Below are 72,089 nucleotides of genomic sequence, written 5' to 3'. Positions count from 1 at the left end.
ATAAAGCCTCCTCTCATGTTGGTTCCAAATTAAATAGGAACTCTCCTGTTTATTTTTTATCCTCTTGTATTTTGTGTATTTCTGTGAGTTGCCTAATGTTGTCTCTGAATGAGCAGGTAATTGTTTCTTTAGCTTTAATTACTTGCGTTTTGTGGTGACCGTCATTTGAGTGTCTGCATGTCCTATTATATATTTGACTACCTCAGTCTTACTTGTTTAGAACCATAATTTTCATGATCTTAAATAAGTTTTGGCACAGTAAAATCAGATTTCCTTGGTTAAAGATATTTTGCTGTATTGTTTTGATGCTACACTTGCTGGACACAATCTTCTTGAATGAATTACAAACGCCGCCCCGGGCTGCTGGGCGAGCTGAGAGCTCTAACAACCGACGTTCCTAATCTCTGTCTGGTGTGAACTTCAGTCTCCTCGCCAGACGGCCCACCGGAAGCCAGCCCGGGTCAGGCTACCTCATCTCTGGCCAAGATCTTGCAAGAGCCGCAGCACAGACACACTAGGGAGCGGGCCGGAAGGAAGGCCGCAGAAGCTCCCGCAGGCCCGACGGAGCCCAGGCCTGGAGGGAGGGCGAGGCCCCCGACAGCCCGGACAGGAGAGCCAGCGCCTGGCGATGAGACACGGAGGTACCCGGCCCGGCGACAGACCGACAGACCGAGACGGGGACGTGGACAGCCGCAGCCGGCCTGAAAAGCAAGCGGCAGAGAGAGAAGCCCTCTGCATCCTGGGGTGCCGGGATCCCAGTGACCATACTGGGCCTTCGGGAGGAAGCACCTGTTTCCTTTGAATGGAGGCCACGGGCTCAAAAGCTGCTCTTCCTGAAGCGCTGAGAAGCGAGGCAGGTGGGCCAGGGCCACCTGCTGCCCCGCCCCCCTCTGCTGCCCCCGGTTCCCTGAGACAGGGCCACCTCGGCCGCCACCTCGAGCCCAGTGCCAGCTTCCTCTGTCCCCCGCTGCCTACGCAGGGCCTTCCATCCAGTTGCCCAAAACAGCGAGTGTGGCCCGAGAGCTCGCACCCCTTGTCACACCGGAGGAGGCTGGCCTCGGCTGCCCTCAGGTTGTGGCCTCTGCCAAGAGCCAGTTGATGATGAACAACACGGAGGTTTCTGTCCACGTGAACCGTGCGGTCTGGGCACGGAAGAGAGACACGACAAAATAACTGACAAATGGTGATGCGCTGCGATCCGCGCTCTGGAAGAGAGGTGCGGGGCATCGAGCATTTGTCACAGGGACGCCTGGGAGCACTGAGAACTCCCAAATAAGTAGCGTTCCACTGGGTGTTGTGTGTTGGCGAATTGAATGTAAATAAAATATTTTTTTAAGAAAGAACATATGCAAACCAAAAAAAAAAAAAAAAATTCAACTAAAGTACTAACTATTCCACCCAAAGTTGGCCTGAAATGGAGACAGGGACACAGAGCATTGGAGAGAGGAGCGGGAGGGGGAGCGAAGTACCAAGACGCCGACCCACGTTCTCTTACTGAATTTGCAAAATGAGAACTTGACTGACGCGCCGTCGGAGCAGAGCCTCTGACCCGCCCTTGCCACTTGGCTACCACGTGTGCGTGGCGACTCCCTTCTCCTTTCTTACCCCAGTCTGTCTGCCGGGACCATGGATGACGGGTGCCCTGGAACCCCGCCACCCTGCAAATACCTCCACTTAGCACAGCAAGCAGCCAGAAAATACCTTCCACAATTTTTAGTGTTTTCTGCCAAGTTTCGTATGGGCAGGAGGAAGGCACAGGGCACTAGGAGCCAGGCCTGTAGCTCCTGCTTCCCGAGCCAGGATCCCCAGCTGGGAGCTAGCTCAGCCCCAAACCCTTCTCTCTGTCCTTCTCAGGAGGCAGCTGACGGGCTCAAGATGCAAACAGAACCAGGGGTGCACGCAATGCAGATATTTAGAGGAAGAGACTTTCTTCCCAGGGAAACTCCAAGTGTGACTTTACGTTGCCCCACGACCGATAAGCCTACGGCATTGAAGCTACTCCGGATCTGGAATATTAGAAGCTACTCGCAAAGAGAAGAGGCATATCCTATATACTTCATCATCTTTTCTAGAGTTAAGCTGATGGCGCCAATCGAGGGAGGCCAGGTAGGTGCTAGACATGGCAGGGATGGTGATAAGCCTTACGAAATTGAACTGAGGCTTTGCTACGAGAAGAAAATCTTGGTGGCTCGCTATCCCCCCATCCAAATAGTGATTGAAAAAAATCACAATAATAATGCCAGGACCAAACAGCGTAAGGACCTGCCCAGGGACCAAGCTTCCAAAGAACCACAGAATCTCGCCAGCAACCCAGGGAAACCTCCATTCCAAGAAGCGGCAGCGAACAAGCGAGTCCCTGATAAGGCAGGTGTCTCCCCTTTATGTCACCTCGCTGACCATGTTGAGCCTTCTGCTTTGTGCAAAAGATTCGAAACTGCTTTCTGTGTGACGGGCTCTTCCACAAGGATCCCGGGGAGAGAAAGCCTTTCACCCCCGGCTGCGCAGCCTGAACCAGCGGTGCCTGAAATCGACTTCCAGGTCAGAGCCAAGTGTTGACCTACATGGAGTGAACGGTTACGGATATGATGCCACACAGGCAGGTTTCCACAGCTCAGGGTGACACTTGAGTCAATGATGCAAATGGAGCTGCTAGGGAGGATGCAAAGGGTTAAATTACTCTGGCTGGGTATTTATTTTTAAAATTAGTACCAAAAGGAAATTTGGCAGGCCGTAATTACGAAGTAGATGAACAAAATAGGATTATTGGATGTTTCAGAGATCACATGGCTCACTGTCCGGGCACCAGCTGCGCCTACACTCTCTAAAATGTTTAATGCATGAGGTGCCCTGGGCACACACAAATGTGAGTGCTCTCTCTGTCTCACACACACACACAGACACACACGAATAGCTGGTTACTGTTTTCCTTTTTCTTAAGATCCTCTATCACTTGTGACATTGACTTTTCTGAACTCCAAGGGTGACCTTTCAGCTATTATTAAGAAGAATGAATCAGGAATAAAAGAAAACTAACTTCCCATTGGGTCCTTTCATCATCCTCTCAAAAGGGGGTTCCTGCATCCCCATTGTTCCTCTGCATCAAAGGACCCCGTTGCTTCTCCCATTAGGTGGTGGTGCTAGAAAGACCAGGTGGAAACTCTGCTGATGGGAAGGCATTGAACCAGCAGGGTAGTCAGACTCACTCCTGTTCCACTGAAAGAGCTTTTTGAACTAAAACAATAACTTTGAATGTCATTTAAAGGATCACATGCTGTTTTTTTAATAGGCCTCTAAAGGCTAAATAAAGCTTTAAAGAGGAATAATTTACTTACTCTGAGGACAGAAGCATCTTCAGGCACATATGCCAGTTTCGATCCTTGCCTAAACAGAGATTTAGATCAGATAGATGGCAGACACGGCTGGATGATCGATGACAGAGAGAGAAGGAGGGGGAAGGGAGGGAGGGAGAGGCATCTCCAGTATCCCTGCTGGCCGACGGTCTTCCCTGTTTGAGAAACAGAATTCATCAAATGGGTGGAGGCAGTCCTGGTCACCTTGGGCAACCCCACCGACCAAAACCCAAGGACGATGCTGAGCATGATCTAAGCAACGCCCCAGATGTACGTGCTGTGTAAGCCCAGACCCTATTACAGTACCAGGTCTCCCTAACCATGGCAATCGGCAAGTCAGGTAAGGCGTCTCTAGAATCCCAGTCCGCTCCCCTACCCTTTCCACAAAATCTACTCAGGAGGAAAACTTCCATCGTACGATGACGCTCACAAACATTAAACTCTGTCACCCTCAGCACCCAATGGCTGCAGGTCCCAAGGTGGGGAGTAAAAAGGCAACTGGCTCTGAGCACCTAAGAAACTAAGCAAGAACTCCCCGTGCAGTAGAAGCCAACCTAATTCCCACGTAGACCCTGTGAGGAAAGGCTGCCGCACGCAGGACACCCAGCTTTTTCTGAGAAAACAACCCAAACCCAGAGTGACTCAAAATAACGTTAAGGGAAAGAACAAACAGTAACACCATCTCCCCACCCCACCCCCCCATCTACTGCCATCTCTCTCACACACCCTCAGCTTAGGGCACCAGAGTCTGCACGGCCCGTATCCAGTACAACGGGCACAAATCTTGGAAGAGACATGCTCTGTAATGAAGTTTCCCCCCAAGTCAGAACATCTGATGAGGTCCAGAACACCTATTTTGTCCTGTCAGCCTGTACCCACTAGCCAGTGAAGAAAGGTCACCTGGAAATAAAAGCAATTGCCGAGCCTGTGTCTAAGAAACCCTATAAGCTTCACAACCCTCACTAGAAGATGCCCCTTTGGATGACATCTTGGGCCTGGGTCACTGCATTTATACTAATTTGTCATATAGTCTCTGCTGGAGGCCAGTGAGTTTATCTCCTAGCGTCTTCCCCACCCCTATGTTCTAGGACCTCTGAAACCGCCACATTCCTCAGTGCTTGGGCAGCTCTAAGACCCTGGCCTTGGGGATCCAGCCCTGCCCACTATAATTCAACCTTTCCAATTTCCATTTATTGCACAACTTTCATACTCAAAAAAGTCGAAAGTTCATGCTTTATTTTTACTAGATCAAGCTTAATTTTACTGACTTTCAGGCCTTTCATACATGGCATCGTCTCACCCAGTTTGGTCTATCACAATTTGGAAGGCTCCGGTCAGCTACCTGCATCCCTAAAGTTGTCTAAATGTGTATCCCAGAGCAATGTTGAAAATTTTTCTCCTGGATTAATATACCCCAGTTGGAAAACTTGTAGTGGTTTTTCAGCGGTGAAGGTAACAATTATAATTAAATCGTTTTAAAGTAATTGCATTATGAATTAAGACTAGTTTGACTGTTTAAACGTAAATGTATTTAGATGTAAATAGTTCAGTTATAAGAGGATGTTTCTTTTACAGGATAATAACCACCAAAATGAGCTTGGTATTTAAAATGTGTGCTGGTGGGAATTAACTTCAAAAACACAAGTAATCTTTACCATAGTGGTTGTCAAACTTTAGTCCACATCAGAATCTTTGGAAGACTTAAAACAGAAATTGCTGCCTCACTACCAGCCCCCAGAGTTTCTGAATCAGCAAGTGTGGTGGGCACAGTCCCCAGATGACACCAGGGCTCCTGGCCTAGGGATGATACTTGGAGACCACTGACCTCGTGTTAACTACGTCCCAGGCCACCCTCGACGTTGTTTACCTACGTTATCTCATACTTAGGATAAAAACCTAAGAGGTAGGCATTACTGATATATCCGTTCTACAGGTAAGGAGGTTAAGTAACTAGCCCCGAGGCCCAATGCTGGTAAGAGGTGGCCAAGGTGGTCCCAACAAGGCAGAGAACTCCAGGTCTTACTGCTTTACAAGCATTTCATATGCATTGATTATGAAGTGTCATTTGACTTAAGCTAATAGATTATTTCTTTCTGTGGACACAGTATCTGTCCCTGAGGAATAAGGCAAAGGTTACGCTAAAGCCTGTTAAAGTGGCCACATTATTCAAACTAAAATAGAACAGTTCCCTACGACAGAACACTACTCAACAGTATCTTTTTCTTTTCTTTTATAGATTTTATTTATTTATTCATGAGAGACACAGAGAGAGGCAGAGACCCAGGCAGAGGGAGAAGCAGGGAGCTCGATGTGGGACTTGATCCCAGGACCCCGGGATCACGCCCTGAACCAAAGGCAGATGCCTAGCCGCTGAGCCACCCAGGCGTCCTTCACCAGTATCTTTCTAAAGAAAAAAAAAAAAAATCCCAGCTTCCTTCCAGTCCTAAACCTTTATGGAAGGCAACCCCGCATCAGCCAAAGGCTAGTAATGGGATAGACAGTTATGCTGCAGGGGGAAAGAAAGCCCTTGACCCCTCCCCAAATCTGTATCACACTGACTTTGCCGCGCTTCCCCAGGCTTCGGTAGTTTCTGAAGCTTCCCAGATGATTCCAATATGCAGCCAAATTTGATAACCAGCCCTCCAAGCATCTGCTAGATCTCCCCACCAGAGTAGTAGATGACTGCTCTGGCGATAGGGCTTCAACTAGGTGCATCCTGTCAACCCTCTTTAGACCACTTCTGCTGTGGTACCCATTGAGCCAGCCCCACTTGGTCAGACACCAACCTCCCACATGCCCCCCTCCAACATCTCCAGCCCTGTCTAGGATGTAGTAGGTTCCTGAGTTTAAAGATCCATGTACAATTATATAATTATTTCTGCTTATCATGGGAGATGGTGAGGTTGGCAAAAAGAATCAAAGTATTTATTTTGGAAAAACTCTTCCAGCAGTGGAAAGTTCTACTTAATATGAAAACACTAAGCAGATGGCACCCATTCTTATCTCAAGCCATATTTAATATTTTCATGCAAGATGTTTCCTTATGATAGAGCCTGATTTTCTGGTGTGAAATGCAAACTTAAGACATTCAAAGCTAAAAAAAAAAAAAAACATTCAAAACTACTAGTGAAATGCAAACAGTTTCATCTATTAATAGTACTTTTCCTGCCTGCATTTTTTAATGTATGTATCACATAGATTCTACCCATTTCCAAAAATAATTGGAAGTAATACAAAATATAAAGATGTATATGAAATGAAATAGCTGAAATAGACCTACAGTCATGATCACTAAAAAGATGAGAGAACAGTCAACTAGGAATTATGAATGAGTGACTTTCTATAAGTGAACAGTAAATTTAGTCCTGAACTTTGTGACAGACATGAAAACATGAAGAAAAATTGGATGATACCAATTTTATTATAGAGAGGAAGAGAAGGAGGAAGGGGGAGAAGAAGAAAAGAAAATATATTTGGAAAAACAATATTATCCTGGAATTAAATTCTGAATAAATTCATAAATTAAATTATCACACTAATCCTTCCCAGAAGACACTTGATACCATAACAGTTGACATGTTTGTCAACTTGAGCTCCAACCTCTTTGGAGTGTCACTCACAACCTATGATGAATATGCAAACCGTGCTTATCTAAAGCATAAAGAGAGAATGATTAATTAGCTTCCATACTGCCAAACATTAACAAATATTATACTTTTCAACCATAATATTTACTATATATGACTATAAATTCATGCAGCCAGTTCAGTAAGAATTAGTCTTATCTTAATGCTCCCAACTAGGAACTAGATACTTATTTTCCTGGCCTCGTTCCTTCACACAATAGAAACATTTCTAAAGTACATCAGGGCACTGTGAAATTCCTCAGCTTTGGGAACAAAATCCTTAGTTTTAGAATGATCAGTGAGTAGAAATCTTTGGTATATTGGACTGAAAGTCAATTCCAATGAAATAATGAGTGAAAATTGTTCTCTAACTGTGAAACTTGGCCAACTTCAGTGTAGTTCCTAACTGGCACAAAATAGATATTTAATATGTACCTGCTTGAAAAACAACATGAAGGTCCCATTGAGTTATTCCAGGTTATGATATCTTGAGAAAATATGCAGAAGAGATAAGAATACCTGGACATATGGCCGGATGGCAGAGCAGTCCTGTAATTGGCACTTCCAGACCCTGGCTTATATACTTCAAAAGGTTTAAACACACCTTACTTCAAGCTTACCCATGGCTATGGGTTGGTGGGTAGTTATAAAGTGGGCAAATGGATCTCTAGTAAAATCCACAGCACAGTTATACCATCCCCAAGAGTGTGCTCATATATCATGCCTCAATAGTGATTTTTTTCTTTATTTTTCCCCAGTATTATTTCTAAGTTGCTCCAAAATATAGCAAAGTTGTGCTGCCATTCTCCTTGGTTGCTGTGCATTCACAAGGAGTAACTGGTGTGTCTAACTATATCGTATATAGAAACAATACCCTGAGATTGTTTCTATCCTTCTTAAATCATCATAGCTTTCAACAAATCGTTTTAGAACAACTGGATATGCACATGCAAACAAAAATGAATTTAGACACATACCTTAGATGCTTTACAAAAATTAACTCAAAATCTGTCATAAATCTAAATGCAAAACACAATACCATAAAACTTTTAGAAGATAGTATGAAAAAACCTGGCTGACCTTGGGTATGATAAAAAACTACAACACCAAAGACATGATCCATGAAAGAAATAATTAATAAATTAGACTTCATTAAAATTGAAAGCTTGTGCTCTGCAAGAGACAGTATCGAGAGAATGAAAAGATAAGCCACAGATTGGAAGAAAATATTTGAAAAAGATACATCTGATTAAGGACTGTTTCCAAAATACACAAAGAACTCTTAAAACTTTACAATAAGAAAGCAAACAATCTGGTTTTTAATAGGCCAAAGACCATAACCAAAGAAAATATATATAAGATATCAAAAAAAATAGAGATATCAAATAAGCACATGAAAATGCTCCACATCATATATCATCAGAGAAATGCAAATTAAAATAATAATGAGATATGACTACATACTTATAAGAATGGCCAAAATCCAGACCGCTGACACCACCCAATGTGTTCAGTCAAATGTGGAACAACAGGAACTCTCATCCATTGCTGGAGGGAATGTAATATAGTACAGTCACTTTGGAAGACAACTTGAAGGTTTCTTACAAAACTAAATATACTCTTATACAATTGCTCAACTTGATATTTACCCAAAGGAGTTGAAGGCTATGTTCACCCAAAAACCTGCATGTGGACATTTATAGAAGCTTTATTCATAATTATGGAAACTTAAAAGCAGCCAAGAAGTTCTTCTGTAGGTGAATGGGTAGATGAACTGTAGCGCATCCAGACAACGCAGCACCATTCAGCACTAAAAGAAATGGTATATGGATGTGATTCTGGCTGCAACATCTGTCACCCCATTGATCATTAGGGTTGATTTGGATGATGCAGCTGGATAGGCAGGGGTCTCCCTTCCTCCCTCCCTGCTCAGAGGACATCCCTCCCAAAGTCGCATGCTCATTCAAAGAGGACAAGCTTCCTTTTTTTTTTTTTTAAGATTTATTTATTTATAAGAGAAAGAGAGACAGCAAGAGAGCACAAGCAGGGGGAGGGGCAAATGGAGAGGGAGAGGCAGATCCCTGCTGAGCAGGGAGCTCGATGTGGGGCTTGATCCCACGACCCCGGGATTGTGACCCGAGCCAAAGACTGAGCCACCCAGGCGCGCCCTACCATTCCAAATTTTTTATTCTTCAATGAGAACATATGAGCTGGGGAATATTTACAATTAGCAATCTTGTGGAAAATCTGAGACATGTATATGGGCCCCTAAAAAGCAAAGCAAATTATATTTTGTAAGAAAATTATATTTCTATAAATTGAATCATGTTTCAAGGCCTTAGCAAATCAGTTCTTTAAAGAGAAATCCTTTATAATGCAGATATCCTAATGGTTTGATTCTCTATGACCATCAGCCCGTGATATCTCTGGATCTGTTTCTTACCCATAAAAATAAGATGATTTTACCTGCTGGTGTTTTGAGTTTCCTTCCAGTTTGAAAAGTTTATGATTCTCTACCTCTGGATTTGTGGGGTCTTATAAAGTAGAGCATACCTGCAGGAGAAAATATCTATCTTCTCAGTTGAGTCTAATCTTCCACGCGTGTAGTTTTTATGGCCACAATGGTGGGCCCGGTTCGTATTAGACACATAGGTATGGATCTAAAGGAAGTACTGCTGAGGCTGTTTGGTGACACCTGATGTCTGGGGTCAGGCTCTCTGCTTCTGCTTGGCCGTCCAAGCACTGCAATCAGGATGTAGACTTAGGAATGGCAGCCTAGGCCTGAGACTGCAGGGGCTGCTTTCAGAGGGGTCCAGGAGCATGTGCTGGACTGCAGCAGGTGCATTTGAGGTGGACTCCTCAAATGTAGGGTCTGAAAGTGCTGTTGGATGTCAGAGCATCAAAAATGTAAGACGAAAATGGATAGAACCACAAGGAGAACTTGACAAGTCCACTATCACAGTTGGGTATTTCATCACCCCTCTATCAGAAATTGGCAGATCCAGTTGGCAGAAAATCAGTGAGGAGATAGTCGATCTGAATAGCACCATCAATCAACTGGATCTAACTGATGTTTATAGAATATTTTATCCAGGAACAGCAGAATACACATTCTTCTCTTCACGCATCCAGTCTCTAAGACCACAAGAACATGAAGCAGGACAGTGAGGTTCTTGTCCCAGGTTCGAAGGATGGACAGTCCGAGACGCGCGGGCTTGCGACGCCAGGCCGGGAGGTGAGAGCTAAGAAGTATTCGGAGGCCAAGTCATGGATCCACCAGCGCGTAAAGAAAAATCCAAAGTTAAAGAACCTGTCAGCAGAGTTGAGAAGGCCAAGCAGAAATCAGCCCAGCAGGAGCTGAAGCAGAGGCAAAGAGCAGAGATCCATCCTTCGACAAGCTTCCTCAATAGAGGAGGAGCATCCTTCAGTCAAGGGTATATGAGGAGCTGCGCTCCCTTCCTAGAACCTTCAAACAAGCTCTCAAGAAATGAGCTATCAAGCCATGAAGAGAAACTCAAAAGCATATTCTAAATGAAAGAAGCCAATCTGAAGGGCTATATACTGTATGATTCCAACTCTATGACATTCTGAAAAAAAAAAATGGGAAAAATAAAAAGATCAGGAGCAGACAGGTCACGGGGGGAGATGCAACAGGCAGATACAGAGACTGTTTAGGACGGTGAAAATACTTTGCATGAGTTATTATGGTGGATATACGTCATGCATTCAAGCTCCTGGAACCTATAATAGAAGAACCTGTAATAGAAGAGTAAACTATAATGTGAACAATGGACTTTGGGTGATTATGATTTGTCAATATAGGTTCATTGTTGGTTAAAAAAAAAAATATATATATATATATATATACACACACACACACACACCACTCTGGGACGCCTGGGTGGCACAGCTGATTGAACGTCCAACTCTTGATTTTCATATTTCAGTTCAGGCCATGATCTCAGGGTCATGGGATCAAACCCTGCATCAGGCTCCATGCCCACCTTAAGATTCTCTCTCTCCTTCTCCCTCTGCCTCTCCTCATCCTCTCTCTCCCTCCCTAAAAATAAATTAATTCAAATTAAAATTAAAATAATGATAATAAAATAAAACTACTCTTTTAAAAAAACAACAATAATAGCCAAGAGAGGGTCCAAAGTGCTCAGTGCCAGGTTGAACACAATCATCAGCTCTCTGTCGCATGTATCAGATAATCTAAGAGCATGTCCATTTTGCTTATAGACAGACACAGGACATTTCCGGTACTAGTTGCCAATTAAAATGATCTCCCCCAGCAGTTACTGGGGCAGAGTTAAGAAGCACTTTGTGTTATGCTTACTGCCAAGAAGAGATAAGATGTCTTTGTTGCAAAATATCAACTTCCTATATTCTTTCCCCCATTCTTTTTTTTTAATATTTTATTTATTTATTCATGAGAGATACAGAGAGAGAGGCAGAGACACAGGCAGAGGGAGAAGCAGGCTCCACGCAGGGAGCCCGACGTGGGACTCAATCCCGGGACTCCAGGATCATGCCCAGGGCTGAAGGCAGCGCTAAACCACTAGGCCACTGGGGCTGCCCTCTTTCCCCCATTCTAAATGTCCCTTATCCATGGCTGGAAATAACTTAGTTTTAAATATACCCTGATAGTTACTTTCAAATCCTATGGATGTTAATAATACAAGCTCTTCTAGTCTTTTTTTTTTTTCCCCTCTTCTGGTCTTTTAAATTCCAAACTGAGTCACCATCTATAATAACATCATAATAGCATCACCATATTCTAGTAAGATAATACATATCTCTGAGCCAATCTTTAATCACTTAATAAATAAAGTAAACCCCAGATATATAAAAGTGATTATCATTAACTTCATTTTTCAGTTACCATACAGCAATGTTGGCGATGCTGTGCACAACTTCAGAAGAGACACAACTGAAAGATAACTTGTGATAAGGCTCTGGAAGTTGTATGCTGGTAAGTGTGTTTAACGACCAGCATGAAGGCCCTGTGCCACATGCCCGTCTGGGGGGCCCAATTCAGACGTGAGCACCTCGACAGATAGGAGGCCAGTGGGTCCCAGTGCCATGCGTAGTGATTTGGAGCCAGTGGGGACCTCCGCAATATTCAGTACTACTTCCTGTTTTACACCTGAACCCCAAGGTGTTTATATTGGTGTTCAGGGTCCCACACATTTGATTGCATCTATGACTCACATCAAAGGCTTCTAATGTATAATAGTAAAATTCGTCCTCATGGTAGGCAGCAAAGCAACTTTCTCGGTGCTTAACTAAGGAGTCCCTATTCTTAACCTGCTCCGTGAAACATTCCATGATCAAACAGCAGGTATCATGTGCTCCTTTGAGATACTTCCAACACCCGTTGGCTTTGATAAAGAAATCGTTTAACCACTTGAATGCAGTATTTTCCAATTTATTTAACCCTGAAACCCTCCAGACTCCAACCCAGCACCCGTTAGCATCCCGCAGATCACACATTGGGGAAAACGCCTCCCTCCTGACATTTTCACATACATTTCCTGGTACTATCACTCAGAGCTGTATGTCAAAATGTTAAATTCCCCTTCACTTGACGGACTTTCATATTTCTGAGGACAGCTGGCATATTCCTCCAGAGGCTGGCTGCACATAAACTGAGAGATGGTTTTTAAATGAAATGGCATTGTGGGTGCAAAGAAAAGAAAAATTAAGGGGGACCTCTAGTGGCTTTGGAAGCACAGGTGATCTGTAATTCCTTGGATCTTTCTAGCACATCCAGACAGTCACAAAAGATGCTAATAACAAAGAAGAGTCTTCAGGGACAGCTGGAGGCCTCCCCCAAAAAGCCCACTGAAAAGCTCAAAATCCTCCTCGGGAAGGGGGGTTGCTTCCAGCAGTGATTTCACCACATTAATCAATTGCCTCTGCGGGCACCACTGTTGGAGACAGCACCAGTTCCCTCCTCCTACTCTGAAGACCCAAGCAAAAAGAAAAAGGGAAGAGGAACCTGATTACTATTCAGGTTGGGCCAAACATTGGTAAGGGTTGTTTAATGAGGAGGGATGTTTCAAAAAGTGTCAAACTGGCCAACTCTAAAAACCTTTCATTCAATATTAATGAAAAGGAACACTGCATTGAATAGCATGTGTATAGTCTTTCCGAGCTAAGCGAAACGTGTTTGAAAAAAGATCTCTGCCAGAGTTTTCTTCTATCTGTAGGCTTTTGCTCTAGCTGCCTTGAGAAAAGGTATTTCTAAATCCACGGGTAGCTTTGCTACCTTTTCAGGAGGTGCAAAGCAAGAGTTGAGGAGGGGGGCATGAGCTTTATAAATGAAGGGAAGGTCTGGACAGGAAATACGGCTTAGAATTCCAATGGGACCTACTCTCCGAAACTGTGTAGGGCTTTTACAAAGCTCCTGATGGATTAGTTCTATAGGAAACATAATTCAAAACACTTGAGGTAATGCATATGCTAGTAAAATTCCTGAAATAACTGCATCTTGAAAGCAAGATGCTTTCATTTACGAGTAACAAGAAGGGCAGGTGAACTGTAAAAACAAAAGACCATTTGGAGTTCTTTTAGACTTTACCCTGCAGCAACCAAATAAAATTAAATATTTAATGAAATCTCAGTCTAAGCTCAACCAATGCAAGCAGAAAAATGCCAAGGTGGTTTTCAACCTTAATCCTTAACCCTAGGTCACTCACCCAGGGATATTGCTAATGGTGTGACAAGTGAAGCAGAGGAAGGGCTAAAGGCTGGGCCACTGCAGCTCATACATACTTAGAGCTACAGGACTGCGTCAAATACATTTTAACCCATCATGGGCTGCACTGGCCATAGGAAGGTTTTCAAGTTGACAGATGTAATGGGTGAGTGGAAAGAAAGGAGTGTGTTGGATTTATACTGTGAATTTTTACTATAAGGACTGACTTTATGCATACAATGTTTTGGGGGCAAAACATAAATATAAAATAGCAGAAAAACAAAACAAGCAAAAAACCCTCATGCACCATCCAAAAACCCAATAGGAAGAAGGTAGGGGAGAGTGGTCATCACTAATGGCCGTTACATGAAGCCCTCACAAGATTTCTCCACCTGGATTAACGAAGCAGCCTCTCAGCTGGACTTCCTGCTAACACTCCAGGCCACTGTGCTCCACCCTTCACACCACGGCCAGGGCGATCTTCCAAGGCTGACATAGTCACTTCTTGGCCTGAAGAGCTTCACTGGCTTCCCGCTGCCTAGGAGTAAAGTGCCAACCCGCTGCTCTAGCATTAAAGTCCTAATTTCCCCTCACACTACTCTCCAGCCTTGACCCTTGTCATGCCTCTCCCTCCTGGGCCCCCTCCATTCATCCAATGCTCCATGAGTTGGATGAACTTCTATTTTATGTCTCATACCTGAGCTTTCTGCATTTGTCTTTTTCCCTTCAGCCTTCATTCTAAGTCCTCCTCTGTGAAATCACTCATCGATCCCAGCCCTGTCCAAGTATCACCATTTCTATGGAGCTTTTCCAGCTTCTCCTGGGCCACATTAATGGCTTCCTTCCTTGTGCTCCCAGGGACCCTTGTTTTAAGTAACACTAGATAAAAAATCATTAAGTACTTACTATAGGCCAGACACTCAATTTAATCCTCATTTAATCTTCACAACAACCCATGAAGCCAGTCCTATTACTATTATCCACATTTTCCAAGTGAGAAAATTGAGGCACAAAGAGGCTGAGTGTCTTGACTAAGGTCATTTGGCAGTAAGTGGCAGACACAGGACTCTAGACACAGGTGGCCTGACTCCATGGCATGCACTCTTGACACCACCAGTGCAAAAGCAACAAACTGGGCCTTCTGGGATCATGCTGGTAGAGAGTCCTGGCTCGGCCAAGCCAAAGGCGCTTTCTGAGGCATGGGCCAACTAAGGTTGATTTTAAAACCAAGTCAACCTAGGTTGGAATCAAAAGTTGTGGGGAACCCTCAAACTTAGGCAAATAAGCAGAACCAAGAATTGAGGGGCAAGAGAAGTCAAGCAAGCCAGAGAGGAGAAATTTTACAAGTCTTCCAAGTCAAGAGAGAAATGCAGAGTTCCCAAGCTGAGCTCTGAAATCAAAGATCAGAAAGAAAAAAAAAAAAACAAAAAACAGAAAAACAAAGATCAGAGAGCCAGGGACCAGGCTGGTTCCAGAAGCAAGGAAATATCTTATCAGCCATTTTTAAAAAATTATTTTTTAATTGAAGTAGAGCTGACATACAATGTTATATTAGTTTTGGGTAGACAATATAGTGATTTGACAGTTCTATACATTACACAACGTTCCCAAAATCGGTGTAGTTGCCACGTCACTGTCCAGTCACCACAGTATTGGTGCTGTATTCTCGATGCCAGACTTTCCATCCCCATGACTTAGTCATTCCATGTCTGTGCCTCCCACTCTCCTTTACTCATTTTGCCTATTTCCCCCTTCGTGTAACCATCAGTTTGTTCTCTGTATTTATGGATCTGCTTCTGCCTTTGTTCATTTGGTTTTTTAGAATCCACGTATAAGTGAAATCATACTGTATCTTTCCCTGACATTTCACTGAGCATAGCACCCTCTAGGGTTGGTAGAAATATCTTTTGAGCCTTATTCACCCTTTATCCCCATAATTGAGCTCAGGAAATTTCTTTTGTTTCAAAATAAATTTTTTTTAAAGATTTTTATTTGATTTATTCATGAGAGACACACACACACACACAGAGAGAGAGAGAGAGAGGCAGAGGGAGAAGCAGGCTCCATGCAGGGAGCGTGACGTAGGACTCGATTCCGGGTCTCCAGGATCACGCCCTGGGCCCAAGGCAGGCACTAAACTGCTGAGCCACCCAGGGATCCCAGAAATTTTGTTTAAAAATCCAGCTATCAATGCGCTTCAAACTTCTTGTGGGAGAACCAGGTTCCTCCTTATGTGGTCGTTTCATCCCCCAACTCAGAATTTTGGAGATCAGTTCTTGTGGTTGCCCTGACCCAGAGGGATATGATTTCCATCCAGCCTCATAGCAGACCCCAAAATAAGGTAACCAGGATGAAAGTCTGTTGTTCATAAAGCACAGACTGGACTACTGACTCATAACTAATACCGGCTTACTTGTCATTTACTCATAATTTGTTTTTAATTTCAGATCAAAACACACTGAAATCTTCTCAGCACTCATTTTCTTCCCCCTAAGGCCCTAGTCTCTGCAACACTGCATTTTCCTGCAGGGACTTAAAGGAGGGGCAGCAAAGTTTCAGGACCCAACTCAAAGGCCTTCTCGGTTCCGAGGCCTCCCTTTGCCAGCCCTACTTGGAGCGGACGCACGTCCCTCCGGCCTCCAAGCGCGCAGTCTCTGTGCCAGTTCGAGCCCCGCTCGCTGTGGTTATGCTCACTCGAGGGCGGCTCTCGCTAGCGCTAGGAGCTATTATGTCCCTTCCTGAGAGCTTACCATGTGTCTTCACACATCTATCTCACTCGACGCCATGTAAAGAGCTCGGGGTCTGCCTCCTGCTTTACAAATGGGGAAACCAAGGCACAGAAGGGCCAACAGACTTGCCCACGCTCACAGACCAGCAAGAGGCAGAACCTGGGGTCATCCCAGGTCTGCGAGCCCAGCTCGCTGCCCAGTCCTGTGACTCAGTCCCATGGCCCACTCTCGCCACCCACTCTCATGGCCCAGTCCTGTGGCTCAGTTCTGCAGCCCACTCTTGCCGCCCAGTCCTGAGGCTCAGTCCTTTGGCCCCTTCTTGCGGCCCACTGTCGCTGCCCAGTCTTGCTGCCCAGTCCTGCGGCTCCATCCTGCAGCCCAGTCTCCCTGCCCACTCTTGCCGCCCACTCCTGCAGCCCCGCCTTCCCAGGCTTGGGCTCCGGGGGTGCTGCATGGGGCATGGCCCGCGGGGAGGGAGGGGGAGGGCAGACAGCAGGGGTGCACAGCCTTCTGACCTGCCATGTCTGAGTCGCGACCCCACAGCTGTGAGTTGGGGTGAGGCAGCGGGACTCAACCCGGAGAACCAGCCTGGATCCAGGTGACACTACGTGGAGCAGAGTCGCTGTGAGAACCGACAGGTGCCCCAGCCTCTCTGGAAGTGGGAAGGAGACTGCGCTGCGCTCACCCCTTAAGGCTTTGGGTTTGTGGGTTCGTTGTCATTCCCGCAGCCTTGACCAGCACAGATTCAGTGCTGCGGTCTTGACCCTAAACACCAGCCTCATCAGCCTTTGCAGGGAACTTATCTAAGGTGAGGCAGTGGAAAGACGTGAGGAAGTGGAGCACAGACGCCTCCCCAGCAGGGGTGTGGGGACAAAGACCCAGACAAAGCCCCGAATCGTGGACGACTTCCCCCCACCATGACCCCCTGCAAACCGGGGAAGCCAAAAGGCAGGAGGGGAGCAGGAGAAGACGTGGGTAAGCCATGAGTGGGCCGTGGGGTTCCTCTGCTACTACAAAATCCCTCTCCTTCTCTCCACCCATACAAAACTTGCAAATTCACATCCTGGCTTCAGCTTTGATAAACCACCTGATACACCAACATCTCTTGCACATTGAGATACACGTCTCCATAACAAAGAAGGATTGCAAGGACCACAGGAGGATGGTGTGGAGAAGCAGCCCAGGCTCTCATCTAGCTCAGGTGGTTTTGACTCCCCCCGTAGGCTGGAAGGGAATCGCCTTCTCTCAGGCCCTGGAAATGTAGTCATCCTTCTTCTCTCCTCTATCCTACCCATGCATTAGCCAAAATGGCAAATATGCTCTCCATTCCACAATATTAAAGAGAGTATCCAATCCTCTCAGCCCATAGTTTACACGATTCACACAAATGCAAGAATATACATACACACAAGTTCAGGGCACTATTCCTTAAATTTTTTGTACCATGCAGTAGTGAAAAGCTGAAAACAACCTGAATATCCACAACGGAAGACTGGATATATTATGATTATTTTCCTACAAGGGAATTTAGAGTTCTTAAGATGATTTTGTACCTCTAGATTTGTTGATAGGCAAATATATCCATGTCAGATTTGTGAATAAACATTAAAATTAAAAATATCTTTAGTGCAATTCTATTTATGTAAAACCATCTGCCTTTGAGTGTATGTGTGTTTCTGTTTGTGATTACAGAAGGCTGAAGGCCTATACTCCCAACTATTACTAGAGTTGTCTCTTCTTAATAGGTCTTGAGATATTCTTCTCTTTGTTCTTATGCTCTCTATACTGCTCAATTTCTAAATGTTCGTGTAGGATATTTATAAGCATTAAAATAATAAACTGCATTAAGATTCATTTATCTATTTTAGAGAGTGAGAGCATGATGTGCAAGCGGAGGGATGGGCAGAGGGAAAGAGAATCCCAAGCAGACTCCCCACTGAGCATGGGGCTCCATCCCAAGACCTGTGAAATCACGGCTTGACCCAAAATCACTAGTCGGCTCAGCTGACTGAGACACCCAGGTGCCCCAGTACAACTGCTTTTATTTTGAGAAAAATGTTGAAACTATATATTAGCTATCACCTTCCAACCCACCTAGAACTTTGTTTCAGCAGAAGTATGAAGTGACGCTAATTAAGAGCAACATTCTGTTTTCCAGAGATTAGGTCTGCCTACAATTTCCATTCTAAGAGCGTTATCTGGTTATTATTCAGACTCTGTTCAATGAAAGTAATGATGAGGATTTTAAAATACATGGGAAGCTAATTTATTCTTAGATGGGCGTTCATATCAGACTCCTACATTCAAATGTGAAGTTGGATCTGACAGAAAAAAGACCTATAAATCCATTTCAATAAAAACTTCACATTTTTTTATTTCCTGCAGAAGAACTGGAATCCTCAAGGTGATCAAGGTTTTTAATCTCTACTCAGATCTCCAGTTCATGTGGGCAGATGTTTTGGCACCATTAAGTTAACAAGTGTCAGAATAAGGAAAAAATAAAAGAAACTCTATGCTGTATCTGTCAACACCCCCAAAACTGTCTTAGGCAAGATATTGTAAGATGAGCTTTCCTTGTTTTAAGCCTCTTTCATCTGTTTAGTAGAAATTTTGTCAAAAAGGAATTTAATAAAAGGCAGAGTTAAAATACATTGTCAATTCCCCTGTTTTAAAAAACTGATATGTGTTAGAATTTAATAACTAAGATCAAAAGAATGAGAGCATGAAAATAAACAGGAGGTGCAAAACTTCAAAATTTTAATGAATTTCTAGATTGTAAAAACCTGTTGGAACAGGGCTCTCATGGGAATATCCCACGAGGAGATATTATGAATAAAGTTTGACTTTAGGAGAGCCCATTCCTTGGGCATATTAGATGCTTGATAAAAGTTTGCTGAATGACTGAATAAGTATTAAGTGTAATTCAGGAAGGGATTAGCTATGCTGCCAAAATTAATGCACCCTAAAATCTCAGAGGTTAAAACAATAAAGATTCATTTCTCTCTCAAGTCAAAGTTCAATGTGGTTAGGTGACAATTTTGGAAAGCTCTCATCCAACCGATGACTCAGGATCCCGGCTTCCTCCCGCTGGCAGCTCATCACTTGGGACAGGTAGCTCCAAGATTGCCACAGGAGGAGAAGAAGAGGCCGAGAAACCAAACACAGCCTGACGGGTAGAATGCAAGTGGTATGCGCCGTCTGCGTACACATTCCCTTGGCTAGAACTCAGCCACATGTTTTTTCACCTTGCTGCAAGGAAGGCTAAAAATGTAGTTTTTCTGTGTGCCCAGAAAGATGAAATAAATAGATTTGTGAGCGTGGCATATGCTGACATTTTTGTATGTTAACTAGCGTGGCAGTAATCTTTCTAGAATATAGTTCAAGGACAGTAATAAACATTACACTCTTCTTTCGTACCCCAAGTTCATACTTGGAAGCATTTCTTACTGTTTGGAGCTCCACACATAGGCCCTGAAGTCACGTCCTTCCTTCCTCTCTGTGTTCACACAGTCAGTCAGGCACATTCATACTCAATGACGCCTCAGCCTTCCAGCTCTGATCCCCTCCGCCACCGATCACCCAATCCGGGTGCTCACCCAGTCTCCTAGAAGGACTCTCTGGCTCCACTCCGACCTCTCCAACGACCAATCCAGTCCATATACTACCACTGGGTGAATCTTCCCAGAACATTCTTCAACCAGCACTGAAACAACAAACCTTCATTACCCTGAGGTCTAACAGGATACTTCTTTACCTTTTCAGTTGCCACCTCAGCAATAAAATCAGGTCTAGACCTTTTAGCCCCTGTGAGCTGACGTAGCTACTTGACCCTGGACCTCTTCCTTTAGTATTCCATCCCAGCCAGTCGTGTTTAGCCTCTTCCCCACAAGACTGCTCAGTCCACCCTTCCGGTCTGAGATGCTTCCGTGTCTTCTGCCATCATCTACATCCTACATATCCTTTAATGTTCCTCAACATTTTGTTCCAGTCTCCCCTTCCATATTAGTTAGATAACATCAACTTCTATAATGGAAAAACACCAAAATATCAATGGTTTAACACGATGGAAGTTCATCCCTTGCTCTTCTAAGGTCTAAAGTGGGTATGCCTGGTTGTCGCTGGCCTCCAAGCAACGACGCAAGAACCAAGGAACCCAGGCTCCTTCCGTCTGATGGTTCTGACATCTTTAACACTTGGCTTCCGGGATCGCTGCAGCAGACAGAGGACGTGTGGAGAACCATGTGTAGGAGGACTTTGTAAAGTAGGCCTAACAATGGCCCACATCTTGACTATTAATATTCCAGTGGCTAAAACTCATCTCCATGGCCACACTTAAAATTGTAAAGGAGACTGTGGGCTCAGGAATAAGAGAAAACAGGTTTGACAAATAGCTGTAAGTGTCTGTTGTACTTGCTCGTGACTCCTTTCCTGACAAATCCAACTCCCCATAATTCTTCCTTCCTCCAAACTTTTCTATTACTTTCTGCTATCGGGTAGGCTATAGTGCCTTGGGTGGAGTCTTTTTTATCCTATAGTATAGCTCCTTTCCACACCAACTGAACTTTAGGGCAAGATCTGTGCTAAATATTCTTCAGCATCCCCTGCTTTTAGAGTGGTGCTCCGCACACCGTAAGAGTTCACTAAGTGTTCAATGGTGAGAATGGCATTAATGCCCTTACGAGCTGCTGAGGTTTGTAGTCTCTTCCCTGTACACTAAATGGCTCCAGAATGCTAGGAATAGAGAGATCTTGGCCCACTTTGGGTGTTCTTTCTCTTGCTCTAGAGTCAGACTTTCAGCTACAGCTTTTCATTCCTCCAGCATGTTTGCTTCTTCCAGTCAGCACTCCCTACTCACAATTTCCTGTTTTTAAAATCTTAGCTGTGGGAAACTTTGTACAAATAAAATCATCTATTGAGCTCAATTAAAGGGGAAAAATAGTAGCAGAACTGTTCATGTTGTGGCTGGTGGGGGCATTTGCTCTTTTACTGGCTGCTTGACCCCAAGGGAATTCAGTAAACCTAGGTCCTTCTTGCTCCCCATCCCTTGACTCAACATTACTATTTACTCATTGGAAAGCACTTCAATAGACATGTTCACCTAAGATTTTTTTTTTAAGATTTATTTGAGAGAGAGAGAACACGTGAGCATGTGAGTGGGGGGAGGAGCAGAGGGAGAGAATCTCAAGCAGTCTCCAAGCTGAGCACAGAGCCCATCCAGGGCTCCACCTCACAACCCTGAGATCATGACCTGAGCCAAAACCAAGAGTCGGGGCTTACCTGCTGAGCCACCCAGGTGCCCCTTGTTCACCTAAGATTTCTTACTGATGGCACAAAACCTACTAACTTTATCAGTAATTCACCCTTACCCTAACCCAGCAAAGAAAGAAAGAAAAGGATGAGGAAACAGGAGAGCAAAAGAATTTTGAAAGCTCTGGTAAATAATTAAACTGGTAGCAGTCCATGAGATTTACCAAAATTGTCAATAACATCGCTTGCTTCCCCCACGGAAATTCTCTATCCCAAGTAGCTCACGAAGCCTCTTCTGCATTAAACGCCACGTGAACACAAAAACATAACTGCTTCACAAGGTCGTCATAGAGAAATAGTGTGACTAATCATAAGTGTCCACTCAAATAGCCTTCAATAGAAGTGCAAACATCTCTTTCTAAAAGGAATTTAAAATGATTGAGTCATACATTTTTGAAGCAAAAATGATCATGTTTTACACATTAAAAGTTATGGGAATTAACTCAATCATCTACAAATATATTAAGATCTACCTGTTTTGGGATGTCCACTCTCACCACTGCTATTCAACATAGTACTGGAAGTCCAAGCCTCAGCAATCAGACAACAAAAAGACATTAAAGGCATTCAAATTGGCAAAGAAGAAGTCAAACTCTCCCTCTTCGCCGATGACATGATACTCTACATAGAAAACCCAAAAGCCTCCACCCCACGATTGCTAGAATTCATACAGCAATTTGGTAGCGTGGCAGGATACAAAATCAATGCCCAGAAATCAATGGCAATTCTATACACTGACAATGAGACTGAAGAAAGGGAAATTAAGGAGTCAATCCCATTTACAATTGCACCCAAAAGCATAAGATACCTAGGAATAAACCTAACCAAAGAGGTAAAGGATCTATACCCTAAAAACGATAGAACACTTCTGAAAGAAATTGAGGAAGACACAAAGAGATAGAAAAATATTCCATGCTCATGGATTGGCAGAATTAATATTGTGAAAATGTCAATGTTACCCAGGACAATTTACACGTTTAATGCAATCCCTATCAAAATACCATGGACTTTCTTCAGAGAGTGAGAACAAATTATTTTAAGATTTGTGTGGAATCAGAAAAGACCCCGAATAGCCAGGGGAATTTTAAAAAAGAAAACCATAGCGGGGGGCATCACAATGCCAGATTTCAGGTTGTAATACAAAGCTGTGGTCATCAAGACAGTGTGGTACCGGCACAAAAACAGACACATAGATCAGTGGAACAGAATAGAGAATCCAGAAGTGGACCCTGAACTGTATGGTCATCTAATATTCGATAAAGGAGGAAAGACTATCCATTGGAAGAAAGACAGTCTCTTCAATAAATGGTGCTGGGAAAATTGGACATCCACATGCAGAAGAATGAAACTAGACCACTCTCTTGCACCAGACACAAAGATAAACTCAAAATGGATGAGAGATCTAAATGTGAGACAAGATTCCATCAAAATCCTAGAGGAGAACACAGGCAACACCCTTTTTGAACTTGGCCACAGCAACTTCTTCCAAGATATATCCACGAAGGCAAAAGAAACAAAAGCAAAAATGAACTATTGGGACTTCATCAAGATAAGAAGCTTTTGCACAGCAAAGGATACAGTCAACAGAACTCAGACAACCTGCAGAATGGGAGAAGATATTTGCAAATGGCATATCAGATAAAGGGCTAGTTTCCAAGATCTATAAAGAACTTATTAAACTCAACAGCAAAGAAACAAACAATCCAATCATGAAATGGGCAAAAGACATGAGGAGAAATCTCACAGAGGAAGACATGGACATGGCCAACATGCACATGAGAAAATGCTCTGCATCACTTGCCATCAGGGAAATACAAATCAAAACCACAATGAGATACCACCTCCCACCAGTGAGAATGGGGAAAATTAACAAGGCAGGAAACCACAAATGTTGGAGAGGATGCGGAGAAAGGGGAACCCTCCTGCACTGTTGGTGGGAATGTGACCTGGGGCAGCCACTCTGGAAAACTGTGTGGAGGTTCCTCAAAGAGTTAAAAATAGACCTGCCCTATGACCCAGCAATTGCCCTGCTGGGGATTTACCCCAAAGATTCAGATGCAGGGAAACGCCGGGACACCTGCACCCCGATGTTTCTAGCAGCAATGGCCACAGTAGCCAAACTCTGGAAGGAGCCTCAGTGTCCATCGAAAGATGATGGATAAAGAAGATGTGGTCTCTGTATACAATGGAATATTACTCAGCCATTAGAAATGACAAATACCCACGATTTGCTTCAACGTGGATGGAACTGGAGGGTATTATGCTGAGTGAAATGAGTCAATTGGAGAAGGACAAACATATGTTCTCATTCATTTGGGGAATATAAATAATAGTGAAAGGGAATAGAGGGGAAGGGAGAAGAAATGGGTAGGAAATATCAGGAAGGGAGACAGAACATAAAGACTCCTAACTCTGGGAAATGAACTAGGGGTGGTGGAAGGGGAGGAGGGCGGGGGGTGGGGGTGACTGGGTGACGGGCACTGAGGGGGACACTTGACGGGATGAGCACTGGGTGTTTTTCTGTATGTTGGTAAATTGAACACCAATAAAAATTAATTTATTTAAAAAAAAACTTTGTATCCAAAAATAGTATAGTAATGTTGGTTTCCCTATGCTGTGCTTGCAAGATTAAAGACTTGTTATATAAAAAAAAAAAAAAAATCAACGTGTTTGTTGAAGTTCCACGTGTCAAAAATCAATATTATATATATTAGTATTTATAGGACTTGTTATTTTGAATTAATTTATGTTTCCCTGGGCTACTGTTTTGTAGTCACCTTTGATTAAAGTGCCTTAAATTAAATATTAATTGAATATAGTTTGAAACAAAGTTTCTTTGAGCCACACTGACCTCTAGAGACATAGAGGGATTACAAAGACACTCGGTAAAACCAAAATCTGCCTTCACAAAATCAGTGTGAATATAATAAAAGGATTTATTTTGGGGCATAATGATGGACTATCCTCTGAGCTTCATGCTATACTCCATTGATTAGGCACACTCCATTGCGTGTTATTAAATTTTCACTGCAAAGATAAAAAGAAGGAGGCAAAGAGAAAGACTTTAGAGCTAAAAGGAGCTTGAAAATAATTGAAATTGTTCAAATGTATACAATGGAAAAGGCAATGAACTACGTATTCTGAGATCTGAGTTCTAGTTCTGTTTCGTCTGCATAATACCTGTGTGACCTTGGGCAGATTATTTTTCTCCTGGAAGCTTCCTTTTTCCCATCAACTCAAAGAGGGCTTGAGCTACTCTGTGCTAAGTACAAACTAAAAAATGTTAACAATTTCTTTTCTAATCTTAAAAACATCCACCTTTTTTTAAAAACATCTTCTATTGACTCCATAACTCAATATTTAGACTGGTCAGGGCAGTACCTCATTGCTGAAGATAATTATAGGAGTTCCCCAAGGTAATGTATTTTCTCACATTTCTGGAAGCCAGAAGTCCACAATCAAGGTGTCAGCAGGGCCACGGCTCCCTCGGAGGCTCTGGATTGAATCCTCCCCTTGCCTCAGTTTCTGGAGGAGTCATGAGCTGTCCTCGTTCCTCAGCTGGTAGCCACATCACTCCGACCTCGTCCTTCATCGTCGCACGCTGCTCTCCCTGTGGCTCCCCTCTTCTTACACGGACACCAGTCACACTGGGTCAAGGGACCGCCTACTCTGGTGTGACACCCCCACACACACTTAACTCATTATACCTGCAATGACCGTATTTCCAAATAAGGTCACATTCTGAGTTATTGGGGTTAGTACTTCAATATATCTTTCGGGGGAACAGGATTCCTTACAGCAATGACAGGGGAAATGTGTAGTCAGGGAAACAGGACGGTTTTAAGAGAAGTGATGTCATTGGCAATCCGGGACAGATGTACAACGAATGCTTTCCCTGAGTGAGGAGGTCTCTACTGGAGAACTCCCTGGCAAGGCAGCATTTCTTCCGTGAAGAAAGGACGCGGCCTAAGGCCCGCAAAGGTGGCTCAGACGCGAGCCCGCGTGGTCGCTGAAGGGAAGCCTGCTGCAGAGTAGCTGCTCTGTGGAGCCCAGGCTGGCCTCGGAGGCCTTGTCCTGCGGAGGTCCCCGCCGCGAGGAAGCTCTGAAAGTCCGCCCTGCCCTTCCGAGTCGGAACATTTTTAAGGAATGTTTGTGTTTTCCTCTTAACCTTTGATAAAAGGGAAGGAAACGGAGAAGATAACCCTGGAAAAGCTTGTACCGCCAGACAGCAAGGCCGCCGCAGCTCTCAGAGGACTGGGGTGGCAGAGGACTCAGGAGACCACAGCACGGGGCGTGCACTGGCCAGGGATGCTGGAAGTTGTGCATCGATAAGAATAACAACAACAGTTGATTAAAACACATCAGATTTATTTAAATCTCATTAGTCCCAAATAATACCTAAGTGGAGGTTGGGGGAAGAAAGCCCTTATTTGTCCCTTAGAGAACGATAGGAAACCACGTCTTATACATAAAGGGGAAAAAATAAAATACCGATTCTGCCTCTACTACTCAAACCACAGCCCCATTTTAGCCAAACAGGGGACAAGGGCATGTGTTTCTTTAGAGAAGAACTTCGGTAAATAAAAGTAATGAGATGACTTCTGAGGAACTGGAGGCTGCTGGGAGACACGTGGTGTCTAAGAACGAAGACTTCGAACACTAAGAACAATACTTCTGAATATCAATAAGCGACACATGCCCAGTGTGCCCTCCTACCGGAGGATAAGCAAACGCCGAGATACCGAATGAGAACACTTCGCTGAGTAGGTGCAGCTCCGTGGTGAATGTGTTTGTTTTCTGCATATTCTTTGAATGAGCAACCAATTGACAATCTGTGACCCATAAACTCCTAGTTGTACAGTTGGGAACACGTGTTCGTTACACCCAGATGAAAATGAAAACCCGCCAGTGCTTCCGGTTTAAGAAGTTCTCCTACTCTCTCTCTCACCCACAGGCTCACTTCTCGTACTTTCTGAAACCTCACTGAAAACAATACTGCAAACGAGCCTCCAAGGGGGTGGGGGGCAACTAAAGGACAGGGAATCCCAGACTTCACAGATCTTTGGGAAACATTAAGCAGAGGGAAGGAAGTTGGGAGGACACAGGGCACGGAGCCTAGGGGGTGCAGAACCTCCAGGCACAGCAGGCAGCATGGGTGAGAAGCCAACCCCTGCCCTCTCGCTCCCCTGAAGCGCAGTCTGTCACAGTAAATGCCTAGTTGTAGGGCAATGCCAGTCAGGATCCCTACTCCGGGGGAGACCCTCATGCCACGGCAGAGAAACCTGCTCTAGCCACAGAGGCATCGATCACTGAGGGAATAAAAGAAATAGGAGCTTAACGATATTATTTGCAGGGACAAGGGTAGCCTTTAAGAACCAAACAATATAACGGGGGGAGAAAAGAAAGGTGGTGACAAAGGGAAAAAGAACATGCTAGGTAGAGGGACAAACAAAAAGTGAGAGAGAAAATGACTCACGTTTGGGAACTGCGGGTATTTCAGCAAAGCCAGTCTTTGGAGTGTCAGGGAGTTGATGAGAGGGGAGGAGTCTGGAGAAGAAACTAGAGGCCAGAGCTTCCTCCTACCAAGGAGCAGCTCCAGCTCTATCAGGAAAATCCCAAGGACTTTTAAACATACATAATAATGTGGTCAGACTTCGCATTTCAGAAACAGGCCTCTGGCTTCTGTATGGGGGTTTCTGGTGAATAAGCCTGGAGACAAGGAAACCACTTACGTGGCTGCTGAGATCATCGGGGAACAAAAGAGAACCAATCGCTAAGCTAAGAAATCGGGCCTGGAGGAATGCTTTGCCGACTTGAGCACGCACCCAAATCACCTGGAATACTTGTTAAACTACGGGTGCCTTTAAGCAAGAGTGTCTCCTTCAGTATGTTTCAGGGGGACCTCAAGAATTTGCATTTCGAGTAAGTCCCAGGTGATGCCAGTGCTACTGGTCCAGGGGCCCCACTCTGAGCACCACAGGACTGTAGGAACAAAAGGAGATGTGAGACAGCATGGTGTCGAAGAGAAAGGACGAGTCATGGTTCTCTACTTTCTACCTCCAGCCACCGGGACTTGGTGGTGTCCGTCATCAAGGCAGAGAATACGGAGAAAAAGCATAGCTGATGGGGGCAGGGAAGTGGTGCACAGTGAGAGAGCCAGGGAAGCACCTACCAAATTTGACTTCTGCATTGAACGTCCCAGTGGAATCATACAGCAGGCAGGTCGCAGAGTTCTGCACAAGGGCAGGCAGATGGGGGTTAGAATAAGATGTAAGAACCCGCAGCATATGGAGGATAAAGTCATGAAGAACAAAGTCAGTGGGTTTACGTGAGAAGTGAAGAGGGTAAATCTTGGGGAACATAAAATTGAGGAAGGAAAGGAACTGGCCCCACTACAGTCCACTGAGAACGACGAAGAAGTGGAGGATATTCCATGGCTACATGTTGGTTAACACAAAAGATTTAAAATAATCAGAGCCTATCAGTATAGGCCCGGTTACATAAATAGGACAGGCTCTGCAGTAGAATTCTTTGCAGCTGTTAAAAAAAAAAAGGAATAATAAGTACTTTACTAATAGGAAAAATATCTTAAATCTATATCAATAACTGGGAAAAAAGCCAGTTGCGGAATAGTGCGTTTAGCCAACCGTTCGATGAAATATATAGATATATGTATATATTTGCTGTGATAGACACAGAGTATCTCTGGAAAGATACACAAGAGATTTACACGGGGGGGGGGGGAGGGGGGGACATAGTGGGGAATATGGTAACTGAGGCAGAAAACTCAAGACAGAATTTTTACCCCAAAGTCCAAATGCCCCATCAGCCACCAGGTATAGACCTAATGTTAAGATGAAACCAGGGCAGCCTTGGTGGCCCAGCGGTTTAGTGCTGCCTTCAGCCCAGGTCATGATCCCGGGGTCCAGGGATCGAGACCTGTGTCGTGCTCCCTGCATCTCTGCCTCTCTCTGTGTCTCTCATTAATAAGTAAATAAAATCTTAAAAAAAAAAAAAAAAAGATGGAAGCAACAGAGCCTGATGCTATTGAATATTTAAATCACAAAAACTACTCTTCTGATTTCCTGATCACCCAATTCTGAAACTTCCTCCAGAGACTTCATTCTGCAGACTGTCCAGCTGACAAGGGTATAGCAAGTTGTAGAGTGAAGTGATCACCGTCTCTCTACTATGGCTTTAGGTATCCATCTCCTGCAAGCTTTGCCAACTCGAGGCACCATCCTGGGGTTCCATCAATTCTAGGGGACCACATGGAGATTCTACAGGACTAGGGGCTAAATCTTGGATTTAAATAAATTAACCAAGGTAAATTCTTCCTTGTTTGATTTCTTTTTTTTTTTTTTAATATTTATTTATCTATTCATGAGAGACAGAGAGAGAGACAGAGAGGCAGAGGGAGAAGCAGGCTCCTGCGGGGCCAGATGCAAGACTCGATCCCCGATCCTGGCATCAGGCCCGGAGCTGAAGGCAGACGCTCAACCACTGAGCCACCCAGGTGTTCCCCTTGTTAGACTTCTTGGCAGCCAGTCAGCTGGTCCCCCCAGCCACACGCCACCAGCACCAGGATGTAAAATCCAAGTGTCTAGAAAGAACGAAGTTTGTGTATAGTATCCCTTACCTTATCCCTTACCTTATCTCTATGACACAGACGTCCTTGACTGATTCCCAGTTCGCCAATCCACTGGTGAATTCCCTGGAACTGAGCTCCGCCCTCTCTGAGCAGCATGGCCTTCCCAGAGATCAGCAGGATCGTTCCACCAAGTAGGTCTTCCTGCCGAGAATGAGAATTACACCGTGTAGGTAAGTGTAGACTTGCCAGGACCCGCTACCAAACCATCAGCTTCCTGAGGAAAAGAGCTGCCTAATGGTCTTTGTATTCCAGAGGGGTAGTAGGGTACCTCACGCAGCGTAGACATTCGACACGCTCCCCTCACGTGGCACTGAATTCCCTGCTAATATATGACCTGCCCAGATAAGGCAATTACTTAAGCCACTTTAATCAAGGGTCCTTACAGAATTCTCTTTCAGGTGTGGCTTCTAATCTAGTAAGGGAGATATTTTTGCCTGTAGGCCTTTCGACACCCTTTAAATGAAATCAGAAATGAAGCCACTTACTGAAACCACTTATACAATCTGCTTCGATAATACACTGTTATCTGGCAAGGTCTGAAAATGGGTTTTCTATTTTAGGTCATAGAGACTCTCAACGTTTCAACATACATGAAATATATAGATGGATATTTTCCAAATCGAAATTGGATTTTTAAAATATGCTGCACTAACATGATGCCGAATGAGGTGGAAATTTTCTTTGAAATTATAGAGGGGTGTTCACTGTGCAGGGGAATCCGGGCAGGCCTGGGGGGCAGCAGATACAGGGGGCCAGGTAAGCCAGGTTCAGCCCCTCCACACCTGCAAACCCTACAAGCAGCAAAACACTCTGCTTTTTCTATTTAATGTGTTGGTTTCATACATGATTTCATTTTCGAAAGATTTCCACTACTTTTTTTTTAGTTTGAAAATCCAGTTTTTTATTTTTTATTTTAAAGATTTTATTTATTTATTCATGATAGACACCAAGAGAGGGAGGCAGAGACCCGGGCAGAGGGAGAAGCAGGCTCCATGCAGGGAGCCTGATGCGGGACTCGATCCCGGGACCCCGGGGTCACACCCTGAGCCAAAGGCAGGCGCTTAATCCCTGAGCCACCCAGGGGCCCTGAAAATCCAGTTTTTTAAAAAGGACTTAATCTTACTGGTCCGCTCATTGTTGTTGTTGTTGTTATTACCATCAATCTTCCTGCCCTGTATCTGCGCAGAAGTGCCGGGTAAGGAACAGTGGAATCACTAGCATGTTAGAAAATAATGTTTTAACAATAATGTTTATTGAAAATACAATGTGATCTTTTCTTGCCAGTTACGCATCCCCCTTCCTTTCACCTGCTTTCACAGCGGTTACTATTTCCCCAAGGCCATCTCTGCGCTCTCCCGTCTTCTAGCTAGCACCAGCCCATACATACGTCCACCCTGCAAAACGCACAACCCTGGAAAGGTCCCACCAAGTCTAAACCCCATGAAAGGAGGATCCCTCAGTGACACCTCTCAGAGCAGAGTCCTGTCCCCTGAGAATCCATTGCCACTTGCCTTTTGCCAGGAAATATCCCTAATATGAAAACTCTGAGGGACGCCTGGCTGGCTCAGGGGTTGAGCGTCTGTCCTCAGCCCAGGGCATGACCCCGGGGTCCCAGGATCGAGTGCCACGTCGGGCTCCCTGCGTAGAGCCTGCTTCTCCCTCTGCCTGTGTCTCTGCCTCTCTCTGTGTCTCTCATGAATAAATAAATAAAATCTTAAAAAAAAAAAAAAAGAAAACACTGGATCTATAAGTATTGAATAATATATTTTTTTCATTTTATCTTATTCTAACTCCAGAGAATTAACTGCAAACTTTAAGATATAAAAGACTACTTTCTTACATATAAAAAGACGTCCAATTGCCCCTCCCTGAAGAAGCAAACGTCAGCACGCTAAAGCAGAAAATGAAGAGAAGCTTTAAATTGCTAAGAGGTGACAGTGAAATACGGAAGGAGGCAGAGGAATCTAAGAAATCAGATCAGCTGTGTCATAATTACCAAGAGTCCAAAATTAACCTAGACACCTACTTCTGAATTTATCCTCGGTAGGACTTGATCTCTGCTCCCCTTTAACTTGATTGGGGCATTATTGTCAGAACCTATCAATCTCATCTGATAAATTACCTTTAAACAAGTCATCAGACACCCTGGAGATTTGCTATTCTGCGTTAGTCGCATTTAGATCAGTGCCCACACTAGTTAGTGCACCATGACTATTCCAGATCAAAACCTAAGCAAATAATCCTTTCCCAGCCCGGATAAGAACAGCACCACTCGGGATCCCTGGGTGGCGCAGCGGTTTGGCGCCTGCCTTTGGCCCAGGGCGCGATCCTGGAGACCCGGGATCGAATCCCACGTCGGGCTCCCGGTGCATGGAGCCTGCTTCTCCCTCTGCCTGTGTCTCTGCCTCTCTCTCAATCTCTGTGTGACTATCATAAATAAATAAAAATTAAAAAAAAAAAAAAAAAAAGAACAGCACCACTGCGCCATGCTGTGCGAACGCCAGATACCTTGATGGAGTACTAATGGCCTATTCATCAGAGCACCGGTTAAATGGCCCCAACACCTGCTCGACATCAACATTAATATTCTGATAAACGCTTTACAGAGACAAGCGATGTCAACACCATCCTACACCCACTCGAGCTTTCAGAATGGAAGACATTGGGTCAGTGAGCATCTATTTCCATATAGGATTAACAGTCACAGACTTGAGCGACTTGAATCTAAACCCAAATACTAAAATAAATCATTGTCTTCCAGCACTAAAATATTCTGCCCTATTCTTAAAAACTTAAATCTTTGAATAGTTTTAGGATTCCTCAGTACACATGTCATAGCAAAAGTTATCCTGTGCTGGAATTGATTGACCGTCAACATTTAGTGACTGAGTACCACCAGGTACGAGTCTCTGGGCTTCAACAGATGGGAGACCCCACCTCAGCCATCACACTGTACGGGGGAAGTCCTGGGTTCCAGTGTCCAGGCTACCGCCGAGCTTAAGTGGTTGCATGGCCTACATGACCTTACATAAGTCACATTGTCTCCTGCCTCTTTATTCTCGTCTCTAAAATATATAAGATGAACTGGATCCTTTCCAGCATGAGAGTACTATGAATAGTCACGCTTCTGCCACCACGAAGTTTGCATCACGGGAAGCAGAAGAGAGGACTCGTTCTCCACACACCAACCCGACCGCATCCAGTAGGTTGCTTGTGCCCTCCTGGGAACACACAGGTCCACTGTGGCCAGTTTTACTCTTCAGAGCTGCACTTGAGATAAGATTTTGGGGATCGTTGAGGCGCTACTGGGAAGGACATACCACACACAGGGTCAACAGCATTTAAGAACTTTCTTTTGTAAGTTGAGACGTTACAGCACAGGAGACTAATAATTCACTATCGTGAAGGACTAATCCGTGTCCTTAGCAATGAACAGGACTCCCAGTGCTCCTTCCTCCATATGAACGACTCCATCTGGATATCTGTGTGGCCACTGATTCACCAAAAGATCAAATGAGCTCAAACTTTCAAAAGAAGGATGTAGATTGACTTCCTGTATACCTCCTGGATGTTGTGATTATCATTTATACTGACATCGTGTAATTACCGGGACTGAGAATTCAGAATGAGGAGCTACGGTCTGAAGTCTACCGCTTCTGGATCTGCTTACAAGCCATTGCATTCCAAATCTGAAGGAAACTCAAGTCTAACTCCATCACTTTAGAGGTCACTTACGCACCCATACACACATACACATACATATTTACCCGGAGAATTAACCAATTTTCCTAATATCCTGTAGCTAGCAGGTGCCAGGCCTCCCAGCTCTCTTTGCTACAGGCAACAATTGCCCTCAATATACACACGTGACAAAGCCATCTCCAAAGTTCTTTCTAGTCTAAATTTCTAGGCTCCCTGAAGATGGTTAAAGTTCAGATGGCTCCTCCCCTTTTCTGGGTGGAGCTGAGAGTACTGCTCTATCCATCAGAGCTCTCCTTGCAAGTAACAAAAGACTGGCTGATTCACAAAGGAAAAGACTTTTCCAGATGATTTCTGGATAGTTTCCAGAATCATCAGGAAATATAGAGAAACAGGCTAGGAAAACAAGAACAAGGGAAACGAGGCAGCAGCCAGGACCACAACGGAAATGGGGCAATAGGCGGGACGGATGGGGTCACTACCGCAGCAGCCACTGTGTTCTGAGCCTGTGCATTTCTGCACCCCTCCCCACCGCTGCCACAGCCCCACACTGGATTCTCTCGTAACCTTGGGTATTGCTTCAGGATTCAAAGAAGGGTCCCAGTGGAGCTCCGCACCCAAGCCCTAGCTGCAAGGCAGGTCAAGGAGCTTGCATCCGGCCTTTGAGCTTCCACCGTGGAAGGCAAGCTCTGCCACAGGACGTCCCCAGATGTAGGAGGTGTCCAGACCCAGGAAAGCCAGCCAGCCATCTAGACAGGCAGACAAATAAGCTTTTGTCCTCAGCAAGTAATATATTAGAGAAACTTAAAGAAATACATCCATGTGTATATAAATGAAACCCCTCTGATCGTGACTGAAAATTATCATTATACAATATTCAAACTAATCTCAAGAATTTAATAATAGTGTATAAATCCATTTTAGCATGATACATGTAATTATCTAGGAGGATCTGCACAAAAACATTTATGCCACTACCTTTGGCTGGTGGGAAATGAGTAATTTTGAAAAATTTTTTAAAGATTTTATTTATAAAATATATATATATAAGATTTTATTTATTTATTCATGAGAGACACACAGAGAGGCAGAGACACAGGCAGAGGGAGAAGCAGGCTCCATGCAGGGAGCCCGATGTGGGACTTGATCTCGGGACCCTGGGGTCACACCCTGAGCCCAAGGCAGATGCTCAACCACAGAGCCGCCCAGGCAGCCCTAAATTTGAAAAAATTTATGCTTACTAGAGCTTTAAATTTTCTGCCACTTATGCACTTGTATGTAATAATTTGTGTGTAATAATCTGTTACCAAAATAACAATTAAGGGAAGAGAATTCTACTGATAATTTTTATGATTCCAAAAAATTAAACAATATATGATGCTTTCTTTTTTGAAAAAGCACTTTAAGGGCAGCCCGGGTGGCTCAGTGGTTTAGCGCCGCCTTTAGCCCAGGGCGTGATCCTGGAGACCCGGGATCGAGTCCCATGTGGGGCTCCCTGCATGGATCTTGCTTCTCCCTCTGCCTGTGTCTCTGCCTCTCTCTCTCTCTCTCTCTGTGTCTCTCATGAATAAATAAATAAAATCTTTAAAAAAAATAAAAAATCACTTTAAGCTTGTTATGACATACACACACAAATCTTTTACATGCTAACTTTATTTTCGGTTAAAAATAAATGTGGGTTATAAACTTAACTCACAGTTTTCCAGAAATTAAAAAGTGAAATCTTTTCAATTATTTTTTAAAGATTTATTTATTTATTTGAGAGAGAGAGAGTGAGTGTGGGAGCAGGGGAGGGGCAGAAGGAGAAGGAGAACGTCAAGCAGACTCCCGCTGAGCACGGAGCCCCAACTTGGGGCTTGATCTCACAACCCTGAGATCATAACCTGAGCTGCAGCCAAGCGTCAGATGCTTAACCAGCTATGCCACCCAGACACCCCCTTTTAAGTAACTTTTAAAAGGAAGGGGCACATCCCTGATTCAGAGAGTGGTCAGCCTGTCAAAACAGGTTCCTTACCGTATTTCCCTCTTTACCGATTCGCATATTTCCTTTAAGACCAGCTTTACTGACATCGGTTGCAGTTGCCTACAGCTTTCTACTGCTCTTGCTTCTGGAGGGTTAATCTGTAACACTTGGGTTTCTTGGCACTCTTTCCTTCTCTTCCCTAAATACCCAAGCCCTTTACCCCTTAATTTTGCTAGCTGGTTCTGTGCCCAGTCACTATTGAAAACTGGAGACAATCCCGGATTCAGACAGCTGGTCTGGTTCTGCGATCTGTGGTCCCACTTGGTTTTACCACATATGACCCTAGATCACAAACACATTAAGGGCAGGTACATGAACTGGGAGGTTTAGTAAGCATAAGGTATATGTGCAGAAACATGGAGCCTATTTGTAAAGTTTGCACACCATGCTTTAAGAAGGAAGGAATTTACAGCGAGGCGTATCGAGCACCTTTTTTTTATATATATTTTTTAATTTTTATTTATTTATGATAGTCACACAGAGAGAGAGAGAGAGAGAGGCAGAGACACAGGCAGAGGGAGAAGCAGGCTCCATGCACCGGGAGCCCGACATGGGATTCGATCCCGGGTCTCCAGGACCCGGGTCAAAGGCAGGCGCCAAACCGCTGCGCCACCCAGGGATCCCTCGAGCACCTTTTAAAGCAGAGTTGCAGCGTCCCCTCCAAGCAGAGAGGCCCCTAACATTCTGTGAGCAGACATTGATGTGTCCTATTATTTCTTTCACCTGGAGCATTGTCCCTGAACCTCTGCAGCAGCTTAAGGCCTGCAGATTGCTCAAAGAACAGTTCAAATGCTGCCCTTTTCCTGAGGGATGTACACATGTGTAGCTAAAAATAGAAAGGGGGAATGCAACCCTTAAAGACAGACACAGATGATAATCACAGGTACCATCGCTACCAAGTACCAGACTTACTCGTCATATCAACGTTACGAGCATGGATTGATTAGACCTACTATGTTATAGACGCCGTGGCCACCAAGGTAGGTAGAGTCTCTGCCCTCAGAGCATCTTCAGCCTGAAAGCATCAAATACAAATCTCTCCCACTATCTGAAATAAAGTATTCCTATAAAATCTTTCATAAGCCAAAATGATTCTTTTTAAAAAAAAAAAGATTTTATTTATTCATGGGAGACACAGACAGAGAGAGGGAGAGAGAGACAGACCCAGGCAGAGGGAGGAGCAGGCTCCGTGCGGGGAACCCAATGTGGGACTCGATCCCAGGACCCCGGGGTCACACCTTGAGCCCAAGGCGGCGCTCACCCGCTGAGCCACCCGGGCTGCCCACAAAAATGGTTCTAAAGCAAAGAAGTAATTACCATTAGCTTCTAAGGAAATTTTTAAAAAGTATTTCCAGGATTTTAGAATTCCCAGACCTATAAAATAACCCTCAGGCTTTTCTGAGGCCTTGGAGCACCTCGCGCTAAGCGATGCACATGACAAATCCAGGTGAAGCCCAGATGCTCACAGACACCGGTCAGAGCCACGCAGGCCTGCCGGGGCCTGGCTCCTGCACAAGGAGCGCTCAGGTGCGCGGCCTCTGGAGCTCGGCTCTCGCAGGGAAACGCTGAATACCCCTCACCTTCGGTCATAACCTCGAAAATCCTTTGGGACGTCCTTCCGTTAGAAAACAGGCAGGAATGCAGGTCTTCCATAAAAACTAAGGGTAAAGGGGGAACTTTTGAAAAGTGGGGCATACCTGTGTGTACAAAAAATCGTTTGGGGATCCCTGGGGGCTCAGCGGTTTAGCGCCGCCTTCAGCCCAGGGCGTGACCTCGGGGTCGAGTCCTGCGTGGGGCTCCCGGCGTGGGGCCTGCTGCTCCCTCTGCCTGTCTCTCTCTCTCTCTCTCATCTCTCATGAATAAATAAATAAGTAAAATCTTTTAAAAACAATAGAAATGTATCTCTCACAGCTCTAGACACCAGACATCTGAAATCAAACTGTGGGCAGGGCTGGATCCTCTGGAGGCTGAGGGGGCTCTGTTCCACGTGTCTCTCCTGGGTGTGTAGATCCATCGTTCCATTCTCTGCTTCCATCTTCTCCGTGGTTCTCCTCTGTGTCTGCGTGTCTTGGATCCCTCTCTCCTTTCTCTTAAAAAGACGCCAGTCGTTGATTTAGGGCCTACTCTCCGTTCAGGAGTATCTCAGGAACTTTACCTTAATTACATCTGCAGAGACACCATTTCCACATAAGGTCACATTCCCAGGAGCCTAGGGTTAGGACCTGGACTTAAATTTGGGGAACACTATTCAACCCAGTACACAAGGCAATTGTTTTCAAGCCTGTTCCCACTGTTACTTCTCTAAAGGCCACAGTTCCCCCAGGGAGCTGTGAGAACTCCTGAGCATGTGCGCGGCTTCCGGCAGGCGGACTTTCTCCCAGAGCAGCAGGGCAGGTGGGAACTCACCGTCATGCACCGTAGCTCCCTTCATCTCCCTGTTACATTTCTTGCCAATCTGTTGGTTTCTTGCTTGTCCCAACCAGGAGCTCCACTTCAAGCTGGCTGCATCAGTAGCCTTCCTTGTTTATTTGCTGACTCTTTCTGACGATAATTGAGAGTGTGGGGTTTTGCACTCCCGTCTCTAAATCAAAGCAGCCCCCTCCAGCAGCTAAGCTCCCCTTGTTCATGGCTCACCCACCCGGCCAACTATCACGTGATAGAACTACAGGAGCCAGAACAGGAGCAGCCCAGACTCCCCTTGCTTATACTTGGGGCTCCGCAGTTCCCATTAAGCAAACACTTACCAGTTTGTTGTATGCCCTTAGTCAATTTCCAGGTTTCTTTATTTTTTTAAAAAAAGATTTTATTTATTTATTCATGAGAGAGAGAGAGAGGCAGAGACACAGGCAGAGGGAGAAGCAGGCCCCAGGCCGGGAGCCAGACGTGGGACTCGGTCCCGGGTCTCCAGGATCAGGCCCTGGGCTGAAGGCTGCGCTAAACCACTGAGCCACCCAGGCTGCCCAATTTCCAGGTTTCTAAAGTGATTGTTTTTGGTAGTATTATCCAGTTCTATCACTGTTTGGGGAGAAGAGAATTTGCTCTGCCTGTCACTCTACCATTGCAAAAGCCTCGCTCCCCAGTCTCTAGAGAGTAACTTTAAAAAGAGCCATTGCCACATCGCAACTGTACTGTCATTAGTGGAAGGAAAGAGAAATCTCCAGAAATGCACACTCTGCACAGTTGGAATGGGCCTGGATAGAGCAGGAATTGACAATAATTTAGTTCTTCTTTTCCTTCAAGCATGTTTATTGTCTACATTTCTCAATATCTCAATGGTAAAAGAAAAGGATAGAACTGCCTAAGCCTATATTTTACAGAATAAAAGAGTTTGAAATCTTCATAGAATAATCCATCCATCAAGATGCAAATTGCTACAGCAATTGCAGATCACTCTGTATGCACAGAGAGAAAACATTCGCCTGTTATTATTGTCCATGGACCATATTGATTCACTTTAAATATTTATGAAGTTTTTTACTTTATAAATATATAAACCTGTTATTATAAAGTTTCCGTAGCTCTTCTTTCTCTAACTAGGAAGCCAAGTCATCAAAAACCACTCCCATTTATAATGCAGTTTGGCTCAAAGGTGATAAATGTAATCAGTTATTATTCTTCAGGGCTATTAAGACACGAAGTAAGTCTGTTTTCTCATGATCTTTCACCTGCACATACCCATAAATGCAACCACAAGATATTCCTGCTTCAGATGCTGCAAGCTGGTAACCTCTGGCTGAAGAGTAGATTTTATTTAGCTCACATTATAACTTTTTAAATATGGAGTTAACAACTTAAAAAGTATAGATTTCATATAAAAATATGAGTACCTGCCTTCCCTTTCCTTTTTTTTTTTTTTTTTTTTTTGCCAAAAGATCTGGAGATATCAAATCTAAAAATACGTATCCTTTTTAAACAAAGCAAGCAATCTTCAATATGGAATCCCCACCTGTCCTGGTAGTCTCCCTAATACCAAGAACCAATAACAGCTACCATTAATCATTTCACTTGCATTACTTTTCTTTCTATGGTAGAGAAATATTTCATCTAAAAATGTCTATTTTAAATGGAAAGAAAAAATAGAAACCCAGAGGGCTCTTTGATTATCTTTTCCCCAATCCTGCTCACTTAATTATGCTCCCTGTCTGGCCCTGTCGAGACATTGGAGTTTGTGATCACCCCTTTTTATCCCTAGATGAGAACCAAATAATCTCTTGAAATAAAAATAAATGAAGACTGTGGGATTCTTGCTTATCAGGATGGCCTATACCAGAAGGGAATCAAGAAGCTAAAATTGATTATATAGTCTAAGAGTCACCTGCCCAGTTTCTAGAGCAAGATACTTGAATTCAAATCCTGACTTTGCCATTATGGATTGTGTGATCTTGGGCAAATTATTTAATGTCCCTGACATTCAGCTGTCTTATTGTTAAAATGGGGATAATAATAGCATTTACCCAGTAGGGCCATTTGAGGGTAAAATTAAGTGCTCAGAACAGTGCCTGGTTAGCAGTAAATGCTACATACATTGTAGAACCAAACTAAAATGGAGTCCCTTACGTCAAGGACAAATGGAGATGTTCAACGCAGGTCCATAAAAGAAACCTATTCCTTACAGATACTTACAGCTTTCTCAGAAATCATCAGAGGACACCAGCCAATCCTCAAACACCAAATCTGTTCATGGCACTTCTGAATTTTCTTATCCCCTCGACTCAGCTGCCCTGATCCAAATAAGCAAGAAGACCACTAGGCGGCCAGTTAGCTGAAAAAACGTCAAATAACTTCCATATTTATCCTATGAAAGTCTCGTAGTCTGTGACCAACCCAGAACTCAATGCTGCCATAGCCTTGAGTTTCCAAGATTGCAGGTCAAAAGCCTTGCAAAAACTCATCATTCTGCTTTGTTTGATTCAGTAAGCAGAGTCTGGTTTTTGACAACACGTTCGCTATTATTATCATAAGAAAGGAACTGTCCCTATAAACATTCCCACCTTGCCCAGTGTTGTTGTAATTGGCATAGTTGGTAAAATTATCTAGCCCCAGAATACATATAAACACTTTGATGAAATTATGCCTACACAATTAAAATTAAATAGCAAAGCAATTATCGAATAAAGTGAGCTAATGTAGGTGGTTAATTTGCCTGGATAATTCATGTCCTAATTTTTTTAATCTTATAAAGTAGGTAGTAGAGCTCAGATCCCCAAATGTCTAAGTCTCTACATAAACTCTCCAAATTCAATTGGCTTACATATTCCTAATTTAAAAATAAATAAATAACTTGTTTAAAAACAATAACAGTTATGTCTTCAACAAGAAGTTCGCCTCACGGCTCTACAAATATTCATGCCCCATCTAACTAGTAGTCCCTTGAGCTCACATTTCTACCTCTGACTTTTTCCTTTCCAAAGGAAAAGCAAACTTCCTTCTCACTGTCACCGAAATCTCTATGTGGATGGTCAGGGACTTATGACAGGGTGGCGGGATGATATGGGGCAGGAAAGGAAAGAAAATAAATCATGTACCTAATACAAAGGAAAGCATATAGCACCAACTGTCATTTTATAAAGAAGAGAAGATACGCAAGTGTTAATTTGTCACATGCATGTTCCATAAATGCACTAAGGGGAAATACATGGACATGAGTACCCTTGAATAAAGTATAATGAGTCTTAACGATCTCGCCTGGAAGCAATCTATATGCTGAAACGTTGCCCAGCAGGACAGGGAGATCCTTAGACATCAGCTCTAACCTGCACATAAAGAACCCTTCCCAGGCCATTCCAGTTCCAAAAGGCTCTAGTTTCAACTCCAGGGCAATTTATGATATCTACCGGAGACTCTCAGGGCAAAGCAAGACATTATATTGGCTGATTTGATGAATCAAGTCAAATAGCCACATCAAAATGTAATTCTCAAGTCACGTAACCTACAAATATTCTTCACCTTTACCCCAATCTTGCAGCTCAGGAATAAAGGGTAAACTTCAGGATGAGACATCTCATATAACGATTAATTTTTTTCCTGAAAGTTTAATGATTCTTAGAAAATTACCAACTTGGACATTCTAGATGCTTCCATGGAAATAGATAGGTGCTACAATGGGCAGTTTTAAGTTTCAAATGGGGCCACTAAAGAAGACATTAATAAAACACTGAACATCGGGTGCCCGCCATATAATAAGTACCATAAAAAGTCTAGGAAAAAGTCTAGGGGTCAAATAAGTAGCCAACTTTTTCCTACTCCATCCTGTCCAACAAACCCTCCCGGCTTCCAAACTCATCTTGCCAGCATTAAATTCACCTTTATGTAAAACTGAATTAAGCTCTTCTGGATTAAATAATTTAGGACAACTGGAAAAGAGGCAAAATACATTTTTCTGCTTTTAAAAATAGTCACTTAGAAAATAAAATATACCCACAATACTATAAAACACCCCCACAAACAGCACATATACTTGAGCAGAGCAATATAAGGGTCCATGTATTTTTAGACCAATGCAAGCTTTGGACCAAACAAGGTGGAGGGAAATAAAGAATCAGGCAAAGGTTGCTTGGAATCTAATCCTGAATGCAGACACCCGGCCCCTGTAACCCTGCACAGAACACCATTCCTCTCTTGGACCAGTAAGTGAAGTGACTAGATGAGATAAAAAAAAAAAAAAGTTCGTTTCAGGGACGCCTGGGTGGCTCAGGAGTAGAGCATCTGCCTTCGCCTCAGGTCATGACCCTGGGGTCCCCGGAAGGAGTCCCACGTCGGGCTCCCTGCACGGAGCCTGCTTCTCCCCCTGCCTGTGTCTCTGCCTCTCTCTCTGAGTCTCTCATGAATAAATAAATAAAATCTTAAAAAAAAAAAAAAGTTTGTTTCAGCTCTGATGAGAACTTAATACAAAGAATACCAAAGACTTTCAAAAGGCTTGTTGCTGTATTCCATAATGATTGCTTAAAATTATTAGGCAAATCCTGAGATCTTCGCTTCAGTGGTGTTTATTAGGACAGGCTTCGTTCCCAAACTGAACCTTTACATACACACGGTATATACAGAACCAATCAGTACAAGGTAGAGTTAAATGTGAAATCCTCCAGGGGTTTAACCCGAGGGAAGATGATATGTTTAAAAGGACAAATATCCTCTAGAGAAAATACACAAACACACATTTTGCATGCAATTTTAGAAGATTCACAAAACCTTAGATTAAATTTTGAGGAAAACTGGAATTTGAATATGGGAAGCAAAGGGGGGTTTTACTTAATGAGAGCTTCCTAGCCCCTGGGGAGAAGAGTATCTACATGGCATTTTGCTTAAAATCTAAATGCATTGTATTCGACAGCCACCTTATGACCTAATAAACATTACTGCAGCTAGTCTCCAGCTAAAATTCAGATCTCTTGAAACTATAAGGCAAATCCAGCTTTTTAGTCATAATTAAGCTTTCAAAAACATTAACAGAATATTTTCATTCATTCATTCTGAGAAGAAAATGCTATTCATTTTCATTCAAAGACCTGCTTCCTTTTCATTCTAAAACAAAGCAAAACAAAACAAAACAAAACCCAAGGAATCTGAAATAAGGCATGATGAGGTGCCCTCTTGTGTTTCTAAACAGTTAATGCAAGGATTTTTGAATTCCAGCAATTTGGAGGATTTCATATTAAACAGTGAACACAGCAGGATTTTAAAATCCTAAAGCACTTCTGTTGACCTCCAGCGACCGTAATATCTCCTTATGCAGCAGAAGTTCCTCTTTGCCAATTAAAAAGTCCTCATTCCTCTCTCTGTGTAATAGCACATCCTGTTCCTGGCTGAGAAGAAAATAAAATTAACCTTGGGCTGGCGGCTGTGCGCCTGATTTCCCTGGGCGAGTGAATGAGCTCACCAAATGTATAAATAATGTGCCCAAGTCTCCTAGTTGCTCAGGTTTTTTCTTTTTTCTTTTTTTTTTAATTTTCATTGCCCAGAAGCCTGGAGCACAATTGCAACCTGCTAATATGTTAATACTTTCACCAGGGCTTGATTCCAGTTGCTGAAAAACCAATAAGATAACAGTGAACAGAGAAGGATGGCCCAAACTTCCTGTTCTTTGTTGGCAGGATTTTGGTGTGCAGCTTGCAAAGTTTGACAAATTATGCAAAGAAACAAATGTAAAAGGACAGTTCGGAGATCTAAATTGAGGTGCTGGAGCTCAGTTGTTTTAGTGGAACTGCCACTGGACTGCTGCCAGTTGCATCTGGGCAGGAAGGAAATGCAAATTAAAAGGAAAAATTAGGCCATTTTAGAGCAAAGCGATTTTTCAGCAAAAGCTCAGTGCTGACACTAGCGAATAAAGAAGGTATTATTTAGTGTTAGATTGGATTGATTGATTCTTTTCCTGGGTCATTCTAAACTGCGTCTTTGCCGCTTTCCTGGAGTCACCGAGGTGTTTTGATAAGGGCTTGTTATCTCGGCAGAGTACCAGTTGTCATCTTTGTTACTTCTTCATACAACCTAAGATCTATTTATTTTAGAGATGCGTGGCGGAGAGGGAGAGAAAGAATCCCAAGGAGACCCCCGCCTCCGCCACACACACACACACACACACACACACACACAAGCGTGCAGCCCAGTGCAAGGTAGGATCTCGTGACTCTGAGATCATGACCTGAGCAGAAACCAAGTGTCGGTACTTACCCAACTGAGCCACCCAGGCGGCCCCATACAACCTCTTCATCTCATTGGACTACAGAAAGTGCTTTTGTCCTCATGTACAACCTGTACACTTGACTGAAATCAAAGCTAATTGCTTTTTTTAATGGTCTTTCCATCATCTTCAAAACTTGAACAAACAACAGTTTTGATCTAGAACTTTGGAATCAAAGCTGGATTTTAGACACACCTCTCTACTACTTACCAGTCCTGAGAACTTGAGATCCCTCCACTGTAAGAGAAATACTGGTTTCAGTTAGATCACCAGGTGGCCGTTAGGATAAAATGAGATACATATGGAAATGCACTTTGATACTACTCTTCGCACAGATGTTTATTAAGTCATTTAATCCTTACAACTTCATAAAGATTATTTCATCCCTATTTTACAGATAAGAAAACTGAGGCAGAGAGATTAAGTCACTTGCGCAAGGTCTCCAACTACTATGTGAAATCTCTGAGATTCAGACCCACTTAGCCAGAGTCCAGAGCTCCCACCACACCACCTTTACACATACCACCTTCCAGTATGGATGTCAAGTATTGTTATGCATTCATTCATCAGCTCCATATCGACCACTACCATAAGCCTCACATTCTGACTACAATTGGAAAATTATCAAATCAATGAGATTTTTATTGCTTTTCATTTTCACACTCTCCATTCTTCACCCTCCAGGAAATAAAGAGAACAGGACCTAGGAAGTAGAAAGAGGACTCAAAACCCATCACTGAGACCCTTTTGAAAATAATCACACAGAATTTTAAGACGCTGCCGTTCAGTCGAGAAGACCCTTTGTGGCATAGACTCACCTACCATTGGTAGGAAGAGTTGGAGGTGAGGAAGGCAATGATGCCCAGCACACAGTGTCCCCTCCACAGGCAGGTGTGCAGTCTGGACCAGGGTTTTCAGCTCACTGAACAGCAGAATCACATAGTGGCAAGCCTCAACGCCCAAGCCACCTAAGCCTCAGCCTTCTTCAGTAGGTCATCACAGGGCCCAAGGAGACGATGTCCATGAACATAATTGCTGGACTGTGAAGGGCTCTATCATGTTAGAGGTAAAGACCAGGAGACTTGCAGCAAGCAACTCCTAACCTCAACAAAGACTCCAGAATTTGCAGCTGTATACGGGAGACATAAATACATTTTGTTTTTTAAAATGGGAGAATGGGGGATAAAAATCTCAGAATTTGTTTATAATTATTTAGAAAAAAATGACCGTTAGAAAAAGGGTAATTAACAGCTTTGACACTAATAAGGCTTTCTCTTCCAAAGCAATATTCTCCTAGAACTTCAAATAAGTTTAACCTCATTAGTTAATCACCTTCTCGCATAGTAAGTGGTCATTACTATTAGTTATGTATTTTTAAGAAAGGGAAAATTTAAATAAAATGAGAATAAATGGAACTGTAATTAATAACAAATATATATTTTATTTTCATGCTCAGTTTCTAGCACAGAGCTCCAAAACCCTAGTAATTTCCTAAGTGATAGAGATGAGAGAAGTGTCTTGTTATTCAAAATAAGCCCCTTCCAAACCTACCTGAGTTTGTGCTAAAGTGCTGACTGCTGGATAGGTTGGGTGGGAATTAGTTGCCAGAGGAGTCAATCAAGTGATTAGAAGGTTAGAATTTCCAGCCCCATTCTTGGCCTTTAGAAGGGGAGAAGGACTGGAAATTGAGTTAATCATCAATGGCCAATGATTTAATGATTCATGCCTACATAATGGAACCTTCATTAAAAAACCTAGATAGTAGGGTTCTAAGGGCTTTCAGGTTGGTGAATATATTCATGTGCCAGGAGCATGGCCATCCCAGACTCCACTGGGACAGAGGCTTCTACACTGAGGACTTTTCTGGATCTCACCTTATGTACCTCTTCATCAAGCTGTACATTTGTATCCTTTATAATAAACTGGTAATGGTAAGTGTTTTCCTGAGTCCTTTGAACCATTATAACAAATTATTAAACCTGAATAAGGGGTCCTGGGAACCTTTGATTTGTAGTCAAGTCAGATAAAAATGTGGGTAACCTGGGACCCACTAACTTGCAATTGGCATGTTAAGCTGGGAGCCGTCTTACGGGTTGGGAGTTCTCTTAACTCTGGGTTGTTAGCATCAAAATGGAATTAAAATGTAGGAAATCTAGTTGGTGTTGACAGAGAACTAGAGAATTGCTTGGTGTGGAAAATCCACACATGTGGCATCAGAATTATTGGTAGTAAAAACAGATAAGAGAAGGGCTATCTGGGCATTTCTACACAAAGCCACAGCATGTCACCTGCCAGGGGAACGATTCCTCTATCAGGGAACATGCACATTCTCTTTACTTGGAAGTGTCAACTCCTCTTTGAAAATGCTGGCTACATATGGACTCTGTCTTCTATAATTTGCCATTCTGATAAACTAATGGTATTAGCTTGGAAAGTGTAGCATCCCTCTCTCATCGTATCCTTCCACCCATCTTCTAGGACACCTAGAAAGAAGAGGATCCTGGGGGCTCTTGTCAATCAGTTCTCATCACACACCACATCACACACATACACACCGTGCATGAGAGGGTACACAGGTTCTGACTCTGAACTTGCTGGTAGAAGCTTCATGGACATAGATGGAATGCATAAGAGATTCCCTAAGTTCACAGCAGCCACTTGAGAGGTCCAAGAGTAACCCTAGTTACTCTATAGTGCCTAGACACTGTTCTTTAGAAAGAGCTATGGGGCCTAGGAAGAAGCACAACATAGCAAAAGGGATAAGTCTCATCTAAAAATGTACCACAAAACAGAAAGTAGTTAACACACTGTTTTCCTAAAACCTAACAAGGGGAGATGTAAATTCTGTAGATTTGGGGGACATGTATCCTGAAGGGAGAAGAGCCAACTAAGTGACATGGGATTACAGATCCTGGAAAATGTTTTAGGGATGTAGACACTGATTCTACTTGACATCGCGCTCTACCCTTTGACTAAGAATTTCCAGTGTTCACAAGCTACTAGCAAAGCGGTCTAAGAATTTTTTTTTCTTTTTATCTTGGGCTGAAATCTGCCTCTATTAACTCACATGTACTAAAACCCAGGACTTCTGCAGTAATGAGAATAAGTGACAGGTCCTGAAAACTAAAAAGAAAGATAGTTATCAGTCCCTCTCCAAGCCTGCTTTTCTCCAAACTTGCTACAGTTCCCTTTGAAACTCAGATGGCATGGTTTCTAGGTCTCTCAAAAGCCCCAGAAGCTATGTTTTGGGGTCTAATTTCAGTGTGTTTAAGAATACCTGAGATGCTTGTTACAGATGAAGACTGCCAGTCTCCAGTCCCCCACCATGTTCTAATGCAGGTGGGACATCTGGGATGGGCCTGGGTCAGAATGCGTGGGCCTCCCCTCCTGACGCAGGTAGCCTACGGCCACACTTGAGAGAGTGCACTAGTGTATCCTTGCAACACTGAAGTATGACACCACAAACTGGACATGGTCCCCGAAACTCACTCCTACTAATTCAGGGCCCAATGAGACCCGTACCTTCTCTGGTCTCAACACATGTCTATTTCCAAAGACTCACCTCTTTTAGACAAAATATTTTGTCAATCCTACCCTTTGCTAATATAACTGCAAGGTGCATTAACTGTGATATCTAAGTGAGCATGCTTCACGTATGACCCAAATCAGAATAATGGAAGTTCTGTTTGGATGTATCTTACGAGGGGAGCAGACCTAACTCAAAAGCAACCTTTCAAGTCCTGATGGCCCTGGCTCTGCCTAACAGGGAAAAGTCCTGACAGCCCAGGAATATTCTTTTTTTTTTTAATGATTTTATTTATTTACTCTTGAGAGACACAGAGAGGCAGAGACACAGGCAGAGGAGAAGCAGGCTCCATGTGGGGAGCCCGACCCGGGCTCGATCCCAGGAATCCGAGATCACTCCCTGAGCTGAAGGCAAATGATCGACCACTGAGCCATCCAGGCATCCCAGCCTAAGAATATCCTTACACACTGATCTCTTTCTAGTTGAAATTTGTCTTTACTATTATTATGCTCTTTAGAAAGTTTCTTACTATGTTAAAGGTTTATGCCTGTTCTTATTTTTGATCAGACCCTGTCAATATTCTTCATAACCCCCCAACGTCGCAAGTTCTGTTGAAAATTACAAGATCCTCTTCTGGGAAAAACAAAGGACAGAACAGACTATTTTCAGCTGGGGTCGAATGGCAAGAGATCTAGTGTCCTACCCCCAGCAGAATAGTGAGGTGGAAAACAGGCACTCCGGGCTCAAGGATGAGTCGGGAACAAGTATGAAGTCCTGTCCTGGCCAGATATCTGATATGACCAACAGAACTGAGATCTCTTCATGAGCAAAGACAAGCGTCCATATCAGATGCAGGCGTGTCGACCAGAATAGAGACTTTTCTTGTCTCTGATCTAAGCAGAGACAACTTTGGAAGAAAGCAGTTCAAGAGCCAGGCTGGTTCAGACACTCCAAAAGAATAATGTTTATAGAAATAAAACAGAAGATACTGATCATCAACATTCATTAAACAGTTCAGAGAGGCCCCATGTACCCATCAAGCAGTTTCCTCAAATGGCAACAATTCATGCAACTATAGTATAATAGCAAAATTCAGAAATTAACAATTACAGATTTTTTTTTTAATTTTTATTTATTTATGATAGTCCCAGAGAGATAGAGAGAGGCAGAGACACAGGCAGAGGAAGAAGCAGGCTCCATGCACCGGGAGCCCGATGTGGGATTCGATCCTGGGTCTCCAGGATCACGCCCTGGGCCAAAGGCAGGCGCCAAACCGCTGCGCCACCCAGGGATCCCAACAATCACAGATCTTACTCGGATTTCACCTGAGGTTTTTTTCCTTTTAAAAATACTAGAAGGAGGGAGCACCTGGGTGTCTCAACTGGCTAAGCAGGTGCCTTCAGCTCAGGTCATGATCCTCAGGCTCTGGGATCCAGCTCCCTGCTCAGTGGAGAACCTACTTCTCCCTCTCCTTCTGCCCTGCACCCCCCCCCCCCCCAGGTCATGTACTCTCTCTCTCTTTCTGTCTCCAAAAATAAATAAAATCTTTAAATAAAAATATAAATAAATAAATAAATAAATAAATAAATAAATAAATAAATAAATAAACAAACCTGGATTTTTAAGTTTTTATTCAAATGCCCATTAGTTAAAATACAGTGTAATATTAGTCTCAGGTGTACAATATAGTGATTCAACACTTCCATACAATACCCAGTACTCATCACAAGTGTAAAATTTCACCTGTTTTATATACACTCACTTCTGTTTTCTGTGTGTGTGTACTTCTATGTAATTTTGTCATATATGTAGATTCATGTAATATTATATCATGAGACATTATCATGATATATTATGATACCATAAGATCATACCATGATAATATTATCAGGTTTTAAATTTCCTAAATATAGTCATTTAATCTTTATACTTCCGTGTTTTGGTAAGGCTATTGAATTAGCATTGTAGTGATAGTCATCCTCAATATTAATCAAAGAAATACTATTTGAAATCTTCTTTTTTCTCCTTTAAATCAGCAGGTTTTTGTTTGTTTGTTTGTTTTGTAACTGACAGTAGTTAACTTCAAAGTATGGTAAGTCAGGCATTCTTTCTTAGGAAAATGGTGCTCTTAGAAGTCAAAATCAGTAAAAGTGTTCTAGCAATAAATGTGTATCAAGAACCTTTTAATGTTTCACACCCTTTCTTCTAGCAATTCCCCTTCCGGAAATACATACTAAGAAAATAATTAGAAAGTCAGCAAATAATCCTATTTAAAATTGCTCCAAAAATGATAAAGTACCTAGGAATACACTTAAAGAGATGAGAGACCTGTACTCTTAAAACAATAAAACATTGATGAAAAAAATTGAAGATGACTGGGATGTTGCCTTTTTGCTTCATCCTCGTCCTATCTTTTGTTACCATCACAGGAGTGAAAGGTCACTGCCAGCTGAGGGGCTCTCAGCCTTCTCGGTAAGGCAAGGGTGATGTAACACTACAGCAGACACATGATCCATAAAAATAAATGTGGGAAAACCAGCCACAATGGGGAAATGGAAAACACAATTTCCCTTTCCCATACCGTCTTTTCCATTACTTTACCCACACATGCACCCACATGTTGGCCGGCTTACTGTGGCTTAGGTTCCAGGGGACGTTGGTAAAAGCGAGTCTCACGTTCCACGTCCAAGTGTGCCACGGACACTCCCGCCGTGGCTCCCGAGCTATGCTCCTGCCGGAGCCACGTCCCCACAGGATGGAGAGGAGAGTGGGAGGATTCCCAGACACCCAGGATATTAAGCTTCTTTAATGGCAGAGGATTTGGAAACCTCCACGAGGGGGTATAAAGCGGCAGTAGCACCAATGGGAGCAAGAGCTCTCAGGTCTTGCCCACACTCTGCAAGGGGATGCATGCTGTGGGGACGCCACCCTCCCAGGGGTGAGAACTTGCTACGTGGAGGGAGCCTTTTCCACCGAGACCCGACGCCTACCTGCTCTGGAAATAACTCAGCCTACGCCTGATTACAAAACACCCAAGTCCTCCCTAAGTTCTCACAGCCACGTTAGGAAACCAAAGGTGCTTTTTCCAGAACCACGCTCCTCCTGGACTGAGGCTTCTGAGTGGCCGAGGTGCATTCCTAGAACCGTCATTTCCAAAGCACCCCAGAGCCTCAAGCACTGCTTTCTGGAAGTGCCACGGGGACAACCCACAAGAGACAGTGATGTCGTTGGCGAAAGTAGTTTGGCTGCCAAGTACTTGGCAACGTGCTAAGAGGCAGGACAGTCTTACTGGCGGTTCAGGAACTCTTGCAAAATCAGAGACCAATGTACTCTTCCTGCTTTTTTTTTTTTTTTAAGATTTTATTTACAAGAGAGTGAGAGAGACAGAGACAGAGACAGAGACAGAGACAGAGATGCAGGCAGGGGGAGCAGCAGGCTCCCCACGGGGAACCCCACGGAGACTCGATCCAGGACCGGAGGTCACAGCCTGGCCGGAGGGGCCGCTCAACCCCGGGCCCCCTGCCTGGGCCTCTTGCTTCCAAGCTCCCTTTCTCTCGGGCCAGAGGCTGCCATTGCCAGCAGCCTGGGCGGGGGGTGGGGGGGGGTGGGGTGGGGGGGGGTGATTCACGGTGCGAGACTGTTGTCCTCTGTCCCTCCTTCATCCTTTGCAGGAGGATCGGTGAACTTGGCTCCCCGGCCCTCCTCTCCGGCTGGGTTTGCTCCCGGCGGCCTCCTCACCCTCCTGCCCAGTCCCTCTTGGAGGACGAGCCGGCAAGGGAATGAGCAGCTTCATAGTTCTCTGCTGTGACCACCGTTCTACCTCTTGGCAGCTGGCAAGCAAAGGAGGATTTCATCTCTGGGCTCAAGGACTTTGCAAAGTCACCACCAGGAAAACTGGAGCCTGTGCTGGATTTCAGGGGAGATTTGCTCCCTCCTAACCACCGTATTGCAGGTGGCTGCCACTTTGGAATTTATGGGCTCATGGGCCAAAGAACAAAAGCCAAGAAAGTGAAAAGGGGGCATATTTCCAAATAAGATCTTGCCATAATTTTGCTTAAATACCTTCACTGGTTAGCCACTGCCAAAATTTTGAATTTTATTATAGAATTCAAAACCTTCTTAAATCAGAGGCCACAAACCAGCAGCCTAGCACTGAATTTGTCTTGCAGATATATTTTGTTTGGCCCCAATGCGTTTTAGAAAAAAAAATAGAATTTCCAAGAGACCAAGGTCAAGGGGCTTAACATAAAAATCTGGATTTCTGTCCATATTGGCCGGCATTACTGTATAAGGTTAAATAAGAAGCACTGTGGATAAATACTGCAAGTAGAGGGCATAGAAACTCTTCTCCATAAAACGTAAAACAACGTATTTAGAAATAAATAGAAAAGGGTTTGGAAGGATAAGCATTATGCTAATAATACCAGTTACCTCAAGGAAGGAAAAAGTGAGATTGGGGAAATGGAGAGTTTAAGGAATATTTCCCCTTTATAAAAGTACTGAATATTAATGAAAATGTATGTATGTCTGCTTGTGTGATTGAACATTAAGCAATGGAAAAAAAGAATTTCTTGTCCCTGAGAAAGTTCCTTCAGGTCACGTACGTATACTTTGAAATCCAGTTGTTATTCAAGCGCTCTTGTACAACCGCGTCACAAAAATGCAGAGTGATGGGAGAGAGGAAGAATTAGCCCCAGACTCCCCAGGAGTTTTCCCAGTTTTGACTACAATGGTATACTGCTGCGCAGAAAAGCTCACATCACTAAATGACAAAGTCCCGAGTTCTCGTCCTTCGGAAAGCAGTAGCTTTGCGCAGCCCCACCAGTGCCTGCATGAGGGAGAGTCAGGGCCTCCCAGAGCAGAAAGCAGGGCCTTCACCAGCCTGCGGTGCGTTCCTCCTCCTCCTCCTTCTGACTTTCTGGTAAATGGCACTATCCCACTCAACATGCCTAGGTTTTCTTAAGTGAACAGCAAATTTTCCAACAAATATTAATAATAAAGTGCTTTTTAGGGCTTATCTGATCCTTACAAGGGCCTTACAAGTATGTGTTAAGTAAATCAATCTCTGTCAACTAAAAACTAATTGTACTTAAAATAGGATGAAGCATGTGCTCAAGTGTTTTCATAATTTACTGAATTAGAAGTTCATTATAGTACCACCTGGCCATATGGGTAAAACTCTCATTTCTGCAGTGGCATCCCAGCAAGAGCCAAGCACACACAAAATGCAGTCTCAGTCGTCTTGGTCCAAGCAGTCATTTGAAATCTTGGCTACATATTCGAATCACCTAAGGAGCTTTTAAAAACCCCTGGAGACCTGGGCACACCCTAGAGCAATTAAATCAATCCCTGGGAGTATGGCCCAGGCATAAAGTTGTTTTTGCTTTTTTTTTTTAAACTTCCCAGATGACTTCAATGTACCAACTGCTCAAACTTCAATACGCTTATGAACACCTTACATAAAGACCTTACTAAAGGGTTAATTCAGTAGGTCTGGAGTGGAACCTGGGGCTGGCACATTGTTTTGTTTTGTTTTGTTTTTAAGATTTTATTTACTTATTCATAAGAGACAGAGAGAGAGAGAGAGAGAGAGAGAGAGGCAGAGACACAGGCAGAGGGAGAAGCAGGCTCCATGCAGGAGCCCGATGTGGGACTCGATCCTGGGTCTCCAGGATCACACCCTGGGCTGAAGGCAGGCGCTCAACCGCTGAGTCACCCAGGCTGCCCGGCTGGTACATTTCTAAGGAGCTCCAAGGTGATGCAGCAAGGATCTGGTTTCTAGAAACTTTCATACAGAAGCCTATGGAGATATGTAAGAAACATTCACTGCAGTATTGTTTGTAATAATAATGAAAGTCACCTAATAGTCCATCAACACGAGGATGAATTAATTGTGGCATACACAGACAATGGAACACTATATAGCATTTAAAATGGATAAATTATGGCTACATGTAACATCATAGGTAAATCTCAAAAGGCTGAGAAAAAACTACAAAGGTATTTGCACACTATGATGTCATTTAAATTTTGAAAGCATAAACACTACATATTGTTTACAGATATGTATGATATTAATATGACAGTGTACATGAAAATGCTACCAGATTCAAGATTATGTTTATCTGGGGACAGAGAAAGATTAGAACTAGGGAGAGGTACATGGACATCCGCTGAAACCGTGCTTTCTCTTCAAAATAACAGCGTATAGCAAAATGCTAGGATTTGATGGTGCTGGGGAGCTTGGTGACAAGTACCTGTAAGTAAGATAATTTCATTATCTTCTATATTTTTCATCTTTGAAATAACTTCCTTTTGGCGGGGACTTGGTCTTTGGTTTTGGGGTCAAGGTAATGCTGGCCTCATAAAACGAGTTAGGAAGCATTATGTCCCTGTCTATCCTTCGAAACCGCTTTAGTAGAATAAGTCCCACATCGGGCTCCTGCATGGAGCCTGCTTCTCCCTCTGCCTGTGTCTCTGCCTCTCTCTCTCTCTGTCTCTTATGAATAAGTAAATAAAATCTTAAAAACAAAACAAAACAAAACAATGTGCCAGCCCCAGTTTCCACTCCTCAGCTCAGTATTGTTTCTTCTTTAAACATTTGATAGACTTCCCCTGGGAATCCATCTGGCCCTGGACTTCTGTGTCTTGGGAGGTTTTTGATGACTGCTTCAATTTCCTTGCTGGTTATTTACCTTTTCAGGTTTTCTAATTCTTCCTGTTCCAGTTTTGGTAATTCGTGGGTTTCCAGAAATGCGTCCATTTCTTCTAGATTGCCGAATTTGTTGGCATAGAGTTGCTCATAATATGTTTTTAAAGATCATTTGTATTTCCTTGGTATTGGTTATGATCTCGCCTCTTTTGATCATAATTTTACTAAGTTGAGTCTTTTTTCTTTTTAATAAGGCTGGCTAGGGGGTATCTTATTAACTCTTTCAATGAACCAGCTCCTGGTTTTGCTGATCTTTCCTACAGTTCTTCTGGTCTCCATTTCATTGAGTTCTGCTCTAAGCTTTGTTATCCCTCTTCTTCTGCTGGGATTAGACTTTATTTGCTGTTCTGTCTCCAATTCCATTAGGTGCAAGGTTAGCTCATGTATTTGTTTTCTTCCCAGTTTTTTGAGGGAGGCCTGTTTTGCGATGCTTTTTCCTCTTAGGACTACAACAAAACTTAAACTTGGCCACAGCAACTTCTGGCAAAATACATCTATGAAGGCAAGGGAAACAAAAGCAAAAATGAATTACTGGGACTTAATCAAGATAAAAAGCTTCTGCACGGCAGAAGAAACAGTCAACAAAACTCAAAGACAACCTGCAGAATGGGAGAAGATATTTGCAAATGACGTATTAGATAAAGGGCTAGTGTCCTAGATCTATAAAGAACTTATTAAACTCAACAGCAAAGAAACAAACAATCCAATCGTGAAATGGGCAGGAGACATGAAGAGAAATCTCACAGAGGAAGACATGGACATGGCCAACACGCACATGAGAAAATGCTCTGCATCACTTGCCATCAGGGAAATATAAATCAAAACCACAATGAGATCCCACCTCCCACCAGTGAGAATGGGGAAAATTAACAAGACAGGAAACAACACATGTTGGAGAGGATGTGGAGAAAGGGGAACCCTCCTGCACTGTTGGTGGGAATGTGAACTGGTGCAGCCACTCTGGAAAACTGTGTGGAGGTTCCTCAAAGAGTTAAAAATAGACCTGCCCTACGACCCAGCAATTGCACTGCTGGGGATTTACCCCAAAGATACAGATGCAGTGAAATGCCAGGACACCTGCACCCCGATGTTTATAGCAGCAATGTCCACAATAGCCAAACTGTGGAAGGAGCCTCGGTGTCCATCAATAGATGATGGATAAAGAAGATGTGGTCTATGTATACAATGGAATATTCCTCAGCCATTAGAAACGACAAATACCCACCATTTGCTTCAACATGGATAGAACTGGATGGAACTGGATGACGCTGAGTGAAGTAAGTCAATCGGAGAAGGACAATCATCATATGGTTTCACTCATACGGGTAATATAAGAAATAATGAAAGGGAAAGGAGGGGAACTGAGTGGGAAAAATTAGAGAGGGAGACAAATCCTGGGAGACGAACAAAGGGTTGAGGAAGGGGGGGCGGGCAGGGAGGATGGGGTGACTGGGTGTCAGGCACTGAGGAGGACACTTGACGGGATGAGCACTGGGGGTTATACTGTATGTTGGCAAATTGAATTTAAATTTTAAAAAAGGTAAAAAACAAAACAAAAAATGCACGCATTTAAAGCTACAGAAAAGTAAGGAGCTCCGAGGTGGTTCATCCTTCCAACTCTTGGTTTCTGCTCAGGTCATGGTCTAAGGGTTGTGGGATGGAGCCCCTCCTCAGCTCAGTCCTCCTCAGGGAGTCTGGCTTGAGATTCTCTCTCTGCCAATCCCCTGGTCATTTTCTTTCTCTTGCTCTTAAATAAATAAATCTAAAAAAAAAAAAAAAAAAAAAAAAAGCAGCTACAGAAAGGTAAGAATCCAAAAGAGAACACCAACAATCGATATTTATTTTCCCTTTTCAGTAGGAGTTCATTTTCAATGTTAGAAAGCCCAGGCATTTTGCCCAGAAGACAACAGCAAATACGTTGGTTTGCTGGAATGCAAAGTTAATGGAAATTCAAACAATGTTTTTCTGTAGAGAATCACAGACCTAATCAGAAACTTGAATGTTCTGTTCATTGGTAACTCAGAGGGACTGATTCTAATGCATAGCCACAGGCACGTTTGGGTGAATAGCCTACTGACTCCCTGTTATAATGTTCAAGTATTTGGACGTTATGGAGGGAAGTATAAATAAGGTTTTCTACAGTTCTCCAAAAATGATGTGTGGGCTTTGGGGCGTATGCATAAGGATGAAGTCAACAAGCTCATGTCCTGCTGTCTTACTAAATGATGTAAACCCTGCAGCTCCATCTGGGGAAGGCTCCTGTCTGTATGGAAGGCTGTTTAATGGATAGTTATGGATTTGTGATTATTAATGTGCCTCGGTTTAAATATCATGAAATAAATAAGTAGGTCATTATTGACTTAAATACTCTTCAGTAAATGTAATACTATAATTGTGATTGAGTTGCACGAACTTTTTACATTTTATTGTTAAGTATAAGCAAGTTATTCATCTTAATTTCTATGTTGTGAAAAATAACTTGTCTTCTCACAGAAAGAGGTGCTTATTTTAAACTTTTTGTACTTTTAATGTATCCATTTCCTAAGTCCTTGATTTAGTCACCTTCCAAAAATTATATTTGCCAAATGCTTTAAGGGAAGGAAAGGGCTGGCTTCTGTGTTGTCAGTTGTTTCTTTTTTTTTTAAGACTTTATTTATTTATTCATAGAGAGAGAGGCAGAGACACAGGCAGAGGGAGAAGTAGGATCATGCAGGGAGCCTGACATGGGACTCGATCCAGGGTCTCCAGGATCAGGCTCTGGACTGAAGGCAGGCGCTAAACTGCTAAGCCACCTGGGCTGCCCTTGTCAGTTGTTTCTAAACCAGTGCATAGTGTAAATACCCTTTAATAGCTATTTCTTGGTTATGATAAAACATACTGATTAAGTTAGGGAAACACTTGTAGTTCTTATCTCCTCGTGTAATAACTCCTACTTTGGATGTAACCTAAATCACTGACTCCAACAACAATGTTTATTGAGTTCCTATTTTGTGTCCCTGCTGCTTATCTAAGAATCACCATGTGCATCTTCTAAACATTGGTCTCACAGTGGGAAAGTTTTCTTAAAAGTTTTGCATAAGAATGTTTATTGCAGCATTATTTATAATTTTTCCAGGATCCAACATAGCTCCTGGCATGCAGTCTTCAATGAGTGAAGTAAACAGATGAACAAACCAACAAAACAAACCAATAGCTAGTAGATGCAGAAAGAATCAGAAAATCACCATTGGTAAATAAGACGGGACTGATAGGGTTCACACAATCACCACTGGGCACTGCATGTGTGATAAACAAGGTGACCCATCATCTCTAAGGCTCTTCCTTAAGACATTCATTAATTCGCTCCGGTGGAGAAACCTGGAGAAACCTGAGCTATGGTGAAGAAACCTGGCAGACACCATTTTAACTAAGTGACACAATTATTTCTAGTAACGGGACAAATCGGCCTTGTTTACCACCTGAGAAGACGCACAGAGCAAACGAACAGCATCACTTCTGTGGTGTGAACAACATTTTGTCGAGTAATGGTCTATATTCTACCAAAACATCAAGGTCACTGACAAGAAAAGGGTCAGCAGCTGGCCTGCAGCCCGTTTCCCCCTCTCTACTAGGGAACGCGGTGTGTGTGGGGGGGACTTGCTCAAATCCCCTTGTGATCCTCCCAATGACATCTCCCAGCAAATCCACGAATTCACTTTTCTATGGAATGCTGATAACAGGATGTTCCTGGCCTGTCTGGAATTGGTTATGGTAAAGAAATCTGAAATTTGTGAATTTATGCAGTGTAGTTGTTTGAAAAATATCACATAAGGTGTGTAATTACACAAGTATAGAGCTTCTGCAATTGAAACAGCTCGCCCTTTTGTGTTGAGCAATGGATCATGTGCACGACTCAGACCTGGGGTTAAACGTGAGCTGAATATCACTGTCATAAGAGGGGCCTGGGAAGCATCATCAGCAATCCTGATTTCCTCATGTTTCACCTATTATTATTACTAAAGCTTAGTTCTGGGTAATATCTTTGATTTTGTGGCTCTGATGATCCAACCCTCTGTTCTGTCATGAAAGTGAAGGACAGACTGGGGAAGTGCTGAGTATGGAGAGGGGGTAAGGTGGGTGGGGGATGGGGTGACTGGGTGAAGGCCACTGAGGAGGACATGTGATGAGAGGAGCACTGGGTGTTACAGGATATGCTGGCAAACTGAATTTAAATAAGATCTAATTAGGGACGCCTGGGTGGCTCAGTGGTTGAGCTGCCTTTGGCTCAGGGCTTGATCCTGGGATCCCAGGGTCCTGGGATCCAGTCCCCCATTGGGTTCCCTGCAGGGAGCCTGCCTCTCTGCCTCTCATAAACAAAAAAAATCTTAAAGAATAAACAAAAATAAACCATAATTCAAAAAAAATTTTTTAATTACAAAAAGAAAGAAGGAGGGTAAAAGAACACAGGCTAACTAAATGTGTGATCTCAGATCAGATTCTGGACCAAAGAGGAAAAGGAAAGAGGAAGTTTCTTGCTTAATTCTTTAAATATTAAAGGAGTTTATTAGGGAACTGGGGAATTTGCATGAAATCTGTGGACTAGATGTCAGTACTTTAACAATATTAAGGTCTTAATTTTGATGGGTTTGCTATAGCTATTTAGGAGAGGGTCTGCATTTTTAGGAATCTTAGGACAAACTGGTCATCATGCCAGTAACCTACTCTTAAAGGATTCAGAAATAAGTTATATATACACAAAGAATAATAAGGTAAATGTGCTAAACTGTTAGCAACTGAGGAATCTCAATGCAGGTAGCATATCTATTATTTTTAAACTTTTCTGTAAATTTGAAATTATTTCAACTTAAACTAAAACATAAAGGTGTAATAAACATGTTGAGGCAAAAAAGTATGAGGGGTGTCTGGGTGGCTCAGTCAATTAAGTATCTGTGACTCTTGATCTCAGCTCAGGGCTTGATCTCAGGGTCATGAGTTCAAGACCCATGTTGGGCGTGGAGCCTACTTAAAAAAATAATAAATTAGACATTAAGGATTAGGCTTTTTAAATGAAACTTGTTAAACTTTTAAATTAAACTTGTTAAAAGAACATATTAAGTATAAATGGAAATTTATAATAACCAAGACATCAGACTTTAAAAGTTTAAGTCAGGGCAGCCTGAGTGGCTCAGCAGTTAAATATTAAATAAAAAATATTTTTTAAAAATAAAGCAATGATATGATTTTATATTAAATGACAGAAAGCTCTTAATTAAGAAAAAATATTTTATTTTTTTTAGATTTTATGTATTTATTCATTCATGAGAGACACAGAGAGAACAAGAGGCAGAGACACAGGCAGAGGGAGAAGCAGGCCCCATGCAGGGAGCCCGACGTGGGACTTGATCCCAGGTCTCCAGGATCACGCCCCGGGCTAAAGGCAGCGCTAAACTGCTGAGCCATCCGGGCTGCCCAAGAAAAAAATATTTTAAAGTTTACATACTAAGATCTCATGGTAAAAAAAATTTAATGTGTCTGTATTCCGCTACATAGATAGAACGGCACACCAAATATACACACCAAATATTAACAGTGGTTATGTTCTGGTAGTATTTCAGATGATAGTGTTTTTTTCCCCTCATTTTCATTTTCTTGTTTTTTAATGGTAAAATACATATAGTTTCTAAAATATGAAGCGATAAAAGGATATTTATGACTATGTACAGGTGAAGTAGAATAGTTCATGATCCTTTTGGTAATTAGGAGGCTAGTTCATCTGCTCAAAGGGATGGTAGGGGTGGATGAATTAAAAACAGTGAAAAGATTTGAAACTGTTCTTGTCAGCAGTGTGTTAAGGGAGCAGAGTATGGAAAGACCTTGGATTTGGAATTGAAACAATTCAAGACCCATCTCTGCCATTTTGTCTCGTCTGAGCTTTATCTTGCTGATCTCTTCTTTGTAAGAAGGATCCCCCAAAATAAAAGAGTTAAGCTGAATTATGCTTTATAGATGGAAGCACTTAGTAACATACCACCACAATCCTGGAAACTGTGACTTAAAGAAGGTAGCATGAGTTCGTAGTGGTTTAGAACTTGGCACAGTTGCACAATTTGGCAACATTTCACTTGTTGATTGAATGGACGTGTATTGAGAGTAGAAAGTGCCGATCTGTAGAGGTGAAAGATGCAGTCCTGGCCCTTTAGGTTCTTACAGACTAAGGGGAAGACAAGTGATGAAAGTATAATATGCAAAGGGCCATGATGGAGCTGTGTTTAGGAATCTGGAGAATACAGAGAAAGGGTGCCCCATTGAAAAGGAGAGGACTTTTGAGGACTTTTCTTCAAGTATCTTGAAGAATGAGGGGTTGGCAAGATGGAGAGGATGGGGACCAGAATGGGGAAGGTTATTCCAAGGAAAGAGATCTGCTTGTACAGAAATTCAAGAAGTGTGTTATATTAAGGGTCATGTTGACAAGCCTAAGAGCCGAAGTAACCCAACAAGACCACCCATATAAGATGGAGTTGAGTTGGAACTTCAGGTAGGTCTTTGGGACACGAGAATACTAGATTCCTTGAGATGGTATAGCTATTGTCTAGAGGAGGGGAGGAATCCATCCCACTTTGTTTTGTGTCGGTTAGTATAGTAGATCAGCTATGGGAATGTTGCAGTTGAACTTTTTACATGGTTATTTTGAATAACTTTTGCTTGAGCACATTATGATTGCAGGTATTTATAATCTTGCTTTTGCAAATGTGTGATTTGTGGCAAATATTTTCACAATTAAACTTTTTAAAAAAATATTTTATTTATTCATGAGAGACACAGAGAGAATGAGAGGCAGAGACACAGGCAGAGGGAGAAGCAGGCTCCATGCAAGGAGGCCGACGCGGGACTCGATCCCAGGACCCCAGGGCCACGACCCGAGCCAAAGGCAGATGCTTAACCACTGAACCACACAGGTGTCCCAAATCATTGCTTTAATAGTTTCAACATATTCTATTACATAATTAAACAATGCCTTATTCTTGGACATTTAGATTGCATTTAACTTCTTGATGTTATAAACAATACTGTGGTGAAAATCTGTCCATTTTGACATAATTTGTAGGTCTCAATACAAACTTTTTATATTAATAATAAATACCAGTTAGATGCCTAAACAATTCAGCTCAAATAGAGCTAAATATCTAGGTTGGAATTATTCTACTGCTGTCTATTTTGGATTTTTATTTCCCACATCATAGCCTCCATAAATTGCACGGCAGATACAGAAATCTCAAACTGAGTTAGAGTTTGCAATCACTACATCTTAAATAATAATTATTTTGAGTTCAATAATGACCATTCTCCTATTTACAAGTCTACCCAAAGAATAGGTGCCATAATACATCTAACATTTACATAGCAAAGCTCTCTCATGTTATCTTCACAGTTCTGTATGGATGAGAAATTAGATATTATAAACTCATTTACAAGAAAGGAAACTCAATCTCAGTGATTTCCAAAGTCATACAGCAGATGTGTGGCTCCAACTCAGCCTGATTCCATAATCTAAACTATTACTCTTCTTCCTATAACACATCCCTGGATCTAGATACATCTTTTGGGTCACTGTTGAAATTCTTACCTTCATTTACTAGTAATACATCCCAAAATGTCCCACCAAAATCAACGTTCTGCAGCACACTATGTTCTGGAAGTACTTGTTCTATAATCCCTGGTTTATTCAAAAGGGCTCTGCCAATAGAGATTTTTATTAAAAAATGATTTTAGATAAATTAGAGTTTCATTAGTGTATTTGGCAAATCTCACAAATAACATGCATAATGCATTAGTATATGGATCTCATGTCTTAAATCCTAATATAGGTACTTTTTAAAAGAAAATTTGTTTCAGGGATACCTGGGTGGCTCAGGAGGTTGAGGGTCTGCCTTCAGCTCAGGGTGTGACCAGGTCCTGGGATCGAGTCCCACATCAGGCTCCCTGTGAGGAGCCTGCTTCTCCCTCTGCCTGTGTCTCTGCCTCTCTCCTGGTCTCTAATGAATAAATAAAATCTTTAAAAAAAAATTTGTTTTTGGAAGTTTCCTTGAAAGTTATACAGTCATCGCTTTCAGTTAAATATTAACATCAAAACAAGAGCTCCCTATTATTATTAGAGAGAAGAGTAAAATTAGATCCTCTTCAGGTCTTACATTTTCATTATTTGTGAGAATTTGATCATAGTTAGAAATTTGTCTCAAGAAAAGAAAGAATATACCAAGAATATGATATAAATAAGATGTCATAGAGACCTTTAAATGGCCATATAACTATATTTACCTGTCCTCTTCTAAAGAATCTTTCAGGAGAGACAACTGAAATGTAAATTTCTCTGTAATACTCAGATGTCCACAAACAAAAGAAACCTTATTACTATATATATGTGGCAAAGGGGAATTCTAAAACAATATACTGATTTCTATACCCCAGTGGAGAGAATGGGCGGCGGGGGGAATTCCAAACCTGGTCAGCTAATTTCTCCAAATGTCTGTTTTTATATAATGCTTAAGTGAGAAACAAAACCAGATTCAAAGTTGAACTCTTTACGTTGGGTCTGTTCTAACATTACGTAGCAGCCTATCATTCAAGTCTCTTTTTAAATGTTCCAACAACCCCCCCGCTCAACAGATCAAAAATAAAACAATTTCCTAATTTATGTATCAGAATAAAACATAGCAGAGCACAAAGGGTGGGAGGAAGGAAATACTGGTATAAGCATGTAACCCCGCTACTGGGAGCTGATGACTTCCTACTGACCCTGAAGCGTGAGCCTCACTTATTTCAGTATATTCAGCAACAAAATCGTATCCTACAAGAACCCTGAATTCAACATACAAGAAAGTTACTTATGTTTAAATTACATCTAAATCTAAACGTCTAAGTCCGACAAGAGTTTTGTGTATTAAACGATATTTAGAGGTACCAAGTGTTCTAGAAGCACGAGCCTTAAGCTAGCCACTTAAATACCCTACACATTTCCAACTTGAATGTGCCTCATGCTGGGGGATGACCCGGAGGCCACCAGGTCGCGGATCTGCTCCAGCAGCCGCGTTGTCGCTCGCCCCGATGCTTCGGGCGCTTGCCCCTCGGGAGGGAGCGGGCCTGCGAGGACACCGCTGCACCTCGGAGGCCTCATTTGACCCACGTCCTTCAGGCCCCGATCTGCAGTGCAGTCACACTGCGGGGCCCTGCTGTGACCCCCGACATCCCCGTGCTGGGATGGAACCCCCACTGCGGAGCGGGCCTCTGGGGATGTCAGGGGCTCCTGAATGATGGGGGGTGAGGCTGCAGGGGATGTCAGGGGCTCCTGAATGATGGGGGGTGAGGCTGCAGGGCATGTCGGGGACCCCTGAATGATGGGGGGGTGAGGCTGCAGGGGATGTCGGGGGCACCTGAATGATGGGGGGTGAGGCTGCAGGGCATGTTGGGGCACCTGAATGATGGGGGGTGAGGCTGCAGGGCATGTCGGGGACCCCTGAATGATGGGGGGTGAGGCTGCAGGGGATGTCAGGGGCTCCTGAATGATGGGGGGTGAGGCTGCAGGGGATGTCGGGGGCTCCTGAATGATGGGGGGTGAGGCTGCAGGGGATGTCGGGGACCCCTGAATGAGGGGGGTGAGGCTGCAGGAGATGTCGGGGGCTCCTGAATGTTGGGGTGGTGAGGCTGCAGGGGATGTCGGGGGCACCTGAATGATGGGGGGTGAGGCTGCAGGGGATTTCGGGGACCCCTGAATGAGGGGGGTGAGGCTGCAGGGGATGTCGGGGGCACCTGAATGATGGGGGGGTGAGGCTGCAGGGGATGTCGGGGACCCCTGAATGATGGGGGGTGAGGCTGCAGGGGATGTCAGGGGCTCCTGAATGATGGGGGGTGAGGCTGCAGGAGATGTCGGGGGCTCCTGAATGTTGGGGTGGTGAGGCTGCAGGGGATGTCGGGGGCACCTGAATGATGGGGGGTGAGGCTGCAGGGGATTTCGGGGACCCCTGAATGAGGGGGGTGAGGCTGCAGGGGATGTCGGGGGCACCTGAATGATGGGGGGGTGAGGCTGCAGGGGATGTCGGGGACCCCTGAATGATGGGGGGTGAGGCTGCAGGGGATGTCAGGGGCTCCTGAATGATGGGGGGTGAGGCTGCAGGGGATGTCGGGGGCTCCTGAATGATGGGGGGTGAGGCTGCAGGGGATGTCGGGGACCCCTGAATGAGGGGGGTGAGGCTGCAGGGGATGTCGGGGGCTCCTGAATGATGGGGGGTGAGGCTGCAGGGGATGTCGGGGACCCCTGAATGAGGGGGGTGAGGCTGCAGGGGATGTCGGGGGCTCCTGAATGATGGGGGGGTGAGGCTGCAGGGGATGTCGGGGGCACCTGAATGATGGGGGGTGAGGCTGCAGGGCATGTCGGGGGCACCTGAATGATGGGGGGTGGCAGGGGATGTCGGGGACCCCTGAATGATGGGGGGCCACAGGGGATGTCGTGGACCCCTGAAGGGGGGCCACGGGATGTCAGGGGCACCTGTGGGGGTGCCTGGCACTCCTGTGGCACAGCCCCACCCCCCGCTGCTCACAGGGCCACGACCTTGCCAGGCCCCATCCCGGCGCCCCTTGGAGGCCTGGCAGCCGGCCTGTGCTCGGGGTGGGGTGGCTTTAGGGGTATCTGCTCACCGGGGCTGCCCCCGCTGTGGGGGGTGGGGGGAGCAGCCCCAGGCCTACCCCCTGGCCTGACCCCGCGCCCTCTGCACCCCGGAGCTGACCCCGTGGTGGACCTGGAGGCTCAGGCAAGGTCATTGTTGCAACAGGAAGACCTCGACTGACCTGCATGTCTGGTTTTTTACAAAGCGTGTTGCGCCCATGTGCGGCGGCGCCCAGGGCCCAGACTGGGTGGGGGCGACTTGTGGGTGTGCAGCGCGGCCTGCTGCCCCTGCTGCGGCGTTGGGGCCCTCGAGAGTAGGATCCAGCCTCCGGCCTCCGGCCACCACAGCCGGCCAGCCCGGGTTCTGAGCGGTTCCCAGGCTTCTTCCCTGAGGCCAACACAGGGTCCGGCACGTGGCAGGCGCTGCGGGAGCGGGAGACCGAGGAGGGATGAGGCCGGTGCGTCCCGGGGAGCTTGCGGGGGGCCGGGGGGGTGGCACCTGGGCCAGGCCCGCTGCCCCACAGCCTCCCGGCCCTGTCCCCGCTGCTGCGCCCCGAGGGGCCTGCAGGCGCCCCTGCCCCGGGCACACACCGGGCCGCCGTCCCAGCAGCGGGGAGGGCGGCGAGCAGACGGCGGGAGGGAGCCAAGGCTCAGCCAGGGTGCTCCGGGCGCCTGGGTGCTGGGCTGCCCCGGTCCGTCTGCTCGCCACCCCTGGGGAGCCGAAGCTCAGCACCTCGGCCTTGCGATGGCCCCGCGTGGAGAGAAGCCCCCTGGGATGGCTGCTGCGTCCTGGCCCCAGCTGGTCTCCCTGGCCGCTCTGCTTCCACAGGAAATGCGGAAAGTAGCAAGTGGAGCCTGGGGCCTGGCCTGGACTGAGCAAGGGGTGGGGGGCCGCCGTCGGGGCGAGTCCCCACTGGAGGCCTGCCCCGGGCGCTGGTGGCAGCCGGAGGCACCGGCATAGGGCTCTATAGATAGTTTATGCATTTGCTTGGAGTTTACACTAACCTATATTTAAGGTATATGATAATTTAGGTTGACATAGTGAGATAGAAATTTTTTTCTTTAGAAATTGTCCATACAAATAGTGACCTGACACAAGACACCTGTCCTCAACTTCGCACCGTGGTGAGAGGTAACCAGGATAAACTGCACTTTGCTGTGAAAACTGACACCCACTTCCATCCTACCAGGGTCTTGCATCATTTGCCTCATTGTCAAGGGGACTTTACTTTCCCTGCTCACATCACAAGGATGTGGCAAGGATCAGGTATATGGAACTGTGTTGGGATCTGCAAGAGACACACTCCAGCCAGCCAGCCATTTGTCCATCCATCCGTCTGTTTGTCTATTTATTGCCTTTATTGAGCTTTCATTCACACTCACGCATGCAGATGCTCACAGAGCCCTGAAATCACAGTGTCCCTCTTTTACAGACTAATAAATGGAACTTGAAGAGGTTAAGAGGTTTCTCCAAGGTCATGCAGCTGCCAGGCAGGTGCTGGCGTGACCATGTGTTGTGACAGGCACTGGATGGTGACTTCGGGTTAGTGTTAAAAGAAGGCCCCTTGTGGGTTGGGAAGGGGCGGGGTGGGCAGGCTTCTTCACTGCCCTGCAGCTTTCTCCCTAATGCACGAACCTCATTTGAGCTGTTCTGCTTCACTGCACACAGCCCAGAGGGCCGTGAATAATGCGGGAGGAGCTGGGACCTCTGGGGGAAGCAAAGGGTCGGCTTTTGGGGGAGACGGGCCATATCAGCTGGGAGTACTGTTAAGTGAGGCCTGGGAAATGAGTCCCACTTTTAAAATGTCATTTCATTAACTCACCCTGGAAGCAAATGCATTCTCCACGTGGACTCAGAGCAAAGCAAATGGTGGTGATGCTGGTGATAATGACCATTGACATTTATTGCTATTTTGGGCCAGACTTTATGCAGCATCCCAAAATAGGTATTATTGCCACTTTTACAAAAAAGAAATGGGCTACATATTATAAAATACATAAAAGTGTAGGTTGAGTGGGGGGCCCTATCAGGAATAAATGCGTTTGTTTTTAATGTGCCAGAACATAATTAATATTAAATGACGTGTAAACTAACTAGGAAAACGTGGCTGTAGCTGGCCACAATCTACTCTTTTCCATCCAAGAGCAACGCTCACCTCTGAAATTCATCAAAGTTCAGTTTGAACACAGAAGAGAGAAACTGGAGGCAAGCATAACTTCAATATTTTCAGCATTTCTTTTTGTTAATTTGATATTTCATGTTGCCCTTTTTATATTTTGGGGAGCTGTATTTCCTGAAATATTCTCCCTTAAGAAGTACTGTCTTGTCAGGGTTCTCCCGAGAAGCAGAACCAATAGGATTTACGTGCGCTACCCACGTCATCTCTCTCGATCTACAGTGTCTCTATCTTTATCCTTCATCACTATCTGTATATGTGGATCGTGCCTCTCTCCCGCAGGCTGGAGACCCAGGAGATGTCATGCTGCAGCTTGAGTCCGAAGGTCAAGGTCGTCTGCCATCAGAATCCCCTTTCTCAGGGAGGTCAGTCTCATCTCTACTAAGACCTTCAACCGACTGCATGAGGCTCATCACACTGGAGAGCCTCGTCTGCTTTACTCAAAGTCTAATGATCTAAATGTTAATCACATCTAGAACATACCTTCACAGAGAAATCTAGAACAATGTTTGACTAAATAGGCCTAGCCAAGTTGGCACAAAATTAATCATCACAAGTGTCATTCATTTAAAATATATATATATTTGGTTTTTAAAATATTCTTGAACAAAAAGGATCCTGCATCTAGTCAAACATTTAGAGCTAACTTCTACTCTGCAGGTAGAAGGTCTAGTGAAACAGCAGTCCACAGACGCCAGGTCCCAACTGGGGAATTCTGGGGGATGGATACACCGCTCAGTCACTTGTGGCAGTGACAGCACAGATCCTGTCTCCACTCGGAGAGGGTGGGCTGAGAGAGAGGTCTCGGAGGCACAGGAACAAAATACAGCATGTGCACCACGTTTGAGTCCTGATGGGAATAAAACCAACTGTCAAGGGACCCCTGGGTGGCTTAGTAGTAGAGCATCTGCCTTTGGCTCAGCACATGATCCCGGGGTCCTGGGATCGAGTCCCACATCAGGTTCCCCGCAGGGAGCCTGACTCTCCCTCTGCCTGGGTCTCTGCCTCTCTCTCTGTGTCTCTCATGAATAAATAAACTAAAAAAAACAAACAAACAAACAAACAAAACCCAACTGTGAACTGTGGAAGAACATTTTCTTTTTCAGAAATGTCAAGTTTAAATTTGAAATAGGCACAAACTGACGTTAAGAAATCATGGTGAGGGGATCCCTGGGTGGCTCAGCGGTTTAGAGCCTGCCTTTGGCCCAGGGCGGGATCCTGGAGTCCTGGGATCAAGTCCTGCGTCGGACTCCCGGCATGGAGCCTGTTTCTCCCTCCTCCTGTGTCTCTGCCTCTTTCCCTCTCTCTCTCTCTCTCTCTCTCTATCATAAATAAATAAATAAATAAATAAATAAATAAATAAATAAATCTTAAAAAAAAAAAAAAAGAAATCATGGTGAATTTTCACAGGTGTGAAAATGCCACAAGTAAGAAAATGTCTTTTCTTTTAAAAGATTTTATTTATTTGAGAGACAGCCAGAGCGAGCAAGCGAGCGAGCAAGAGAGAGCATGGGGAAGGGCATGGAGAAGGACAAGCAGACTCCCTGCTGAGGGCAGAGTCTGACCTCAATCCCAAGACCCTGAGACCATGACCTGAGCTGAAACCAAGAGTCAGACAATCACCCAGGAGCCCCGGAAAATGCCTTTTTTATTTGAGATGCAACTGATGGTTTTCCAGGTGAAATGACATGTTTAGGGTTTTCTTTGAAATTACTCCAGCAAAAAGAAAACTGAAGATCAGTGAAACAAGTATGGCAAAATGCTAATGATTGCCAAAGCTGGGTGACATGTGTGAAGTCCACTGCTCTATTCTGTGTATGTGTAGATGTTTTCATCAATAAAAGTACACAATGAATAAACCTATTAAATATTAAGAATTTGCATGTTTACATATATAAATATAGATAAGCCTATTAAAACATTACGCTGGGATCCCTGGGTGGCGCAGCGGTTTGGCGCCTGCCTTTGGCCCAGGGCGCGATCCTGGAGACCCGGGATCGAATCCCACGTCAGGCTCCCGGTGCATGGAGCCTGCTTCTCCCTCCGCCTGTGTCTCTGCCTCTCTCTCTCTATCATAAATAAATAAAAATTTAAAAAAAAAATAAAAATAAAACATTACGCTGATTTTCCATATAAAAATCTTACATAACAATTTGAATTTGTGTTGGTAAAACTGTATTGTTGAAATTCTTTTCCGCATCTTCCAAGTGCACCTTATACTTCCTCTGTAGATAGAAGTCGTCCGCTTCCTCGGTGGTCTCGTCAACAAGCCAGCTGTTCCTTCTGCATCCCCACCTGCTCTAGGACAGAAGCCTCCGCAGGGCAGAATTTCAGTGATGCACCCTAACACCTCCAACACTATTTGTTGAATGAATAATTGTTTTTCTTGCCAGAAAATACTCTGAGTCGTGAATAGTCATTTCATAAGTTTGAACGATGCTTCCATTCAACCATGGAATGATGAGCCAGTGCAACTTTTCAGTAAAAATGCATGAACATAGCATTAGTCTGGCATCTTTTCAGGATTTCTTTCTTCTAGTCCGTACATTTTACAGGCCTGGTAATGTAGCATGATCTCACATTACGGTGACCGGCAGATCACAGAACTCACATTAGGTCGTCACAAGAGCACATTCGTGAAACTCCGCAGAAAATACCCGAAACTACCTGCACTTCCCTCAAGTACCACCTGACGCGGCGCAGCTCAGTGGAGGGAGCGCCCGGGGCCGGCCGGGCCACTCCTGGGGACACGCGTCGGCTACGGGACGGTCACAGTCTGCGACGCCCAAGTCAACGTCTGATGGAAACTGGCTTCTGAGCAAACAGGAAACGGGCTTTGAAGAACAAAAGTCCTCACTGGCTGCTTCCGGGGCCCCGTAGCCCACAAAGATGGATCTTAGTGACTTAGGGCAGGTCACAGTGTTCAGGCCTCCGCGGCGAGGGGCCACCTGGATCCGTGAGGGGTAAGATAAGGTCCCCGAGCTGGGCTCTCCGCTTCCCAGGCAGGGCTGCAGGATTCACAGGAAAGCGTTGACCTTGCAAGATAAAGCGGTTATTTTACCAGCAAACCGGGTTTCTCCAGGAGCAGCAGCTGGCGGGAAACTCTTTTATATGGAAGGGGGTGGGCGGGGCTGTATGGAAGGAAAGCCCATTGGAGGGCGGAGGCGGCTTCTCGCTGGCTGCGTGTGGCGGCGGCTTCTCATTGGCTGCAGGGGACGGTGGCGGCTTCTCACTGGCTGAGCGTGGCGGCGGCTTCTCGCTGGCTGAGCGTGACGGCGGCCTCTCGCTGGCTGAGCGTGGCGGCGGCTTCTCAATGGCTGCAGGTGATGGCAGCGGCTTCTCATTGGCTGCAGGGGATGGTGGTGGCTTCTCATTGGCTTAGCGTGGCGGCGGCTTCTCACTGGCTGAGTGTGGCAGTGGCTTCTCACTGGCTGAGTGTGGCAGCGGCTTCTCAATGGCTGAGTGTGGCAGCGGCTTCTCAATGGCTGCAGGTGATGGCAGCGGCTTCTCATTGGCTGAGCGTGGCGGCGGCTTCTCATTGGCTGAGCGTGGCGGCGGCCCGCCCGGAAGTCTCGGCGCTTCCTGCTGCCCTGGGCCGGGCGAGGCCGCCTTTCCCCCTGAGGCTGTCCGGACGGCAGCTCCCGCGAGGTCTCCTCTGCCCGGTTCCGGTTCCAGGGCAGCAGCAGGGGAGGCGGCGGAGGCCCCGTGGAGCCCTGGCTTCCGGCCGGGCGGCGGAGCAGCTCGGAGGCCTCGCCGCGGGGGCGGTGTGAGGGAGCACGCGGCCTCCCCTCGAGCTTGGCGGGTGGCGGCACCTGGGCCCCGAGCCCGTGGCGCGCCCGGCCCGCGGCTCCGTCTGCCTCCGGCCTCCTGGACGACCCCCTGTGCCCGCCCGTGGCCGCCCGGAGCCCTCCCGGCGGAGCGGCCCTTGGGCCCCACGAGGACGGCGGCGCGCGCTCGGCCCGGCCCTGCCCCCCCGCGTGGCCCCGCGTGACCCGGACGTGGCGGTGCCGACCGCCCCTGCAGGTAGGCCGAAGCCGCCGCGACCTCCACGCTCCTCGGCGCGGGGGCTCCCCCAGGGGTCGAGCCGTGGCTGCTGCGTCGTGCTCCGCGTCCCTGTGGGGCGGCGCGTGTCCTCGCTGCGAAACACGGGCCTGGAGCCGGGCCCGTCGGGGGAGCCCTGGCCTCGGCCTCGGGGACGCAGAGGTGAGGTCCCCCCCACGTACCCGATGCCCCCGACCCCCGCGGGCCGCCTCGACTTTCCTTCCATTCCTGTCCTCCGGGGCCGGTTTCCCTCCAGCGCAGGTCCCACGTGCTGCGGGTGTTGGGGTTCGGGTGTGGGGGTCGCGGCCGCCTGTTGCGGACAGGCCCTGCGGGTCTCCTCTGCCGCCGGCAGGGGTTGGAGCGCGAGGGCGGCCCGTGGGCTCGGCGGCTTGTGCGGGGGCCTCGCTCCGGTTACCAGGACGCAGAACCAGCGCAGACGCCGTCTTCGGCAGCGCAAGTCGGGGCCCCCTCGGGGTGCAGCTGGGGCACGAGAGCGGCGGCATCGGGACCCACTGCGCCTGCTGCTGAGGCGCCTCCCCCCCGGGCTCCGTGGTTCTGGGGCCCCACGTGCTCCGCGGACGCCGAGGGCTCCGCTCCTCCGTCCTGCCGAGGCCCCGCGGAGGCCTCCGCCCGGTCCTGTGCTACGCGGAGCGGCCGCGGCCGTGTCGGTTCTGCCCCCGCCCTGCGAGCCTCGTGTGAGCCCCCGGAACACCCTGGGAGCCTGGACCCGAGACTGCCCTGGGGGATGAGGCGTCCTTCAGGACGTGCACAAGGTTTGGCCCATGCAGAGGGGGCGTAAGTAATTGTTCTGTTGGAACAGGGAAGCCCCGAGGTTAGCGCTTCTCGGAGATGCTCTGTCCTTGGTTCAGCGCGTGCGGCGGGTCCTGGCGAGGCCCGCGGCAGTGCCTGGCTTCGTGCCCGGCGGCCGAGTTGCCGGAAGGTGGAGCCTCCGCCCACAGTTTACTGCTTTCTCTTGGCCCCACGCGGCTCTCTCGTGTCCTTACTCCCACCCCAGGATCGTGTTTATTTCCTAGACAAAGTCACTGGTATCTTTGTTTCTCCGGTTCCTGCCAGGCGTTCGGAGCCGGGCTCTTCATGCCCACAGCAGTGATCAGGATTTTTTACCCTGGAAAACTCCTTTTGGAGTTTTTCTTTTCTTTTCTTTTTTCTTTTCTTTTCTTTTCTTTTCTTTTCTTTTCTTTTCTTTTCTTTTTTCTTTTCTTTTTTTTCTT

The 72,089-nt window shown here is 44.9% G+C and overlaps 1 long non-coding RNA gene across 1 annotated transcript; it reads right to left on the bottom strand.

Annotated features, from left to right (window-relative positions):
- Positions 1-26,118: 26,118 nt before the first annotated feature.
- LOC140598200 (uncharacterized) lies at positions 26,119-50,249 on the bottom strand. The gene is made up of 3 exons (XR_012000357.1): positions 49,925-50,249; positions 29,367-29,507; positions 26,119-28,252 (listed from the first exon to the last, which is right to left on the bottom strand). It is a non-coding gene; the product is annotated as an uncharacterized lncRNA (long non-coding RNA).
- Between the last annotated feature and the right edge of the window lie 21,840 nt (positions 50,250-72,089).

Source organism: Vulpes vulpes, chromosome 3 (assembly GCF_048418805.1).
Source record: "Vulpes vulpes isolate BD-2025 chromosome 3, VulVul3, whole genome shotgun sequence".
Taxonomy (NCBI): domain Eukaryota; kingdom Metazoa; phylum Chordata; class Mammalia; order Carnivora; family Canidae; genus Vulpes; species Vulpes vulpes.
This window is presented reverse-complemented; position numbering and strand designations above follow the sequence as displayed.